Source organism: Microtus pennsylvanicus, chromosome 17 (genome assembly GCF_037038515.1).
Source record: "Microtus pennsylvanicus isolate mMicPen1 chromosome 17, mMicPen1.hap1, whole genome shotgun sequence".
Taxonomy (NCBI): domain Eukaryota; kingdom Metazoa; phylum Chordata; class Mammalia; order Rodentia; family Cricetidae; genus Microtus; species Microtus pennsylvanicus.
Genome location: NC_134595.1, coordinates 37,075,813 through 37,146,330, shown reverse-complemented (window position 1 = coordinate 37,146,330; position 70,518 = coordinate 37,075,813). Strand labels below are relative to the sequence as shown.

General features: G+C 46.6%; 4 protein-coding genes across 18 annotated transcripts in view; 2 read left to right on the top strand and 2 right to left on the bottom strand.

The window, feature by feature from the left end:
- LOC142836918 (C-X-C chemokine receptor type 1-like) overlaps positions 1–548 on the top strand; it is a 1,791-nt gene extending 1,243 nt beyond the window's left edge. Inside the window, exon 1 of the mRNA XM_075951620.1 lies at positions 1–548. This exon is cut by the window's left edge and continues 1,243 nt beyond it. The gene's annotated coding sequence lies outside the window, so the exon portion shown is untranslated.
- A 28,736-nt stretch (positions 549–29,284) lies between these two features.
- Cxcr2 (C-X-C motif chemokine receptor 2) lies at positions 29,285–36,092 on the bottom strand. Its single transcript, XM_075951878.1, has 2 exons — positions 36,016–36,092; positions 29,285–30,434 (listed from the first exon to the last, which is right to left on the bottom strand). Exon 2 carries the CDS (start codon positions 30,414–30,416, stop codon positions 29,337–29,339), a length of 1,080 nt encoding a protein of 359 aa, XP_075807993.1. The 5' UTR covers positions 30,417–30,434; positions 36,016–36,092; the 3' UTR covers positions 29,285–29,336.
- An 8,434-nt stretch (positions 36,093–44,526) lies between these two features.
- On the bottom strand, positions 44,527–67,025 carry Rufy4 (RUN and FYVE domain containing 4). 7 transcript variants are annotated; one of them, XM_075951177.1, is made up of 14 exons: positions 66,513–67,025; positions 66,026–66,386; positions 65,894–65,937; positions 64,894–65,781; positions 64,672–64,778; positions 63,480–63,605; positions 63,051–63,157; positions 62,646–62,789; positions 61,270–61,339; positions 59,027–59,659; positions 58,180–58,286; positions 51,302–51,448; positions 46,194–46,304; positions 44,527–45,271 (listed from the first exon to the last, which is right to left on the bottom strand). In XM_075951177.1, the coding sequence occupies exons 4-14, from the start codon at positions 64,937–64,939 to the stop codon at positions 45,169–45,171; spliced, it is 1,701 nt and encodes a 566-aa protein (XP_075807292.1). In that variant the 5' UTR covers positions 64,940–65,781; positions 65,894–65,937; positions 66,026–66,386; positions 66,513–67,025; the 3' UTR covers positions 44,527–45,168. The 7 variants fall into 7 exon arrangements, with proteins under 7 accessions (XP_075807292.1, XP_075807294.1, XP_075807297.1 ...); XM_075951179.1 differs by having other exon boundaries at positions 64,894–64,996; XM_075951182.1 differs by having other exon boundaries at positions 64,894–64,996; positions 66,026–66,381; positions 66,513–66,573.
- Positions 67,026–67,150: 125 nt separating this feature from the next.
- Positions 67,151–70,518, top strand: part of Tns1 (tensin 1) — a 222,161-nt gene continuing 218,793 nt past the window's right edge. For 2 of the 9 annotated variants that reach the window (XM_075951162.1, XM_075951159.1), the window contains exon 1: positions 67,157–67,343. In XM_075951162.1, coding sequence (XP_075807277.1) covers positions 67,188–67,343 — 156 coding nt within the window. In that variant the 5' untranslated portion in view covers positions 67,157–67,187. Of the gene's footprint in view, positions 67,344–70,518 lie in introns of all 9 variants that reach the window. The other 7 variants (XM_075951155.1, XM_075951154.1, XM_075951157.1 and 4 more) reach the window with 7 other exon arrangements.

Here is a 70,518-nt window from a genome sequence, read left to right as displayed (position 1 = left end):
AGGATCAGAAGTTAGTAACTGCTGTCTCTAGAGCCCACGCCTACTTGCTGAGGAGGCACTGATAGTCCTCCAGGGACTTCCTTTACACTTCCACTGGAACGAATGTCACCATTTCTACTGAATATCTGCATCTATGATTTGTAATCTGGGTGATTATCATGGCCACATCTGTAGCCTAACGCCATTAGAACCAAGAACTGGAACTTGCAGCTGACATGAGCCCTCTCGGACTGGACCCTCTCCTTGGAACACCACCCTGACTGCTCAGCACATTCCAGCGGGCTGTCTAGTAACTCTTCGTCCTGTGATCTGAGTTCATGAGACCGTTTTTTCCCATCTTGGGGAATGTCGCAATGCCTGCTGAGGACATCAGTCAGGTGCTGCTGAGGCACCCAGCCACCAGGCAGCCTTGTGACGAAGCTGAAGACCATCTTCCCTTTAGGTGTGGACAAAGGGTGTTTGGGAAACTAGGCCTGAGAATCCCCTTTACCTCGTGACCAGCGTCAGAGGGGGATGAGTGTGTTGGGTACCAGCTGAGCCAAGGATGGAGCGAGACTGGCAGCTGTAACTTCTGCCGTCTTGGAACTTCCGGTTTGATAGGGAACAACAGCAACTTTATAAATCCGAATATAGCTGTCGATCAGCTGGACAGGCAGCTATTTCCAATAAAATTTCTGTCCCATGCTTGTCCTTGTGGAAGTGTCTTGAGCGTGCCACCGAGTAAAAGCTGTGGGTGGGGCGGCTCTGGTTCCTGCTGTAGAATGGGGTTAGCGCTCCTCACTGCCTGTGGGCTAGTGGATTTACTCCCTGCTAGAGCCGCCTTTGCAGGCACAGCCTCGTGCTCATCATCACAGCTCACATTCAGGAGGGTCCCTCTGTCCCTCATGTGTGTGGGTTCAGCCTTCCGTCTATGTATAGCCATTGTCTCCTGGAGTGACCTGGCCTGTCTTCCTTAATTTATATTCAGTGGCTTCCTCATCTCCAGATGACTCCAAGAAATTGTGTTTGAGACTAGAGAGAAGGTTCAGTGGTTAAGAGCCCTTGCTGCTTTTTCAGAGGACCCAGCTTTGATTCCCAGAACCCACATAGTAGCTCACGACCATCTGTAACTTAGGTCCCAGGGGGTCCAATACCCTCTTCTGACTTCTGTGGGCCTTAGCGATGCATGGTAGAAACAGAAACTCCTACTAGCTTAAAGCGAAAATGGAGAAGGTACTGGCCTGTGTGCAGGTGGGGAGGGACCAGGATGGCCTGAGACTGAGCTTCCGGGTGGGACTGCAGTGAAGGCTGAGACAGGGATCAGGGACCAAAGCTGGAGTAAGGCTAAGAGTGGGTACAGGCCTGGGGGACAGCTTGGCATAAGGTGAGGTAAGGTCAGACAAAGGCAGTTATCAGTAATAGAGAAAAATCCAGCCATGGGGAGACTGGGAGTGAGAGACTTAGGGACCCACTGACGGGTGGAGGCAAGGAGTCCAGCTAGGGCCTGGACCAGGTCAGGACTGGAAGATGGCATACGTCAGAAAGGGAATGAGTGCCAAAGATGACTGAAACTGAAGACCTCACAGGTAGGGTCATCATCCTCTTTTAAATATTGTCTCTGACACATATCCAGAGTCAGGACAGAGGATCCTTGGAGGTAGGGAAGGAGTCAGGGGCTCGAACCCATGGAGAGAGAACTGAGTCAGGAGAGAGGATGTGTTAGCTGTGTTTCCCTACAGTACTTGAATTCTATTGTCTATAGCAATATTTCCAGCCGATCTGTGGCATACTCGCTCATGTCAAGAACTGTGCTGAAGGATTTGCTATTAAGGACAGCTGCGGCTGGGTTGGGGAGATCTACGAAATTCTGCAGCGTCTAAGCAAAGGCAAGAGAAAGAGGACACAGCCTGGGCCAGCAGGCCAAGCCTCAGAGAGCATGGAGTGCTTCGGTAAGCCTTACACGATGGTTTGTGTCCAGCCCTGGTTGAGCCTAAAGCTTATGTAACGAAGTCAGGTGACTTCCTTGAGCGGGCTGTTAGTGAGCTTAGAGACAGGCCCTGGGATCCTAGGAAGTGGAAGCAGAAACGGGGAGGGTATGGACAAGCTTGTGACAGTGCGGTAGAAGGAGAGGGAGGACTCACCAGTGTTGGGGGTAGACACTCAAAGACCATTCGGCATGGTCAAAATTTGATCTGAGAGTCTGTAGTGGGTCAGCCCGCAGCTGTGTGGAGAGAAACACTCCTCACAGGGCAGCTGGGATGCACATTTCAGGGAGATTCCCCCCCCCCCCCAGCCCCCAACAGGAGAAAGCAAGCAAACCATTTAACAAGAGCCAAGACCGTGCAGTTAGCTGGACATTTCAACCCTGAGTTTCTAGAACAGGGTTGGGGGCTTTTCCACGGGACTTTTCAGGGTAGGAGGTGGGTAAAAAAAGGGGGGGGGTAGTTTCAGTTTAAAACAAAGATAGCTTCAGCTGAGACAAGATGGAGAAAACTTTTGATCTGTTAATAAGAAGGTCTTCGAGTAGGACCCAGCTATCAGTTGAGGAGAAGAGGCAGTGACAGGGATTCAACCTCTAGCCTGGATAACAACGGAGGGGGGGCATGTTATGGCTGGGTAGGTAATGTATACATTTAATCCTAGCATTTAGGAGGCAGAGGCGGGGGAATCTCTGTGAGTTTGAGGCCAGCCAGGGCTATGTTGTGGAAAGACCTTGCTAAAAGAAAACCAAAACAAAACAGTAAGAGGCTGCTATTCAATCCGTGGGGTACAAGCAGATATACTCAATTACACGGGGCAAGCTAGCTCTGAAGGTCTGGGAAGGATTTGGCTTGCTTGGACTGACATTATTGGGATCCCCTCTTATCGAGGTGGCAGATCGTGAAAGCTGGCAGAGAGGGCAAAAAACAACAGAGCTGAAAAGAGAGTGCGGAGAATGTCGGTATCCAAGGGGCTGAAACAGGAAGAGGAGCCTTCCAAAAAGATTGAAAGGGGGCTGGGATGTGGCTCAACTGGCCGGGTGGCAGCCTAGCATGAACGAAGCTTCATGTTCAGTTCTTAGCACTGTATAAACCAGGCATGGTGGGACATAGCTAAAATGCCAGCACCTGGATGGTGGAGGCAGGAGCATGAGGGGTTCAAGTTCATCCTCGGCTGCATGGCGCTCATCACCTCCTGACACTCCATTTATGCTTAGCTGTTTGCTGTTAGCATCGTGCATACCTCAGAAAGAGGCTCCATATCTGCCGGGACTGCATCATCAGCATCAGGCAATGATGAGGTTAGCAATATGCTTCACACATGCGCGTGCGCGCGCACACATAGACACACACACACCACATACACACATACCACATACACACATGCACGTGTGTGTGCGATGTTGACAATAAATATATTTGGTATGCTAGATCTTAGATTGATTAGAGTAGCTTGCAGGCTGTCTCCGGACAGAATGCTCAGTCCAGGAGGTGGATGTCTCGGTGGTCCCAGTCTGGTGCTGGAGTCCCAGGGAGTTCCCAGAGAGCTGCTGGTCTTCAGTCCACATTGGAATCCCAAAGAAGTAGGTACTGACCCCAGCGAAGGAATGACTCAGCAACGGGGTAGATGAACTCGTAGGCAAAAAGCAAATGTCCTCTTCCATGTGATTTTCACGTGGGCTGCCACCAGAGGGTGTGACCCAGATTTATGTCGGCTTCCCACCTCAAATGATCCAATCAGAATACCTCGGTTGATTTCAGACAATGTCAAGCTGACAACCAAGTTTAGCCGCGAGAGCTTCTCAAACCAAATTTTTATATTCTTTCACTCAGAGTCCAGTTCCACATTTATCTTGGTGAAACAATCAAGGTGACCCAATGGAGCTCAGTGAGTGGAATGCTTGCTTAAGACTCACGAAGCCCTGGGTTTCACGTCCAGTGCCACATAAACAAGGTGTGGTGGCACGTGCCTGTTGTCCTGACACTCAAGTGGATGAGACTTTTTCTCGCTTCCAGGTCCTGTTGAAGAAGACATGTCTGCTCTTCATGAAGTCTTCACCTTATACATGTTCATCTCCGGCCCCCTTTGTGGCAGTGGAGTATTCAGATAGCCACACAGACCAAGTGTCATTTAACTGACCATTGTATCTATTCGGCCTGAACCTTTAAACTGTGGCATCTGCACTAACTTTGGCTGTCAAAATTGAACGGAACTGTTGGACACCCAGTTTATGTCTGTGAAGATGAGGAATCGGTTGGTATGGGAAGGGACCCCATGTAGCTAGTGTTGAAGTGTTTGTGGCAAGTGCACATGACACAGAGGCAGTGTGCCATCATACGGGTCTCACAGTTGCTGCTTCCCCTGGGACATTCCTAGATTTGAGCTTTGCTGAGCACTGTGGCCATTAGCATTCAGATATGTCTTTGGGTAACTTTTGAGGGACTGGGGAGATGGCTCAGTTGATAAAGTGCTTGTCTTGTATGTATGAAGATCTGGGTTTGAACCCCACACAGAGATCTGGGCATGGGGATGTACCTTGTAACCTAGTGCTGGGGAAGGAGAGCAAACCCCTGGGGCCTATGACCAGCCATGCAGTCTAGACTACTTCATAAGTGCCAGGTCAGGGAGAGACCTTGTTTCAGAAAACAAAGCGGGTGCTAATACATATACACTGTTGCAGGTAGCTTCCATTCAAGGAACATTTGGAAATTACTTTGTTTAATTTTGTTTTGTTTTGTTATTTTGAGACAAGTTTCTACCCAGTCAGGCTGCCTTCAAATTCTCTATGCAGCTAAGAATGGTCTTGAACTTTTGATCTTCTTGCTTCCATCCCCTGAAAGACAACAAGGTCAAAACAGTGGATCAGAGTTCCAGAGTTCCAGTAGGTAAATGTCTTATCCTCTTGGAATGTTGTTCTTTTTCAGAATGGGCCCTAAAAGTTAGAGGAAGCCAGGCACTGACATCCAGGCACTCAGGAGGCTGAGGCAAGAGTATTTCACACTGCAGGCCAGCTTGCACTGCATAAGACCTTACCTCAAACAAACAAACAAACAAACAAACAAGCAAACACCAGAGACAGATCAAGGCAGGTAGTACACACCTGAAGTCTCAGTATTTGGGAGGTGGAGACAGAGGATCAGGCCATAGTTCACTACACAATAAGTTCGAGGCCAGCTTGGGCTACTTGAGACCATGTCTCACAACCCACTCTCCACTCCGCTGTCACACAGAGGTAATAAATAAGGATCAAGAGCCTATACACACCAGAAATGACATTAGGATGCTTTTTTCGTGGTGAGGCTGCAAGTGTAGCTTAAGCTGTAGAGAGTTTATCTAAGATGAGTGAGGTCCTGGGTTCCAACCTCAGTACTGGAAAGAAAAGGTATTAATTATTCTTTTGGGCAAAAATAGACATAATCAAGTCTTGATTAGTTTAGTGATAGTTAGAGGGTTTTTTTTCTGTAGTTTTAACTATTTTAAAAAGTATGACTGAGAATGTTCTTCAAGTATAACCTTTGTGGTTATAGTTTGGGGTGTCTGCACTTTGTCTCTCTGCTAAGACAATTTTGTTATAGCAACATTTCTTAGGAATATCGTGACATCACAACAGGACAGGCTGTACTGAAGAAGACAAGGGTGGGAAAGATGGCTCAGAGCTCAAGAGCGCTTGTTCTTGCAGAGGACCTGAGTTTGGTTCCCAGCACACATGGTAGATAGCTGGCAACCTCCTGTAACTTGGGCTCTAGGGGATCCAGTGCCCTCTTCTGGTTCCTTGGACACTCGTACACATTTGGCATACATTCACCAAACAACCTCATATACACATTAATAAGTAGAAAAATTAAAACAGCAGAGAAAAAAATCAGGCCAGGCTACAAAGCATTGTCCTCTTGTTTTGTTTCATTAAAAAGTACTCAGGAGGTAGAGACAGGGGGATTTCTGTGTTTGACACCAGCCTGGTCTACATAGTGAGCTCTAGGACAGTCAAGGTTACACAGAGACACCCTGTCTCAAAGATAAACAAATGTGACTGTGCATATATTATGGCATTTGTGTGGAAGCCAGAGGAGAGCTTTTGGGTTGTCATTGGGCTTCGGGCAAATACCTTTGCCATGGTCAGTCACAGCCTGGGTTCAGGTCCTGGGGGGGGGAGGGGCATCGGCCTGAAGAAATGAATTGTCTGGTCACCAGATGAGTTTCACCCAAGTGGCTAGCTCCAAATAGCTCCAAAATTTAGACATCAAAACAAGTATATTTTCCCACACTAACAAACAAGTTTTTCCCATCCTCCAACATTAACCTCCAGCAAAAACAAGTATGTCAAATGTGTTTTTATTTTTTAAACCAACTTTTACATCAACACATCTTTAAACCAAAAACAACACTTAACCGTTTTGTTAGCTTGGCCAAATATAGAGCCAGGAACATCCTGTCTTTACAAAACTAAAAGGTGATTGACATAGGCACACATTTCCAAGAACAACAACCCTGTTCAAAACGTATTTACAGAAACACGGGTGATCTGCCTCCGATCCTGTCAGCACTGAGTCAGCACAGCTTCCAGGTCTGGAGTGACAGCTGCATCCTCAGACAAAAAAAAAAAACCTGAGCAGCATCAGCTCCCAAAGAACTTTAGGGGAAGATATTCGAGGAAAAAAAAATGGCACTTCCAGGAATGATCACATCTGTCCCATGCGTGATTGACAAAAATGACACCAAAACCACCAAGAGAATCATCAGTCACTATAAGAGAGAAGAGAGTGTGCAGTTGCTCAGTCCCAGCCGTGTCCTCGCTCTCCACAAAGTCCCCTGGTCCTTGTCCAGTGAGACTGTCCCAGTGGGCTTTGCCTCATTTGGAAACCCGTTGTACAAACACTCATATACTGGTCCAAAACTAGGCCACACGGGTCCCAACATACCTTTCTCCCGTGAACCATCTGACCTGTCTATCTTGAATCTTTTTTTTTTTAAAGATGTATTTTTTTTTAATTATGTGTATAGTTGTTTGCCTGCATGTATGTCTATGCACTGGGCACATGCAGTGCCCAAAGAGACCAGAAGAGGACATCAGGTCCCTGGGAAGCTGGTATTACAGATAGTTGTCAGCTACTGGTCACGTGGGTGCTAGCAATAGAACCACAGGAACAGGCACTACTCATAGCTACTGAATTATCTGCTCCCTGTAAGCCCCAATCTCGACAGATGCTTCTCAGGTTGTCATGTTTTCAACGAGAGAGGGTTGTGAGAAACTAAGTAACTTGCTCAAGATGACTCAGTAAGGACAGACCAAGACAGGACCTCACTCCACCAGGGTGCCTGCCACAGGGCAGTATCAGGTAGCCACTTGCCCGTGTTACTGTGGGTGCAATCTTCGATCTGGTTTGGTCTTATTAATAAGGGCAACAATAACTCTCACCAGAAGGTCTTGGTGAGTATCAAATGAGATAAAAAATGTTTTCCACAGTGCTGTGCCTGGGTTTGTGGTAAGACACATTGTTACTTCAAAGATTGTATCTGTTGGTTAATAGAAAAGGAAACCCCTTGCATATATAAGGATTGAGAAAGGCCTTTTTAAAATTATTATTGGAGTGGAACTTGAGGAATAACGTGCCATTTTCACAAAGCATAGCCGGCTTATCTTTGGTTCCTATTCAACAACTCCTTTTCCCCTTTGCCCAGAACCCACAGAACCCATTTGTCTTCTCTTTCTCTCACCTTCCAGGTGTAATGATCACTCTGACTTTCTTCTGTGTGGTTCTTGATATTGAACTTCTACTTGCTAGATAGGTGCTCTGCCGCAGAGCTAAACCTCTACCCCATAGACAGCCCTGATTTGATCATTACCTGTGATGAAAATGTATTATTAGGAGAACGGACCCCATAAAGATGTACAAATATTACAGGTCAGAATAGAATCTAAAGGGCTGTTCTCAAGTAGAACCAGGTGAGACACAAGCTGGTGAACTGGACCACGGTTTTCCAGTTCAGTTATGACCTTGAAGCTTCAGAATAAAGAGGATTTTTTTTTATTGTGACATTTTCAAAATCAGGTACCCCTTTCTTGGTTTTATTTTATTTTATTTATTTATTTTTGAGCTCTACATTTTTCTCTGCTCCCCTCCCTGCCTCTCCTCTCCCCCCTTCAACCCTCCCCCAAGGTACCCATTTACTCAGGAGATCTTGTCTTTTTCTACTTTCTACTTCCCATGTAGATTAGATCTATGTAAGTCTCTCTTAGTGTCCACATTGTTGTCCAAGTTCTCTGGGATTGTGGTTTGTAGGCTGGCTTTCTTTGCTTTATGTTTAGAAACCACTTATGAGTGAGTACATGTGATAATTGTCTTACTGTGTCTGGGTTACCTCATTCAAAACAATGCTTTCTATCTCCATCCATTTTCCTGCAAAATTCAAGCTGTCACTATTTTTTTCTGCTGTGTAGTACTTCATTGTAAATGTACCACATTTTCCTTATTCATTATTTGGTCGAGGGTCATTTAGGTTGTTTCCAGGTTCTGGCTATGACAAACAAAGCTGCTATGAATATAGTTGAGCACATGACCTTGTGGCACGATTTAGCATCCTTTGGAAATATACCCAAAAGTGGTATTACTGGGTCTTGAGGAAAGTCGTTTCCTAATTTTCTGAGAAATCGCCACACTGACATCCAAGGGGTTGTACCAGCTTGCATTCCCACCAGCAGTGCAGGAGTGTTCCCTTTCCCCCACAACCTCTCCAGCATAAGTTGTCATCAGTGTTTTTGATCTTGGCCATTTTTACTGGTGTAAGATGGAATCTCAGAGTTGTTTTGATTTGCATTTCTCTGATCACTAAAGATGTTGAACATTTCCTTAAGTGTCTTTCAGCCATTTTAGATTCCTCTGTTGAGAGTTCTCTGTTTAGGTCTGTTCTCATTTTTTTTTATTGGATTATGTGATCTTTTGGTGTCCAATTTCTTGAGTTCTTTGTATATTTTGGAGATCAGACCTCTGTCTGATGTGGGGTTAGTGAAGATCTTTTCCCATTCTGTAGGCTATCGTTTTGTCTTGTTGACCGTGTCCTTTGCTTTACAGAAGATTTTCAGTTTCAGAAGGTCCCATTTATCAATTGTTTCTCTCAGTGTCTGTGCTGCTGGGGTTATATTTCGGAAGTGGTTTCCTGTGCCAATGCGTTCAAGTGTACTTTTCACTTTTTCTTCTATGAGGCTCAGTGTGGCTGGCTTTATTTTGAGGTCTTTGATCCATTTGGACTTGAGTTTTGTGCATTGTGATAGATATGGGTCTATTTTCATTCTTCTACATGTAATATCCAGTTATGCCAGCACCACTTGTTAAATATTCTTTCTTTTTTCCATTTGATATTTTTTGCTTCTTTATCAAAGATCAGGTGTTCGAAGATGTGTGGATTGATATCCGGGTCTTCTATTCAGTTCCATTGGTCCTCCTGTCTGTTCTTATGCCAATACCAGGCTGTTTTCAGTACTGTAGCTTTGTAGTAGAGTTTGAAGTCAGGGATTGTGATGCCTCCAGAAGTTCTTTTATTGTACAGGATTGTTTTGGCTATCCTGGGTTTATTGCTTTTCCAAATGAAGTTGAGTATCGTTCTTTCGAGGTCTTTGAAGAATTTTGCTGGACATTGCGTTGAATCTGTAGATTGCTTTTGGTAAGATTGCCATTTTTACTATGTTAATTCTGCCTACCCAAGAGCATGGGAGATCTTTCCATTTTCTGGTGTCTTCTTCAATGTTTTTCTTCAAAGATTTAAAGTTAAAGAGGATATTGTATGCAAGAGAAAAGTTTCAAAAACCATTCTCAGTAGTCTCAGTATTTGTAATCCCAGTATTTGAAAGGCTGAGGCAGGAAGAGGGCCATGAACTTGAGGAGAGCCTAGGGTTACTTAAAGTTTCAGTATAGCTTGAATTAATGCCATCCTATCTAAAAATGATCTCCTTCCATGCTTGATGGCTCAAAGAGAATCATTCCCCAACCCAGAGGTGCTTGTCCTTTCCCAAGGGGCCTCTCTATTCTGAAGCAAGGAACTTCTGACATTTGGGGAAGATAGTATGGGAAAAGGAGGAAGAGAGAAAAGGGGTGGGGTGGGGGAAAAACTCCTCCTGTCAGATTTGCCTGGAAACCACATACTAAGAAGTGGCCTCCCTGGGGCACCTCGCCACTGACAACCAGGGTCTGTGGGAAGGCAGATGCCTCTCAGATCCTCCTGACCCTGTGATCCTGTTGGTGTGGTTGTGCAGTCTGGGCTTTGGAGCCTGCCTGACACGTTACTAGAGCTGGAGGAAACCCTGTTTGACCAGACCACAGTTCATGGCAGAGAAAACCCGATGTTCAAAGTTTGAAGGGAATAGTTAAGCAACAGCTCCTGAGTCTTTCTGTTTGTTCTCGCTTATTGAATTAGACGTGTTTTCCTAAACCTCTTGGTATAGATGGTGGGGCACAAGGACCCAGAAACAGATGTCCCTGTTCCAGCCACCCCGCAGGGAGTTTTGTGGATCCTCACGTGTCCTCCATTTGCCAGATTCCTTTGTCCTCCTAAATGCCGTTTCCATAAGGCATGACTGCGCTTTTGAGGACCACACACAGCAGTGGGTGAATGTAGGCCTTTGTTATAGAAACATGCAACCAATTGGCTCTCGTTTGTTTTGTTTGCTCGCTTCTTAAATTTTTTTTCTCTATTTCCCTTTCTTCCTCCAACCTTCTCATATACCTGTCCTTGCTATCTTTCAAATTCATGGTCTCTTTTCTCATTGTTGTTACACACATATGTATGTATGTATGTATATATGCATACATAACCATATATATTCTCGAAAACATAAATACAGCCTACTCAGCCTGCATAATATTACTTGTATGTATGTTTTCAGGGCTGACCATTTGGCACCGGAAACCAACTGTGTGCTCTTCCTTGGGGAAGACTGTTTTTCTTGCTCTCAGCATTCCTTGGTTGCCTGTAGTTCTTTGTGTAGGTCAGAGGCCTCACGGACTTTCCTCCACTGATTTTTGGATTCAAGGGAGGGTTTCATGTAGCTCAAGCTGGCTTTGAACTTTTGTTATTTGGCACAGGATGACCTTGGGATCCTGATCCTCCTGTCTCTACCTCCCAGCTGCTGGGGTTACTGGGATGTAGACCACACAAGGCTTCAGTTTTACTTATTGACATGTGGGAATACGTTGAGCAAAAGGCCTACTGAACTCAGTCCTATCTGCATTCCTGATAAGGGGGGTACTCAGTGCTGGTGACAAAGTGGGGAGCCTTGCCCTGCTTGCCTGAGGTCCTGCTCAGTCGCCCCACACCCTCCACACCTTCAGTGTTGGAGCAATGCCAGCTCTTTCAGGAAGACGGTCTTGTTTACAGAATGGGAACTGAGGGAGAGGTACGGATGTGGTCGCTTAGGTTTCAGTTGAGCAACAGGCTTCTTCCCCACGTCGGAAGTGACTGGATTTCTTCAGAGGCCTCTCCTTACTTACCTTGTAGATCTTGCTTCTTCTACTCACCCTACATTAAACCTGGTTGAAGAATAGGGTGGGAAAACATGGCGTCTCTCTTCCGTAGCATACACATACCCACACGCACGCCCATGTGGCGTATATTAACGTGACAGGCTACCTAGAAATACGATCAACGTGTCCTTCAGGCTGACCTTTGCTTTGAGTGCTGAGGGTTGAGCCCAGGGGCTTGGACATGTTCCACAAGCACTATGCCACGAAACCTATTCCCAGGCCAACATTTCAATTCTCTGGGAGAAAGTTTTAACAATGCTGATTATTATGGACAAAAATAAAGACAGGGAGGGGAAATCTGTTAGATTTGCTTTTAAAATCTTACTGATTCCCAGTCGGGATGATGGGGTTAGGGGACAGAGAAGAACACCCCCGCACACATACTCACCCCAACACTCATGAACACAGACAACACATGCACAAATACAACAAGTGTGAAAATGAATAAATAATACATTCACACCTGTGAAACACGTAACACAAATAGCACACACATGAGTACACACAAAACATGTATATGCATAACACACAAATCTTGTAACACATACATGTGCACACACGATGCATATACACAGGTAACACACACATACGTAGCTTGCCCTTGGATAACACACGTACATACCACACACCACACATGCACACCCTCACTCCACACTGCAGTGCTAGATCATATACATTTAAAAATCTAAACCTGCAAATGGCCTTCAAGTTTGGCCTAAATCCTTTCCCAAACATAACCCTGAGTTTTCTGGAACTTTCACAGGCAAGACTACAAACTTCATTTGTGGCAAGAGTTCACTTCACCTCCCTTGGGTAATCCTTGTGACTGATATTTTCATTTTATCAGCAGTGCATCTGTCCAGTGCTCCCCAGGAATAACCCTAGGATCTCACGTAAGTTCCTCTGCAGTTGTCTGAGATGTAGCGGCAGAAGCTGCTGAAACAGTAAGTGTGGCTAGTACAAAGACACCTGAGAACAGCTCTCTGGCAAACCCTACACCCAGGCTATGGTCTCTCCTTTTCCTAAACACCTCTCCTCCTCCTTTCAACCCCTGTGTTTAAGTTTATGTTAAGACCTCTGCTTTCGAAACTCTAGCTTCAGACTGACTCATCTTGAAGTTCTTTTCTGCAGGAAAGGAAAAGATCCCAGCTTCTCTTCTGAGTATTCCTCTGAGAGGAACACCCCAAGTTGCTGCAGGCGCATTGTGGAGCTGTCAACAGCTATAAATGACATTTATTTATTACGTATTTATTTCTCAGACAGGGTGTTGTTGGTTTGGAACTGGTAGCAATCCTCCTGCCTCTGCATCCTGAGTGTTAGAGCAGATAACTTTTTTACAGAACCCAAACTTCCAGCATACCAGTTTCTCAACAAAGCACATCACTGTGTATTTCAAAGCTAAGGATCAAGAGAACAACTCAAAATACCCTAACTAAAAATTCAGCCTCACACCAAGACTTGTACGTTAGAATAAAGTAAAAAACCTGGACTGTAACAGCTGAAGGTGGAGGAAGGTGGTAAGACTTCTGCAGGATTCTAAGAAAACAGATTCTAATGAGAACTCAGTACCTGGACAAACATCAACCCAGTGTCAAAGTAAAGACAATTTTGGAAATGAAAGGGTTTAAAAGTTATTGCCTATATACCCTTTCTCAGCAAAACCCAGGAACCCAGCAAAACAACAACAACAACAAAAACAACCAAACCAAACAAAAACAAACAAACAACAACCACAAGTCAAAGAGTGATGGGCGCTGATGTTGCACTCGAACCTCCGGTGTATTGGCTATTCTCTTAGATGCCATCTGTGTGTGCATACGCCTTTATCTTAGTCCTCGTAGCCTTCAGCCGAGCTTTATTTCTGGTCACACTGTTCAAGGACATAGAGGGAAGTTCATTGTTCTGCAATTAGAAAGTTGGAAGCAGTAGAATTGCCTGTAAGCAACAATAACCAGGCTGCATGCTCCCAGAGATCGGGTACTGCAGAGAAAGGGAGAATCAACACCCACCAGTGATTTGAATATTTAACACTCTCAACTGCGGTGGTGGTGAATGCATTTAATCCCAGCACTAGGGAAGCAGAGTCAGGTGGTCTATAAGTGAGTTCCAGGACAGCCAGGGCTACACAGAGAAACACTGTCTCAAAAAATAATAAACAGATAGACAAACAAAAACACAAACAAAAATAGAAAATTTAACATTCTCAGCAAGCTAGGACTAACAATAACTTCCTCGATCCCCCCAAAAAGCCTCTCTGAAATCATTGGCATCTCATTTGGTAAAGGTAAAGATCAAGGCCTACACAAGTTGTGCACAGTGGCACATGTTTGCAATTTCAGCACTTGGGGGCTTGAGACAGGAGGATGGAGAGTTGGAGGCTGGTCTACATAACATAGCTAGACCTTGTGGGCGGCGAGCCTGCAGCAAGGTGGATGTTTGATCTCAATGCTCTTTTATATTATGCTCAGGTTTCTTCTTCTCAGTGAAGTAAGACAGGAAAAGGAATGAATGACAAGAAAAAATTTCAGGAGTAATTCTGTCTTTCTTCTCGGATCACAGGATCATATACGTATCGACTTCAAAAGTGATATTTAAAAAGCTCTACTAAAACCAGTAAGTGAATTTATATGGTCTCACATTACAAAATCAACTGTTTTCCATACATCAATAACAAAAACCTGGAAAATAAAACTTTTTCAAAATATCATTATAGTAGCTCATCCTCCAAACCTATAAAATACTTAGGAATAAGCTTAACAGTGTATCTATATGAATTACAGACCCCAAACAGTGAAGCATTCTTTGTAAAGAAACAAAGGAGACTCAAACAAATGGAGAAAAATACGTTTACAGACTAGGAGACGTCTTGAGAGATGTCAATTTTCTCCTAACTGAGCAGTGGATTCTACACAGTCAAAGTGAAAATCCCAAGTGGAAATGTTGTTGACAGTTGCAGTCAGGTTTAGAAGTCATCTGGAAGTGTAATCAAATGATGCAGAGAACAGGAACAGTCCTGGGAGTGACCAGTCCAGGCTGAAACAAGACCATGGAGGCCCCCAGGAGAGAGGTTTCCTAGAAAGTTAACACATTCCCTAATGAACGTGACCGTATCGAGAGTGACAGATGAGACAGATGCAGTGATGAATATTTGGAAAACCTTAACTCCAAGGACAACAAAATAAGTCCAAAGACAGGAATGTAAACACTTGAACAATTGTTTATATGGTCATTATAACAAAAAAAAACTGAACCAAAAAGTGGTGTCTGTGTCCAGGGAGAATATGATATTTTATTTGGTTGGGTGTGGTTGAAAGGAGAGAGGCTGCGAACATTAAATTCTTCATTGCCACAGAAGACAGTCAATAGGAAATCTTTAATGTGGGTTGTGTGCATGTCAGGAATTTGCTAGATAAATATGGTACTGAGAAATGTACAGACCATTATTAGATAAAAGGATTTTTGAATTCATTGTCCTTACCATTGATTATGAGGATTAGGGCTGGAGGGCTGTTGGCTGTCATCAGAAGTCATTTCATGGCTCAACCATAGTTGGCTTAAAAATAAGAAGATATCCAAGGCTATCCTGAGAAATCCTGTCTTGATAAACAGCAGCAACAGCAATAAATAAATAAGTAGAAATTTTACTGAATGAAAATGGATACACAATAAACCTAAGCTTACGTGACGCAATGGAGGCTGTCCTAAGAGGCAAGTTTATCGCACTAAGTGCCTACATAAAAACCTGAAGTGGTGAGCTGGGCGGTGGTGGCACACGCCTTTAATCCCAGCACTCTGGAGGCAGAGGCAGGCGGATCTCTGTGAGTTCGAGACCAGCCTGGTCTACAAGAGCTAGTTCTAGGACAGACTCCAAAACCACAAAGAAACCCTGTCTCGAAAAACCAAAAAAAAAAAAAAAAAAAAAAAAACCCACACAAAAAAACAAAAAAACCTGAAGTGGTTTCATACTATCAACTCAACAGCACCCCTGAAAGTTCCAGAACAAAAGGAAGTAAGAACACCCAAGAGAAGTAGACTGTGAGAAATAAACTCAGGGCTGAAATCAATAAAGCAGGAACAAGCAAAAATACAAATAGCCAATGAAACAAAGAGCTTGTTTTTTTTGAGAAAATCAGTAAACTGACAAATCCCTGTCAAAATTAACTAGGATGAGAAAGAATATCTAAATTAACAAAATTAGAGACATAAAAGGGGATATAACAGACACTGAGGAAACATAGAGAATCATTAGGTCTTACTTTAAACTTCTACTCCACCAAATTGGAAAATATAAAAGAAATGGATGTATGTTTAAATTGCTTATCAAGTCTTCATCTTCAACTTTAATCCCAGCACTGGGGAGGCAGAGGCAGGTAGATCTCTGAGTTCAAGGCCAGCTTTGTCTATAGTTCCAGGGCAACCAAGGCTACACAGAGAAATCTCTTGTATCAAAAAACTAAAATCCAAAAGAAGCATCAAATAAGAGTTAAATCCAATACTCCTCAAATTATTCCATAAAATTCAAACAGAAGGGATGTTGCCCAATGCATCTTATGAGGTTACAGTTACCCTGATATACATGAAGACCCAACAAAGAAAGAGAATTACTTACAAACTGAATCCAAAAACATATCAAAACATCTGTCTACCATAATCAAGTAGGTTTCATCCTAGAGATTCAGAAGTGATTCAGCATATGTAAATCTATAGACAAAAGTTTCTGTCCCTCCCAGTCCCACAGCTGTTCAGTCCCAAAGAAACACACAGGGGCTTATATTAATAATAAACTGTTTGGCCTATTAATTTGGGACTATTAACTAGCCCTTACAACTTAAATTAACCCATAACTCTTGTCTATGTTTAGCCATGTGACTTGGTACCTTTCCTCAGTAAGGCTTTCTCACTTTGCTTCCTCTGCTTCTGGATGACGACTGCATCTCTGCCTTTCCTCTTCCCAGAGTTCTCTTAGTCTGGTTGCCCTGCCTATACTTCCTGCCTAGCTACTAGCCAATCAATGTTTTATTAAACTAATAAGAGTGACAAATCTTTACAGTGTACAAGAGCATTATCTCACAGCATAAATCGATAAATGTAATCCATTATACAAACAAACTGAAAGGCAAAAATCACGTGAACATCTCATTAGATGCAGAACAAGCCATTGACAAAAATCTAATGCCTCTTCCTGATAAAAATTCTGGAGATTTAAGGATACAGGGGACATTCCAACATAATAATGGCAGTTTACAGCAAACCTTTAGCATCAACTTGAATGGAGAGAGACTCAAAGAATTCTACTAAAATCAGGAACAATACAAGGTTGTCCACTTTCTCCATACCTATTCAATATAGTACTTGAAGCCTTAGCTAGAGCAATAAGACAACTGGAGGAGATCAAAGGGATACAACACCTACTCAACTCATTGAAGACGGAGATGGCAAATTGGTGCCTACATAAAGCCTTCACCCCTATATTCCAGTGTTTTTTGGTACAGTAACATAATTCTGCATGCTCTCAAGAGAGGAATGCAAATGCCAAGCCAGCCACAAATCGTTTATCTATATTGCTCTACTGCCCACAATATATGCTAGGGCAATGGTGGCACAAAGCTTATGGGAGTAACCAACCCATAATTGATTTCCCTTAAGGTTCACTTTATGAGATGGAATCCATACCCAACACCACTTGGGTGACCAAGAACCTGAGAGTAGATAGCCCAGAGACCTAGCATAAAGCCAAATAATACTGGTTTAATAAAAGAAAAATGAAGTAGTGTTAAAGTAATTCCTGATGATGTTCTGCTATACTCATAGATCCGTGCTTTGCTCACCCATCATCAGAGAAGCTTCCTCCTGCAGCAGATGGGGACAGGTATGAGATCCACAGCCAGACATTATGCAGAGAGTGAGAAACCTTGGAATATTCATCCCTAAGAAGGGATGTATCCATCAAATCCCTCCCCTCAGAGCTCAAAGAACCTCATGGAAGAGGAAGTACAAAGAGTATATGACCCAGAGGGGATGGAAGACACCAAGAAAACAAAGCCCCGCTAAATCACATATGCAAAGCTCATATTACTGGGAAACCTCCTTCAGCCAATGACCTTTGAGATGCTGGACCAGGTTGGGCATGGCCTTCAGTACCAAAAAAGTGTGAGCTCATGCACCTGCTCTCTCTTGGCTGCTGGATTTGGTTCCTGTTCCCTTTACTATACTCAATTCAGAACTAGTGTGGGACTACATCTGGCGCCCAATGTGGGCATGAGCCCACACCTACAGGAAGTGGCTCATAAGGTTTGCACATGCCTTTTTCCCCACACTTCACTCCCTGGCCTACTAGCCAGGGCATACTTCCTGCCACTGCAGCCTCTCCCACCTGCACCCAGACTGCCCTGCACACAGCATGCTACTGCAACCTCTCTGGCCACCCACTCTTTATCCCACCATGATCCCCACAGCAACACATTCACCAGCCATGCCCAGGCCCTATTTGTGGCTCTTGACTGCTGGCAAGCTTTGGGTTCCTTGATATTCTGGCCAACTCAATCCTCTTTGTATGAATGCACTGCTCTTAATTAATTGATTAAGTCCAAGGTGAGTTAGGTACTGGAACTTGCCTTCCACTGCCGGTTGTGTGCTCCTTGCAACTACAACAGCTACTGCCCAATAAAGATTATTACATCTACAACAACTTACTGAAATCTCATAATGAAGATAAGTATAAATAAAATAACTATCTAGAAAGGATCACTGCTTTTCCTCTTTTCTGCTTATATAAAAAGGAAGGTTTTAACTTTAACATAGTAAAATTACATATAACAAGTCAGGTATTAAGCAAGAATTACAGTTACAACATTTATATCTACTTTATCTTTTATCATAACAAAGGAAAACTATAATTATAACTACCTATTCTTCAACTCCATCAAAGACCCCAGAAGGACATAATATTTCCTAAGTAAACAGGAAGTACATTGTAAGCAACTTTCAAAACTCTAGAATTGACAGAGACATCTCACTGCCTGGACAATCACCCAAAGTTCTTCTGTAACATTGCAGGCACCCATCTTCAGCCTACTGGCTCATAGTATCCAGCAGAATTTTCATGAAGCAGGAAATTTCAAAGATGGTTCCACCTATATTGGCAGTTTGTGTTCTGCAGAATGTCTGGCAAACTCTTTCATGAAGCAGGGACCCTGAAGGATCATCTCACCTTTAGGCAACTTAAGTGGTCATTTTCCTGTGGGTTCTGCATCTCCAGTTCATAGAGCATAACATCAAACAGTCCAGGCAAGATCAGTCTCATGCCCAAATGGTTAGCAAATTCCATAAGTAGCCTCATCAGTGCCCATCATCCTCTTGAAGTAGATTGATGCTACCAGGAACAGATGAGTCTCATTGTCATAAAAAGTCCTAAGATCTTAAAACATTTTAAATGCCATATTCTGTAGGTCTTTGAAAGGTTTGATGATTATCTATCTAACTGAAATATATCTCTATATATCTAGAAAACCTAACTAACATGACTACAAGCTTGACTATTATAGATGGCTATCTATTAACCTATATTTTTAAATTATATATTACATTTTTAAATAAGCTGCACAAACACAATACCGTAATCAAGAGCAGAAATACAATATAACAAAATTTACCTTAAATTTGTATTAATAAAGCAAGATCCACACCAATACAAATCTCTATAGCATATGACATATGAGGACAGGCCATCTGCAGGATAAAATTTCATTACCTGACTATATATATATATATATACACACACACTGCCCAATATAATAATAGTCACAACTCACTTAAAAATCAAAGCTGGCTTTGGAGTTGGACAACGACTGTCCTCCTCTAAATCTGAGCATGTTGTTCAAAGAAAAACTCAGAGTTTCTGTCTCATGTCAGGAGCCATCTGGTATGGGACAGAAAGAAGAAAGAACTTAGGGAAAAAATTTACTTTTCTCCATACCTATTTTTGTCTATATTGTACGTTTCTTAAATATATGTTTAATGCTTAAGTTTTCCACAATGAACAATACATTTTCCTGCAATAATCTTTGAAGTTTCCAGGAAGAAGATGATGCTCCACAACATTGACTCTACCTGGTTGGTATAATGTTATGATGTTGATAGTGTTACTTTAAGATCAGTTTTGGGTACCAGCTGCCGAAGAAGGTTTCAACTTGGTTAGTTGAAATGGTGCACCTTCTTATAACATTCTGGCCAGAACTCCAAATAAGAACTTCAGAAAAACCCTATTAACTACTCAGAGACTATTTGCAATTATACAAGACAGCAATCTTAAAACTTAACCATCATTTTAGTTTTACATAATCCTATAAAAAGAACATCACCCACATGACAGCTGGAAGCAACTCTAGACAATGACGTTCCCTCTCCAAACAAAGTTTGTCCTCAGGATTAGGGACATCATTTAGGAGTTGATTATAGCTGGTGTAGAGTTGGGGTTAGGGTAGACATTTTGTAGGCTCAGGGATCTCACTTGAACAAAAAGGAAATTGAATGGGATAATAGGTAAATTAGTATAAGCTTATTTACATTAATAATAATAATGAATAATAAAGTGAGTACTTGTGAGCTATTATTTATAGATAATTTACATTGTTATAGATTTGGTATATTGATACAAATTATATTTGTTATATTGGATATGATCCCATTTCTGTTTACAATATTTGTACACCTACGCAGTTATTTTGTCATACTGTATGCGTGGTGTTTTACCTCTACTTAAGACATTTTATATATTGTATTTTGTATATTGATACATTTTAAAGATATATTTATCATATTGCTCTATGCATTTTTATCTTTGATCAAGATACTTAAATATTGTTTACATTTGAGATTATTGTCCTCATTTGCTACACAGTTGTTTAAAGATTGTTTAATATTCTACTATAAAGTCTTAGTCTTTAAGCTACACAGGTATTAAGTATTATAGGTTGATAGTTATCCACGTTCATCAAACTTAGACTAATCAGGTTCTTTAAATGCACAGAGATGGTATTCCACATAGATAGGTAATCTTCAACCACTTCAAAGACCTGTAGAACATGGCATTTATATAACTTAGGGCTCTGTTTGCATGAGACACAATTGCTCCTGGCAGGACCAATCTATTCCCAAGAGAATGTTAAGCACTGAAGACACTCCACCTGGAGCTTGTTTTCTTCTTGGCAAAACTGGCCTTTGGGCAAGGAACTGCCCATGCCTCAACCATTGACAAAATGCACAGTGTCCAAACTGGACAAGCAGGATACAAGAAAAAAGACTACCAAACCTTGCCAAGACAAGGTAAGACAGTTTAAAAAAATTTCCTGCCTCTAAAAATGGTCTGTCAGTTATTCTAGGCCTTAGCCAAAATTGGTTGCTCCAACAATGCAAATGAGTCTTTGGGTGATTGCCCAGGTAGCCAGTTGTCTCTGTCATTTGCTGCACATTTTGGAAGCTGTTTGAGTTCACTTCCTGCCTACTCAAGTAATATGAACTGCCTTCTCACGTCTTCAACGAGGTTGAAGATTAGATAGTCATAGTTACTTTCCTCTCATGACTTAGCCAAGCCATTTCTAAAACAAGACTTAAACTCCTTAGGATAGAATAATTATTAAAACATTTAGCATATGTTTCTTGCTTAATACTGTTTATATTGGTTCTAATCCTAATTTTTATACTTGATATCTGTTCTTATTATATATAGTTTTGTATTGGGTTTGGAAGTCTCTTATTTAGATAAAAGGGGGAGGTGCTGGGGAACCTCCTTCACTCAATGGCCTTTGAGATGCTGGACCAGGTTAGGCGTGGCCTTGCGTACCAAAAATGTGTGCTTACGTGCCCACTCTCTCTTGGCCACTGCATTTGGTTCCTATTCCCCACTTGTGCAGAGGACTGTTATCCATGAGTCTGCCCCCCTAAATAAAGAACCCTTTATTATACTCAATTCTGAGCTAGTGTGGGATTACTCTATTCATGTTCACCTACATCATATGAACTCACAGAGACTGAAGCAGCATGCACAGGGCCTGCATGGATCTGCACCAGGTCTTCTGTGTATATAGTATGTCTTTCAGATTAGTGTTTTTAATGGGATTCTTGAGTGTGCATACAAATGAGTCTTTGATTCTTATGCCTTCTCTTGGGCTCTTTTCCTTCTGTTTGTTTGTCTTGTCGAAGTTCAATGTGATAGTTTTGTTTTATCTTATTATATTTTATTTTGTAATATTTTAAAAATAAATGAATGAATAAATGAATGACTAGCTTGAGCTACATAGTTAGGTCTCCTCTCAATCAACTGCAATATTGTTTGATTAAATATTTTTACACTGCATTACAAAATGTGATTCTCTACCTATAGTGCAAAACATACACAATTTGGATTTCAGACTTAGAAAACTTTTATTACATGTATTTAGTGTGGGAAGTCAGGTGATAATTTGAAGGAATTAATTCTCTCTTTCTACCATGTGGGACCCAGAGATCAAACTCAGTTGTCAGGCTTGGTGGCAAGATTGACTCTCTTTGGTTTGGCTCTAGATATATAAATAGCGGCAAGTCTAGTTAGTGGATGTTGGATTCTGAGTCAGGATTTGTAGGGCAGCAGCTTCATGTCTAGTTACATTTTTAAAATGTTTATTTATATATTTGTATATGTGTGTAAAGATTTGTGTTTAGGAGTCAGAGGTCAATTTGCAGAAGTCAGTTGTCTCCTTCCATCTTGATTATGAGGAAGGTCTCACTTGTTTCTGTTGCTATGATACATATTCATACTTCTGGCTTGTTTGCTTCCCATTTTACTATAGGACTGTAGTAGTGTTAGGATTACAGACAAGAGCTATTGCATTGGGCAAGGAAAGGAAGGAAGGAAGGAAGGAAGGAAGGAAGGAAGGAAGGAAGGAAGGAAGGGTCTCAGAATCAAACTCAGACCATCAGGCTTGTGTAGTCAACACTTTTACCAGCTGAGCCATCTCAACACCCTGAGGTCTTAGCTGAGTTTAATTGGCCATGCCATTCCTACAGTGCTGCTTGGGTTTGTTTGTTTCCCCAACAGCATCCTGGTCGTCTGTTTTTAAGTTAAATATCAGGAAGGGCACCAGGAAGCCAAACAAGGGCTGAGCCATGGTTTCCATTCTGAGGTCCTTCTGAGAAGGTCAGTTTCAGACGCTGGCCAGAGTTGGCTCTCACAGTCTGTTTCTGGCTTGGGTCCACGGCAGCCTTGGTGTAGGTGCAATATATCCACAGCTTGACACCTGTAACTTTAAGAGTGGAAGTATTTGGCATGTTTGGTGATGATTTGGCACATTTTGTGTAGTGCCGGTCAAGTCTTTCAAGAACTGCTGGGATCCAAAATGTGTCCATACTCTTGGAGGTCTTCCGAGTCCTTTTGGAACAGTGGAGGTGGGTGGCCAAACATGATCTCAAAGCTCTCCCCTCCCTAGCTTTTTACTATTGTGCTTTTGTTGTTTGTTTGAGTCAGAGTCTCATTAGCCCAGGGTGGGTTTGAATTTACTATATAGCCAAAAATGTTCTTGTAGTCCTATTTTTTCTGTATCACCTCACTGATGCTTCCATTACAGGCATGTGCCAGTACATTTGGCCTCATCTCCTATTTAATTTTTTTTAGGCTTTTTTCGAGATAGAGTTTCAGTATGCAGCCCTGGCTGGCCTAGAACTCACTATAGAACCAGTGAAACAACTGGTCTACAGACCAGGCTGGACTCACTCACAGAGACTCTCTTGCCTCTGTCTTTAGAGTGCTGGGATTAAAATTGTATGCCACTATGCCTTATTCCTCCCTTTTAAAACACAATTATTTTATTTTGTTCCCATATTAGAAGTTACTAGTGTGGCAGGGAGACATTTTATATGTTTTTCTGTCATTTGTACCTCACTAGATCCCACCTGGACCCTCATTTCCTCCTGAAACCCTGATGGAGTTATCTTTTGGGTGACTCACACTTTGGGAGGAAGATGGATGCTAAGAAAATAATTAGAGAGATGTGTTTGGGGGCAATGGCAGAAGGACAAAGAGTAAAAGAGGCCAAACGTGAGACAGACCACCTGATAGGAATCAGGCTTCACCTGCCACTGGGTCAGCTTGGCACAGAGCAAGTTTGGAGGGGAAGCTGGCCCAGCTGTTGATGGCCAGGGGAACATGTTTGACATCACACTTTGCAAGACCCTGTTGAGAAATCAGTACTGTATCCGGCATCCTTTTCTCTGGGAAGGTAACTTGTACAGAGTTGCTGGGGGAAGGGCCTGAGCATCTCCATACCACTGCCACCCTTCCACAGATGCTCTCCCTTGGGCAGCTGGAGTGGTCAGGGAGGTTTCCAATCTTCAAATGGCTAGAGTGTTAGAGACTGGAGATTGCAATGAGAGAGAGCATAGGATACATCCCCAAAAGTGAAAGTGTCACCCCACATACACTCTAAGAGGACATTTCTTGTCGGTTGCAAAGGAGATCCTTCAAGCCAGACTGCCACCATTACCATCGGATCATCTGTGCCCACTTGCAAAGATCATTACTGCTGTGTTTCTTGACTGTTGACCTTTCTTCATAGAAGGAGTGGACGGGAGGGTCGTGGGTCCCCTCCTAATATGTTGCATGCAATTCTGCCTAATTGAAGACAGCCCCAGAGAAAGGCTAAAATATACAGACAGGGAAGGACTAGGGGAGGAGGCTTCACCTACAGTCATAGGAGAATCTTCATCAACACTGGGTGTAAACCTTCCAGTGTGTCTGCTTTAGGGTCATCTATGTTCCTGCCCATAACCCCTCACCTGCTGCTGTGTAAGTAATGGACTCATAGGTTCCCCGGGGTGAACTTTGGTGGAATCTACCTCTGTTTGTCACTGAGACCCTAGAAGGAAGGATAGAGATCGTTTATGTCTCCCTCAGGGAGGAATGCTGCGGGATATTTGTACACCATGTGAAGGTGTATTACTGTGATTCGTGTGGTAAAGAGATGAAAGGCCAATAGCTAGGTAGAAGAAAAGACTAGTTAGGATTCCTGGGAAGAGAACAAAAGGGAGATGCCAACAAGACGCTAAACAAAGTCAGACGCACAACATTGTGGAAAGATAACAAAACCATGTGGCAAAACGTAGATTAATATAAATGCATTAATTTCAAGTTGTAAGAACTAGTTGGGAGCAAGCCTAAGCTAAGGTTGATTGCTCATAATTAATAAAAAGTTTCTATGCCATTATTTGTGAGCTGAAGATACAAAGGAAAGTCCGGCTATGGAGGAATTTTTAGCAACCGTAGTTCTTTCTCCATCGCTTTTGGTCTGTGAGTTTTAAACTTGAGTCTAGACACCAGTAATGTAAAAATGTAACAAAATAACCATTTTATTACATTTTTATTCATCTATTTATTTATTTTTTTTTGTGTGTGTGTGTGTGCAGGTTGTATGGAACATGTGGAGGTCAGAAGACAACTTGAAGCAGTTAGTTCTCTCCTTCCACCATGTAGTCTCTGGGATCACTCTCAGGTCACCAGGTTGGAGGGTAAGTCCTTTTACCCACCGTGATCGGTGATTAGCCTGTGATGGTTAACACTGTCACCTTACCAGGACCGGGAATCACTAGCAGACAGGCCTCTGAGCATGCTGTAAAGATTAGTTGATTGGGTTAACTGAGATGGGAAGACTCTACATAAAAGTTGGGTTTGGATTCTGGACCTCACAGGAAGGAGAGAGCCAGCTGAGCAGGAGCATCCAGCCCCCCCTTTTTTTTTTTTTTTTTTTTTTTTTAAAGATTTATTTATTATGTATACAACTTTCTGCCTCCATTTATACCCACATGCCAGAGGAGGGCGCCAGATCTCCCTACAGATGGTTTGGAGCCACCATGTGGTTGCTGGGAATCGAACTCAGGACCTCTTGAAGAGCAGACAGTGCTCTTAACCACTGAGCCATCTCGCCAGCCCCCAGCCCCCTTTTTTATCTGATTGCGGATACAGTGTGACCGACTCCTTCAAGTTCCTGCTGCCCTGACTTCCCCATCGCGGTGGACTGCACCATTAAGCTTTAAGCTAAAACAAACCTTTTCTCTTCTAGGTTGCTTTTCTTTGGGACATTTTGGCACCAGAAAAGTCATTAAAATAGCGTTGAGATTCAGCACCATGAAAAAGAAGAGAAAAGACTCGTCATTTGTGTTTGCAGTCAATCTTGTTCGGGTATCCTGCCTCCCTGTCACAGGCAGACACCCATATAGCTGCTCTTCCATAGATTTGCCTTCTCTGGACATTTTCTTTAAAAAAGAATCACACAATATGTCATCTTCTGTTCTAGAGTCTTTCATTTGGCATACCCTCCCCCAGCCCAGGCTGGCCTAAAACTCACTGTGTAGGTCAAGTTGGCATGAAACTCCCAAGTGTTAGGCCTGGAAGGTATGAGCCCCCAGAACTGGTTGCATGTTGTCTTCAGTCTTATTCATAAGCCAGCACGTTCAAGGCATCCCGCAGTGTGGATATACATACGTTCATAGCTTTTCTGGTCATGTCCCTAGAGCTGGATATTTTGGTTGATTCCAAGCTTTGCCGTCTACACACAATGCCATGACAAACCCTCCCCATGGAAATTTTGTGAGCATGTCTGCTGGACAGATTTCTAGAAGTGTGATTCCTGGACTAGAGAGTGCGTGCGTTAAAATAGAAATCGGTCATCAGCCAGGTGTGGAAGTACACACCTGCTGTCCCAGTGCTCAAGAGGCTGAGGCAGAAGATTGCAAATTCAAGACTGGCCTGGTTTACATAGCTAGACTGGAAGCTGTCTTGATTTGCTGAGTAAAGGAGCCCATCCTGCAGAGACTGGGAATGTCTGTGCAGAGGCATCATCAATTCAGAGGCAGACTGACTGGGATCAGGACAGAGATGTTATTGTAAGTATAGGAACACAGTTCAGAAGCCAGAAAAGCAGGTTCAGAGTAGGCAGATCTAAGCAGAGAAGGACGGGGACCTTAGACAGTCAAGGCTCAGAATGCAGCAAGGAAGAGAAGAATCAGCAGATCAAAGACAGCCCTGGATTTGCCCTTATCCTGGTGATGCTCTGACTGGTAAAGACTTTGTGTCAAGACTGCTCACACGAGGTGGGGGTGGGTCGGCAACCTTCACACCAGTATGACTCAATCTCGGCTTCTTTTGCACTGGATTTTTGGTTCTTCCTGTTTTCTGTGCACACTGGCATTCCCAGGCCTTGTTGGAGGAGCAGAGAGCACAGACCTAGAACAAAGGTGAGCCTGCACTTGGCCCCCTCTCTTTGACAGTCATCTTGAGGACTCGTCTGACCAGGCACTGCGCTCAGGCAGAACAGCACCTGTCTCCTCTGGCAACGATATGTGTTCTTCAGCATTTCCATCCTGCTGAATCAGAGGCACAGCTGAGTCATGCTTGTTTCTTGTTCCTGATTCTGAGTTCAGGGCAGGGCCTGGCACTGGATGGGCGTAGGGTAGGGACGTGATGCTGATTTACTATTGCCTGAACATTTTCGTGAATTGTGAACACTGTCTGCTTTGGAGCCTTCTTATACCCTCCTGCTCAACCTTGCTGAACTATAGGGTTCAATCTTTTTCCTGTGCCCATAATAGGCTGCTCAGAGACAGGGCCCCTCTGACAAACCCTTCAGAGACAAACCCTGTTTGTTTGATGCACTGCTGTGTCCCAATCCCCCCAGCAGGTCTGTCAGTCACTGTATACCGAGGAAACAATGATTTTAGGGATGGGGATACAGCTCAGTTGGTAGTGTGTTTGCCAAGCATGTACCAAATCCTGGGTTCAAGCCCAGCTCCATATAAACCAGGCACGGTGGTGCGCCTCTGTAATCCTAGAACTTGGGAGGATCCTTTGATCAAGTTTCTGCCCAGTTATATAGGAAGTTTCAGGCCAATCTTGGGATATGTGAGACAGTCTAAAAACCTAACTCCACCCAAGCTCACCTCTCCCAGCAAAGGAAACAAGAATGACTCAAATCCTTTGTCTCCTCCAATAGGTTACAAATCACTTCTCCACTCTGAACTAGTGCCTGCTTGGCAGCCTTGGATGAGGGTGGGTGTTGGAAAAGGGAGGGGCTGGGTAAAGAATTCTCAGTGAAATTTGCTGCTGGAGCTTCTGTGATCTCCTGGCCTCCCTGCTTCTCCAAGGAGATGAGCCGGTGACTTCCAACCTGTGTCTTCAAAACCTGTTCCTGAGGCTTTTGAGGACCGTTCCATCCAAGGACCTAGGAGCACCGGAGGAAGAATCCGGTGCACTTTTCCCTCTGGCGATCCATGTTCAGCCAACGCAGGCTAGGTTGAGCACAAAGGCGCAGCCAGACAGGGACAGGCAGGGTTCTGTCTTCATCTTCTCACTCAGGGGAGAGTGAGAGGACCCTTGCCACCAAGGCTGATGACCTGAGTTTGAGTTCCAGGAGCCATGTGATGGAGGGAGACTAGATTTGACAAGTTGTCTTCTGACCTACACATGTGTGCTATCCCCCCCCCCCCACACACACACGACAGAGACAGAGAGACAGAGACAGGGACAGACAGAGAAAGACACAGAGAATGTAAAAAAAAACAGTTAAAACAACACAAATTCCCACTCAGGTCTTTTGCTCACTGTTGCCCAGCCTCTGCTTGGAAAGTCCTGAGACAAATACTCAACTCCAAGTGATTTATATAGTTTTAAAAAGACATTTAATGATCACACTTTACAAGAAATTATAATGTACATAATTCTGCATTGGTTCAGTGGTTAAAGTAGACTTAGATTTTTTTTTGATAAACTGAGGTAAAACATATATAACAAAAATTACCATTTTAGCCCCCCTCCCTCGCACTGGTTGAGGCCCTAGAGTTCAAGCCTGAGTTCTCAGAAACGTTAAGTAAGCACTCCACCAGTAAACAATGCCTAGCCCTCATTTTAACTTTTTTTTAATGCAGTGGCAATGCACACTTTCACACTGCTGCACAGAAGTCAGGACTCGTCCATCATCCTAAACTAGAGCTGTGCCATCAAACACAAATGCCCCACCCTCCGTCATCCAGCCTCTAGCCATCACTATCTGATTATACTTGGTACTTCTTAGTTGTGTAAACTTACAACGTTTGTCTTTGGGGTCTTGTTATTCCGCATGGAAGCATGCTTTTAAGGCTCATTCATAGGCAAAATGGGTCAGTTTCTTGTTCCTTTTCATTGTGGGATGGTCTCCTGCTGTGTGCATACACCATGTTTAACTTACCCATTTATTTGTGGGCCATTATTTTAGCTGTTTTGACTTTTGACTCTTTGAATAATGCTGCTGTTAGCATCAACCTACAAATGTCTGAGCCCTTGCTTCCAATTCTTTTGGGTGTCTATTTAGAGGTGAACTTGATGGATTATGTAATAGTTCTATATTTAATGTCTTAAGGAAAGCGATATGCTGTGTCCCACTGTGCTGGGATACCGTTCAGGTCTACCAGTAAGGCGAAAACTTTCCCTTTCTCTACTTCCTTAATAACTCTTTCTATTTTCTCTCCTCCTTCTCTACTTCTTCCTTTTATTGGTAAGGACTCTGATGGGTAGGAGGAAGTATCTCACTCTAACTCTAATTTGTGCTTCTTAGAAAAGAGTATTTGGGGTCCAGTGTTAGGATGGACCAACTGCATCAGTAGGCTTACAATATGGAAGGAGTGAACAGCCAGGGTAGGGGTTCTAAACTCTGCAGTGGGGGCTCTGGTAAGAATGTAGCCTCTGTCTCCCTGTAACTTTGAAATGTGTGTGGGTAATTCAATTCAGATACTACAGTCTGTGTACGTGAGCCATGCTGAAGGACAAGAAAGGACCCTGAAGGGCCACAGTGTAGGTGGACAGGCTTAGAGGGTAGTGGAGGTGTTCCCTGAAGAAGAGCCAACAAATGAAGGCCTGCCCTCCTTGGCTAAGAACTCCTTGCTGATAAGGCCGTGAGTAGCCATGATCTTGAGGAGCCCATAGCGGAACTTCTGGCCAATGAACGCGTAGATGATGGGGTTAAGGCAGCTGTGCAGGAAGCCAAGAATTTCAGTGGCATTCAAGGCCCTGTCAATGTCATTGCGGCGCTCACAAGTCTCCTGGATCAGTTTGGTCCTCATGAGGGTGTCTGCGAACAGGACCAGGTTGTGGGGCAGCCAGCAGAGAAGAAAGACGAGCACAACGGCAAAGATGACCCGCATGGCCCGGTGCTTCTGCCCCATGTGGGCCTTAAAGAGCGTGCGCAGTGTGAACCCGTAGCAGAACAGCATGACCAGCAGCGGCAGGAGGAAGCCGAAGGTCTGAGGCAGGAAGCGCAAGACTATCCTCCACTTGGTTGTGTTGTTCCCTGCATCTTCATAGCAGACGAGGGTTAAAGAGTTTGCCCTGACGGTATTACGCAGGATTAAGATGGGCAGGGACACAAATATGGAAAGTATCCACATGGTGATGCATACAAACTTGACCAAGTGTCTCTTCTGGATCAGTGTGCTTGTGGCGTGAACGATGGCCAGGTAGCGGTCCATGCTGATACAGGCTAGTAACAGGACACTACTGTAGAAGGTGACCTCCTTCACGAATGAGAATATCTTGCACATGGCTCTGCCAAAAGTCCAGCCCTTTACCTTGGACGCAGCCCAGACAGGCAAGGTCAGAGAAAAGAGCAGGTCGGCAATGGCAAGGTTCAGCAGGTAGACGTCGGTGACAGAGCAGGAACTCCGGTTGTATAAGATGACCAGCATCACCAGGGAGTTTCCCACAAGGCTCAGCAGGGTTACCAGGACATATATTGTAACCACGGCATATCTGTTGATTTCTAAGGTCTCTGGGTGGCATGGGGCAGCATCTGGTAGAATGGGGGGCAGGTCAGAGCTATAATTGTAATTATCAATTTCGCCACTGAAGAAATATTCAATGTTGAAATTCTCCACATTGAATTCTCCCATTTTGAGGTAAACTTAATCCTGTCAATAGAGGAGATGATGGTTACTACATAGCAAAGTGACCCTGTTTCTTGTCTTTCCAACCAAGGAACTAGGATGTAAGGATTTGTTACATTGGCTTGCATAGAACAAGGAAGACATTTTCCCCTTCAAATTTTAAGATGATAGCAGTAAGCGTTTGAGACAAAATAGTAGACATTTTTTGGGGGGGGATAAAGATTACAGTTCTCTTCAAGACACTTTTTTTCTTTTTTTCTTTTTTAAATATTTATTTATTTAGTATACAATGTTCTGTCTGTATGCCTACAGACCAGAAGAGGGCGCCAGATCTCATTACAGATGGTTGTGAGCCACCATGTGGTTGCTGGGAATTGAACTCAGGACCTTTGGAAGAGCAGGCAATGCTCTTAACCACTGAGCCATCTCTCCAGCCGGACACTTTTTTTTTCTTGAAGTAGGGTCTTGGTTGGCCTCAAACTTATTGTGTAGCCAAGAATGTACAAATGCATTATATACATGTGTGAAAATGTTATCATTAAGCTCACTGTTGTGAATAAATAAAATATACTAATAAAACATTACATATAAAAAGGTTAATTGGAGAGCACACAGTTTTACAAAACAAATCACAAAATTTACAAAAATCATTTACAAATATTAAAATAACAATAAAAATAACAAAAAGTGGGGCTGGAGAGGCGGCTCAGTGGTTAAGAGCAGTGGCTGCTCTTGCAGAGGACTCAGGTTTGGTTTTCAGCACACGTTTGTAACCCCAGTTCCGAGGGATGAGATAATCTCTTCTAATCTCCTCAGACACCAGACATGCACATGGTATACATACATACTTGCAGTTGAAACACCCACACACATAAAATGTTTTTAAAAATCACTTAAAAAAAGAGTAACAGATATGGGTTGGAGGCGGAGCTCAGTGGATAGAATGCTTGCCTGCCACACACATAGTCCTAGGCTGGATTCCCAGAACTCAATAAAAACTGAATAAATTGTGGGAGAGCACATGCCTGTAATCCCAGCACTCCGCGTACGGGAGGCAGAGGAAGGAAAATCAGATGATGACTTTGACTGCAAAGTAAGTTCAAGTCTAGCCTAGATCTTATGAGAACCTGTCCAAAACAACAACAACAGCAGCAAAAATCAAAACAAACAACAGGTTGGGGAAGTGGAGGGGAAGTGACTTATTGAGTAAAAGTGCTTGCTCTTCAACTTGACCACCTGATTTTAGTTGGTAGCTAGATCTTGGAAACCAGGGAATAAGCAGGGCTGTGAGTCGCTCCCAGTCCCAGGCAGCAAGGGCAGGCTGGATGTTCCATAAGGAGACCACGAAGGCGGGATGCAAGGCCGACAATCAGAGGAGAGGGCCAGGAGGAACTAGCAACACTCAGTCGCGGGCAAAGGGACGAGAGTGCTGTTTGTGTCTTAACGTGCTCATTTCTAGAAGGGATGCGTTAGTGGCCGAAGGGACAAAGGGAAGGATAGGAGATGACAGTTGAGTTCTGCTTTGTGCAAGGTTACCCTTCGTCCTCACTAGTGGCATAATTGGCCCCTGTTTCCTGGGGGGGAGGGGAGAAGATGAGGTCCAGAGAGGCTCAGGAACCAGCTGCGCTCACAGGGTTGGTCCTGGTGCTGCTGGATTACAACTCTACAATGCTTCCAGTCTAACACTGGAAGATCATACCTCTTACGTTAGGTAAGCTCAACGCCTAAGCATTTTGCTTTATTATTCCTCCTGAGGGTTGGCTATATGCTAAGCACATATCGTACTCTAGAGCTACGACTTCATGTATATCTAAATTCTTGAATTATCTTTCAGAAAGTGTGGGCACAGTCCCCTCTTATTGCTTGGAAACTTGGGCATCACCATCTTTCGCTACTCCTTAGGTTGCAAATTAACAAAAAAAGCTATTGCTGGAATGGTAGCCAGACATCTTCAACTGAGTGCCCTATCGTGGCCTACGGGATGCAGTTAGGAGCTGCTGGATTGAATGGAAGTACCAACTCCTTGGCACACTAGCCCAGAAACTCCACGGGTGGGATGGTGCAAGAAAAAAATCAAGCATGAGGGAACTTTACGGGCCCCAAACATTCAGTTGATCTTTTCGATGACAGATAAGCCAGTCATTTTACTACAGCTCTGATCCTCATTCTCTTGAGAAACACAGTCCATAAATGCAGGGGTGTGGGAGGCCCAGTGCTGGGTGCATCTCCACACCCATTTGAAGCCCAGGCAAGGACGGTAGGCAGACTTGGGAAGGCTGCAGGTAGTGGCTGGGCTGCAGGTAGTTCTAAGTAGTTTTTGGAAGATGTAGGAAGGGGGTCAGGAGTTCTTCCTCTATGGTAAGGAGGCCTAATGTTTAGGGGTCCAGCCACAGAGGGGGAAATACCCAGGGTCAGGCTAGGCATAGAGGGACAAAGAGAGAAATTCTAGATAGTAATACAGGGTGTTCCAGACTCACCAGCATGCTAACTTTTCTCCTGTGGGGACACCTGAGCTAGGCAGCTGTAACCTATGAAGAGCGGCGGTAGTGAGAACTGTCTAGAGGAAGTGAGGGGTGGATTAGATTGCCCAAGCAGGGGAGAAACTCCTGAGGGTGTGGGACAAGTTTGATGACTTGAATATGAATTCCTAGCCGGGTCCACAGATGGAGTCATCTTATGGATTTAGAGAGTTCATATTGGGAAGTGATCCAATAAGTTTTCCTAGCCTGTCTCCCCAGGTTTCAGTGGGGGAGGAAACAGGCCCAGATAAAGGAAGGGGTTTGCTCAGGACCTTACCTCCCTCTGCTAGGATCTCAAAGCCACTGGCTCCTGCAGCCAGGGTCTGACTCCCCCTACTCCAGCAGCTCCAAGTGGGCCTACCTTACCATTCAGCTGTGCTGTTTCTCTCTCTGTTTTTTTAAGCATCTATCTATCTATCTATCTATCTATCTATCTATCTATCTATCTATCTATTATGTATACAATATTCTGTCTGTGTGTATGCCTGCAGGCCAGGGGAGGGCACCAGACCCCATTACAGATGGTTGTGAGCCACCATGTGGTTGCTGGGAATTGAACTCAGGACCTTTAGAAGAGCAGGCAATGCTCTTAACCGCTGAACCATCTCTCCAGCCCTCTCTTTCTGTTTTAAGCAGGGCAGTTCAACCACGCAGCAGAGCTGAACACCGAGGTCCCAGCACTTGCAGCCACTTTCTGGTTTCTGTCTCCCCTAAACTCTTCAGAAGCACCCAAATTCTTCGTCCTTTTGTTCACCTCTGAGTGGCTTCACCTGACAGGGGTCTCCAACCCTTCCGGCCTTATCTTTTCCTTTTCTCCCAGCCGCCGGTGCAGACCACAGGCCCAGTTTTGGGTGCTGCTGTGCTTTCTTGGCTCGTCTACTTGGCAGTGAGTTGAGGATGCTGACCCACCCTGGGAGCCAACACCCTCACCTTTGAAAACAGCCTTTGGATAAAAGTGATAAAAACATTGACTGTTGTGGAATATTACTTTACGTAAAGATGTGTTACGTTTGTTTGTGCTGCATTTGTTTAACCATGTAAAGATGTGTCGCTGTGCCTGCCTGAGGCACCTGATTGGTCTAACAAGCAGCTGAACGGCCATTATTTAGGCGGTAGAGGGATAAGCAGGGCTGGCGGGCAGAGAGAACAAGTAGGAAGAGAAACACAGGCTTGAGAGTGAAGAGGGGGAGAGAACAAGGAAGAAAAAGAGAGAGATGCCCAGGGCCATCCAATCAGGCGGCCACCAGACAGACAGACAGACATGGGGTAGGACACAGAATTTCCATTTCTTTTGGAAGGTAAAAAGTCCTGAGGCAAAATGTAGATAAAGGGAAACAGGTTAAGTTTTAAGAGCTAGTGGGACAAGTGAAAGAGAAGGTCGAGCACTCATAACTAAGTCTCCATGTCATGGTTTGGGAGCTGGTTGGTGGCCCCAGAGAAAGCCTGCTACAATGGACGCATTTTGAAAAGGAGACACCAGGAATGTATCTTGTCCCCTCTGCTAGAGATTACAAACGAAAGGGTTACGAAAGGCAGAGTCATGGGCATCCATTATCTGCATGCCCGTGGGACAGTGCTGGAACTCCACCACCTCTCATTAGCCGCACACCAGAGTCTGAAGTGGTCTACCCTAGGGAAACGGTCTTTGCATCCAGCTTGAGCAAACACTCCTAGCATTTGTCTGGTTTCTTTCCCCCGCTGGGGAAGAATGAAGTGATCTTGGGCCAGTGGACTCTAAAGCCTGATAGTGCAAGAATGGTTACTCATGGGTTAGTGGCAGATGCGTGTGACACACATATACGTACACACACACACACACACGCACGCACACAAGCACACATATGTGGACATGCATATATGCACACACAACACAGCGCTAGCTTGTCCTGTGAGTCTTAGAATGGAGATAGAATTTCTACGGATGGCTGTTCTTTTCCATCCCACCTCAGTTCGGTCCGGGAGAGGAGCAAGCCCACCTCGTTTCCAGGGCTGAGTCCTGGGAGCACCTTCACAGGCTCTGGCCTGGACAACAGCAGTCATGTTAGCTGTAATCTGGATGACCGACTGGCTTGCAGCCTCCCAGGCTTCTCACCATTTATTTTATATTTCATCCCTCTCGTTAGTCTATGCAGTCGGCACGTTCTGGGTGAGGAAATTAGGTCCCAGGAGGTGAAGCAACTCACCGCGAGTGACACAGCTGGACTGGGCTGTGAACTTTTTAAATCGATTCTAAAATCTGCTCTTAAGTGTTCTTTTATCAAATGCCACAAGGAGCAGGCTCCCAGCCTCAGCCAGCCTCAGGTTTCCACAGGTCCTGCTCTTTTCAGACAATCAAATACCATTAGTGTGGAAAAGGAGCCCAGATTGGACATTTCTCAATCACCCACTTCTGTTTTTTTTTTTCTCCTCCTATGTAGCCTAAGCTGGGCGATGTGAAAGCCCGTATTAAAGTTTTATTTTGTTTTGTTTTTAACAAAGAGTTCTAATCTTGGTCCTGCCCTCAGGGGTCAGGGCAAGAACATCGTCTGTCCCTGGGCCCTGGTGTTCTCCTAGATGACGCTAGGCTGTTCCAAATCTTCTCTGCCCAGAATTGTAGCCACAGCTCATTTAACTCTAAATGAAAAGTAATTACAATAGAGTAGAATTTATCTCACTGGCAGTTGGGGAGATGAGTCTGTCAGCAAAAACACTCGCCGCTTGTCAGATGATCTGACTTGGATCCCTAGACCCGTGTGAAGAAATGATTTCACAAAGTTGCCCTTTGACCGCCACACAGATTCCGTGGTACACATTCATACACACAATAACTTTTAAAAAAACTAATTTACTTAATTGGCCATTATAGCTACACTTTGAGGGCTCGATGGACACCGGTGACCAGAGGCTTCCGTATGAGCCAGGGCAGATATGGTGTGTGCCTATTGGAGAAAGAGCTTTGACATAGCCCCGGCTAACTGAAAATGGAGATTGCAGCTCTAAGGTTATACAGTGCAGTGCGCCACTTCCCAGGGCTCCAGGAAAGGCAGAGTTCTAGGTCCCATCTACCCGAAGTGCATTCCCAGACAGTGACGGATCAGCTCTCCTACCTGCAATCGCTCCACAACGCTGTCCTGAGTGAAGCAGCCCGGCCTCCCTGTGCCTCAAGGCTTGGAAGCAGTCAGGGCTGTTGGACCGGCAGCAAGTGAAGCCGCTGTGATGGGGAAGCTTCCGACCTGGGCTACCGATGGGGAAGTCCTGGAGGCCCTTGGGACCAAATGTCCCACCCCCGAGGGAGGTGTCCTACAGAGGAGTAGCTAATCTGTTCTGGGACTCTGACTTCAGGCTCAGGTTCTAACTGGGGATTCTGCGGGAAGCCTTTGGGCTTTTCATGTCTTCCGATGGTTTCTGGAGGAGACTGCCAATCTGAAGGCAGAAGTCAGCTTCCTTCCCAGACTATGCCTCTTTTTTTTTTTAACAAGGAAGATGTGGGCACCCCCAGACCCCACTGGTGGACTTGTCTGAACTTGCACGCACACTTCCTTCCTTCCTCTCAGGGTCAGCAAGAGAACGGGTACTTCTGTTTCTCGTGAGCCCCTGCCCTGCCGGGGGACCCGAGGCCATCTCCCCCGCTGAGAATCTGCCTTCTGGCACAATTGGCTCTCCCCTTCACCCTGAATTTAGTCCTTCTCACTGTGTCTCAGAACCCTTTGCCTCTGTTATGCCACCTTCCTTTCCACAGTTGCTCACCGTACTTCCCTGCCTCTTATTTGCCGCTCCAGAGGGTTTCTTTTCCTACTCTGTGAATGGGGACCAGTAAGGCATGGGTTGGCTGGTGGGGAGGGTGCCTGGCAACCTTTTTCCTTCAGTTAAATTGTTCTTGTGTTGGCAAAAGAGTATCTCAAGACAAGCAGCCTCAAAATGAGACAAGCAATACACAAGCGCATACATAGAACCTGGAACTTTCTCTCCGCTCATCTTTTCCCATGGTGACTACCATCCACATTGCTGAGACCAGGCTATACCCTATCTTAAGCTACTCCATATTGTACAAAAAATCCATACATGTAACTATTTTGTCTGCATATATGTATGTGCATCACACGCATGCCTTCCTGATGCCCTTGGAGGTAAGACAAGGATGTTGGATTCCAGGGAATTGGAGTCATAGATGGTTGTGAGCCACCAGATAGGTGCTAGGAATTAAACTCAGCTTCTTTCCAAGAATAAGTGTTCTTAACTGCTAAGCCCCACGACAGATATCTTTGAGTGTATATCTTTCCAGATTTTTCCATATAAATACAAATGTGTTTTTTCTTTCCTTTTTTCCTCAATAAAGATAATATTTTATTAGTTGTATTGTCTTGCACCTTCACAAAGTGTCATAGACATATCCTATGTTAGTGTATAAGGGCTCGTACCTTTTCAGTGACTGTTCAAATCTTCTCATCTTTGATCATTTACCCCGACTTTCTCTGGGTGTCATTTGCTGCTGAAAGACCCCTACTTAGCAGCATTAAGTTAGCAGCAGCAATAACGCTATTTTACAAGGCTTGAATTTTTGAGCAATATAACTGAAAGCTAGGACAGGGGAGTTCAATTTAGAGATAAGGGTGTTGGCCAGCTTAGGGGCAGGGGCGTTGAGCTAGGCAAGATATCTATGGTCAACCATCTGGACTGCCAGCAGGGTACTTGGGGTCCAGAAGAAGAGTTGTACCCTAGATGGGCCGAGTCAGCATGCATATCTGATTTCTTGGAAACCACAGAACTGTACTCAGTTTGAACCCGAGCCTTATTCAAATTGCCCAATCAGAACCCTGTAACTATGCCTCTCGCTTCTGTTCCCGCGCTTCTGCTTCCCTACCCTATAAAAAACCCACTGCTCCAACCTGAAGGTGCGCAAGTCCTCCGAAAGACTTGTTGCCCGCAGGTACCTGTGTTAACTCAATAAACCTCTTGCTGTTGCATCCGTACGGGTGGCCTCGCTGTTCCTTGGGAGGGTCTCCCCAGACTGAAAGGCAGCCCACCTTGGGGGTCTTTCACTGCTTAAAAGTTGTCCCAGATGGCTGTTCCTGGATGTCTTACCTGGACCTTTTTGTCTTTCTCTGTCAGCTCTCTGTGGTGAGTCCACCTACCTCTGTGGCTTCAGTTAGTACCACCGGTCAACGTCATTAGCACCTGCGTTCCCAGCTTCTCTCCTAAGTCCCAACGTTGTGTGTGATGATTACCTGGAGTCTCCCTTAAGCTCCCCAGATGCTGCAAACTCAGTATGTACAACACCCTAGAGCAGTGGTTCTCAGCCTTCCTAACGCTGCGACCCTTTAGTACCGTTCCTTGCGTTGTGGTGACCCCAACCATAAAATTATTTCGTTGCTACTTCATAACTGTTATGAATCATAGTGTAAATATTTGACATGCAGGCTCTCTGGTAAGTCACCTCCTGGGGGTGACAATCCATGGTTTGAGAACTGCTCTTCTCGCTCTGCCACGCTCTCTCCTGACGCCTGTTCTGTTACCTGCGCCTCTGCCCCAGCTGGCGACGTGTGCGCCCTCACCTCACGTTTCCCCTGCTCTTCTTCCCCTTCCCTCTTGCCTATCTTCTCTACACCACCTTTGCTGACAGGGTTAGGCAACACTTCATCCTCTCTCCTAAACTACATCAGTAGTTAGTTATGCAACAGTTGTGGGTTCCAGAGCTGGGGTGGCTGAATAGAATCCACTAACTGGTTATAAACTCACAGCAAGCAATTTGATCTCCATCGGTCTTAGTTTTGCCATTTATACAATGGGCGCAATGAGAACACCTACTGCACATGGCTGTTAAGGGGACCAGAGGAGTCTCTATGAAGCATTTAGAATGGTGTTCAGCACCTCCTCCTCTGTCTCCTTTCTTCCTACATGATGGCTGCCTCAAGTCTTTGCCTTCAATCTCCCATACACTCTGCTGCCAGAAAGATCTTTCTAGAAGATAAATCTACTCAGTTCATATGCCTCTTAAAAAAACTTTGAGGACCTTCAACAGCCTCAAATGAAGTCAGTCCTGACTGGACACTTGATACCCTTGTGGCTGACCCCTATTATTTCTGGCTATACCTTGAATTCCAACCTCTGAGAACCCTGTGCAGCTCCCTAGGGGTTGTTTTATTTCTATGGGGGCCTTGGTGTGCACTCTCTTTCCTTGGATACTCTTCAAGCCCTCTGATTGGATTCTCCTTTTTGTTTCCACATTTGGTTCAGGTTTTGTGATCAGACATCTGGCTGTTTATCCCTTTTTTTTTTTTTTTTGGTTTTTCGAGACAGGGTTTCTCTGTGGTTTTGGAGCCTGTCCTGGAACTAGCTCTTGTAGACCAGGCTGGTCTCGAACTCACAGAGATCCGCCTGCCTCTGCCTCCCGAGTACTGGGATTATAGGTGTGCGTCACCACCGCCTGGCTGTTTATTCCTTTTGATGTGGGATATTCTTCTGTATATGTGCTGCTATTATTGGCTAATGAATAAAGCTGTTTTGGCCAATAGATTAGCAGAGTAAAGCCAGGTGGGAAATCCAAACAGAGCTATTTAGAGAGAGTAGGGGGAGTCAAAGAGACACCATGTAGCTGCTGAAGGAGACAGACTCCAGTCAGAATTTTACCTGGTAAACCACAGCCTTATGCTGATACACACATTAATAAAAATGGGTTAACTCAAGATGTAAGAGCTAGCTAGAAATATGCTCAAGCTATTGACCAAACAGTATTGTAATTAGTATAGTTTTTGTGTGATTATTCGGGTCAGGGAGGTGAGGAACTAAATGAGCAGTCTACCTACAACATGGTGCCAACATGGACAACTACATCCATATAAAACCTGAGAGAGCTTGTGAAGGAATTCTAGACACAAAAGAACAGAGATAAGCACAGTTTCTTGGTAGCAGCATATTTTCAGACAGGTTCTGTTTGCTGGTGTCAAACAGTGGCATGGCTCCTTTAAGAGGTTTTCTTACTCAGCTTTAATGGCAAAAATGGCAAATTTCTTTACAGAAAGACTTCCTGGTTTGTGTTGCCAGCATGAACTCTGGCTCTTTTGGGAGGTTCTGCACTTAAACAGGATTTGTGAGCAGCTGCTACTAGTTGCTTAATGGCAACATAGACCTGCTGTGTTCCTGAAGCTGGGGCAGTGAGCATGGCTCACGGAGCTGGTGGTGAATAGACCTCTGCCTTATTTGACTGAGCAGGTTCAAAAGGCAAAGCAGCCTCAGTCCTAACCATGCCAGTTAGTATTTTAAAAAGTGCTCCTGGTCAGAAAATGATTACGATATGCAATAAAGACAAATTCAAATAAAAAAGACCTCTGAATGGATCACAGTGTTGGAGAAATGTATGTAGGCTTGAGAGAGAGAAGAAAAAGAGTATAGACGGTTATGAAAAGAAGTCTTTAGGAACAGTAAAAGTACAGACAGTCATAGATTAAGGGAGTAAAGAAAAATAAGCCACGTAAAGATGGAAAATACACAGAGAATCTAGATTATGCATATTATTGTGTTTTCTTTGAATTTTTTGGCTGCAGAGAGACATTTGATTCTGGGGGCTGTTAAGCTAAACCAACACATATATTTTAAAGGTATCTTGACTTCAAAAGTTGGGTCTAAGGATATGTTATTATGGAAAAGAGGTTCTGCTTTTGTTCCCACAGAAGATGAGAATGTATGGATTCTTCCCAGGCTAATGTGGTTTGATGAAACATGATCCCCAAAAGGTCTCTGTGAACCCTAAAAATACTTTGTCCAACAAACAGCAGGAAGCAGTTTGAAGAAAATAATGCCCAAATTCCCCAAATGATTGTTTATAAATGTTTGTTTTCATTTAAAGGGGGCTGATTATAAGTGCTTAATGGTCACAGCCAATTTCTAAAGAAACTAAGGGGGATATGATATAGAAATGAATACATTGGTATGGATTTTGGTTTATTGATACAAATTTAAAGTCAATTTTGTTATACTATGTATTTAAACATATATATTTCTACTCTTGCTTAAGGTATTATGTTTATGTAGCTCATTTTTAAATGTAATGCATAGTTAAGAAATACAGATTAATAGATAGTTATCTGTAATGACCAAAATTTTAATTATGTTAATTATGTTTTCTGGATATATAGAGATATATTTCAGTTAGATAGATAATCTTCAGAACTCCAAAGACCTACAGAATATAGCATTTAAAATGTTTTAAGAACTTAGACTTTTCTCGACAATGAGACGTGTCTGTTTCTGGCAACATCAATACTTCAGAGAGGTTGATGGGCACTGGAGATACCCGTTATGGAATTTGCTTTCAGTTTGACAAGGCTAGCCATTTGCACGAGAAACTGCTCTTGTCTGGACTGCTTTAGGATATGCTGTATAAACTGGACATGCCAGATCTACAGAAAAATGATTGCTGAACTTGCCAAAAGAAGGTAAGGCAGTACTTCAGGGTTCCTGCTCCACCAAAGATACTGCCAGACATTCTGCAGGACATAGAAGAAAGTGACTGACAAACTGCCAATATAGGCAGAATAGATCTTCAAATTTCCTGCTTCATATAAAAGTCTGCTGGATACTATGGGCCTGTAGGCCGAAGATGGATGCCCCAATGTTACAGAAGAACTTTGGGTGACTGTCCAGGAAGTAAGAGGTCTCTGTCAATTCCAGAGTTTTGGAAGTTGCATACAATGCACTTCTTGTTTACTTAGGTAATAGTATATCCTTCTGGGGTCTTTGAAGAGTTGAAGATTGATAGTTAAAGTTTTTATTAGTTATGATAAAAGATAAATTAGACATGAAACTTTGGACTCACAAGGAAAAAATAGATGATAGAATGTTTTCTTTAATTTTGCCAGATACAAATAGACTAAATATTGAAATTGTAATTCTCACTTGATATCTGTTTTGTTATATGTAATTTTACTATGTTAAAGTTAAAACCTTACTTTTTATTTAGACAGAAAAGGGGAGATGATGTGGGATGTCCTTCTGTATATGTGTTGCTTTTATAGGCTAATGAATAAAACTGTTTAAGCCAATAGCTTATCTGAGTAAAGCCAGGTGGGAAATTCAAACAGAGATATATAGAGAAAATAGGTGGAATCAAAGAGATGTCATGTAATTGTCCAAGGAGACAGATGCTGGATCCTTACCAGTAAGTCACAGCCTCATGCCGATACACATATTAATAGAAATGGGTTAATTTAAGATGTAAGAGTTAGTTAATAAGAAGCCTGAGCTAAGAGGCTAAGCAGTGTTGTAATTTATATAGTTTCTGTGTGATTATTTGGGTCTGGGTGGCTGGGAATGAACAAGCAGTCTCTGTTTATATCCTTTGCATTTGGAAAGCAGGGATTTGTGAGTTTGTCTCTGCCTCCCCAAATCAATCATAGTTCGATGATGTCACAAGTGCTTCATGCATTTTTGGTGGACACTGCTAAATTGATAAAGTTTGGGGGGGACCAATGGACACATGATCATCCCAAGGTTTGAAGAACTATGTCCAAACTGCTCAGAGCCTCTCCAGCAGAAACAAAGTCACATCAAAAGTGACAATGCTGACCTCATTGGCTCAGAAACTGTGCTCAGGCAGGGCTCTGGCCCCTGTGGGGTGCTGCTCAGTGATATGGGAGACTCACTGGAGGTGGATGGGCATGGACCTTAAAGCCAGTGCTGGAGGACTATTATCCTTGCAAGGCCACACTCTTGGGGTGGTCTATAGTGACCCCTGTGGAGCTCTCCTTTAAAAGGGTCTTCAGCTTGTTTGCTAAAGAGATTGGTGGGCTGTTCAAAAAGTGTTGGCCTGGAGGGCAGAACTCAGCAACAGGAAGACCCGTTGCCCAAACAAGGGAGCTCAGGCTCAATCTCATCATTCCTTTGCCTTCGAATCCTTCCTGGAGAGTTCTGCCCATCACTTTGTGACTGCATTTGCTGAGGATAAGTTTTTACCAGTGCACCGGAGCAGAAGTTCCTGTTGCTAAACCCTTACTCCATACAAAGACAATAGGATGCAATGCTAGGCAGCCAAGACCCTCAGAGGCTGTCTCCAGGCTCTGGTCAGTACCACAGCATTGCTCAAGCATGGCAGAGCCTCCAGCAGAGTGGATGGGGGCAGTGTGAATGCCGGTCTAGAGTTCGTAGTGTTCTCTAGAAGCTGGGTCAGGCAGCTAATTGCCTTGTTCTAGAGCGAGCCCACATTTCTTCTCTAACAGGTTTCTCAGAAGTGCCCCAGTTAGTACCTAGTGAATGAGCAACACAGTTTGCATAAGCTTTCTCAGAGGCTTCCGGGAAAATGATGTTACTCAAGATCAACTCATCTCCTGTCTTTATCAGAGTCTAAGTGAGTTCCAATGCTGAGTCACCAGGACCGAGCCCCTCCCTCCTTCCAAGTACTCAGAGTGTGGGGCCCATTGAGTCACCATAACATGAAAGGGAAGGACCACTTCTGCCCACCAAACCCAAATGCCCCAGAGAGCGCTGGGATTCTCACATGCAGATGGTGGGATAGTAAAACACAAACCTCTTGGGAGACTACAGGAGCCCCTGCCACCCGCATCCACGGGGGCTGCGTTCATGGTTTCTCATTCACAGATTCAACTGACTGCAGGTTGAAAGTAAATTTGAAAAATTATGTCTATACTGGACATGCTCAGACTTTTTCCTGTCATCGTTCCCCACAGAACATAGAACACCATTTACATGACATTTATACCGCCTTTCACTAACCTGGAATTGGTTTAAAGTCTGTGTGGTGCTCACATTGGCTTATGTTTACAGGACTTGAGTGTCTAGGTGATTGCTACTTGCAAAGATTTGGTACCTGCTGGGATTCTTAGAGCCAGTTTCCTGAAGACAACGGGAGACGACTATTGATTTATCAGCCTTTGGAGAGTTACGGGTCCTATGACCTGAGCACCCCCAGCTGCATTTCACCCCCAAAGGCCTCAGGTGTCAGGCATTTCATCCCTAGGTATTTTCTAGGAGAAATAAAAGTATAGATCTGCCAATGACTGTGCACGAAGCTTATAGGCGCCTCCAGGCAATAACTGCCAACTGGAAACCACTCAAATCTGAAGCAACGGGTAAATGTGCGAGTAAATCCTGACAGTGGGGTAATAGAAAAGACCACAGGGCCTGGTGAGAAGGCGCAGAGGGGACAGCACTTAACTGCTAAACTTGATGGTACAAGCTTGAGTCTTGGGACTCACATGGCAGAAGGAAAAAGACTTCTCCAACAGGTTGTCCTCTGACTTCCACATGAACCATGAATGCTGTATGCATCACACACACACACACACACAACAAACACACACACACACACACACACACACACACACACACACACACACACACTCAGTAGGAAAGAACTACAGGGATATGCTACACCTAGACAAAGCTCAATCCCGTTAATGACGACTAGAGGCAGCAATAAAAAGTGAACCGTACAATTTCATTTCTGCAAATTTCTAGAAAGTGCCTATGCTTCCTGGTGACACGAGGCAGGGTCAGGGATTGCCTCAGCATGGAGGTAGGGGTTGAGCGAGGGTGAGGAAGCTTTGTAGCCGATGTCTGTGTAGAGAGACGGCCTCATAAGTGTATATTAAAGAAAACTCAACTCATCAAATTTATGCAATGTTTATTATACGTCAACAGTACCCCTGTAAATCTATGAAAAATGAAACAAACCAATGATCCCTGAAATAGATTGGAGGGAGAGATTGCAAAGCCCAGTGTATTTGGGCTTCACTTCCTGTGAGGGGTTGGGGGGAGGGAAGTGTGGATAGGAAACAGCTGGGCTTGGGCTGTTCTTATTCATGGTCACGGACTCACTGTGCCTCTAAGAACTTTACGAAGGGTTCATAGCCTGTCTTCCTTGCATCAGATGCAAGCTTCTAGAGCTGAGGCATGTTCCATTCAGCCCCTTCCACAGGAAGGCAGAGCTAAGTCTGTCTGTGGCCGGCCAGCACTAAGTCTGTCTGTGGACGGCCAGCGCTAAGTCTGTCTGTGGACAGCCAGCACTAAGTCTGTCTGTGGACGGCCAGCGCTAAGTCTGTCTGTGGACGGCCAGCGCTAAGTCTGTCTGTGGCCGGCCAGCACTAAGTCTGTCTGTGGCCGGCCAGCACTAAGTCCTCTCCCACCCCTCACAGCTGTGCTGGTGCCTCAGCTCACCAGCTTCCAGAAGAAAAGCATGGCCATACTTCAGGGAGGGAGGGAGCTGGGGGGTGGAGGGGGTGGCTGTCTTAGGCTCCTCTTGTGACCAGTCAGCTGATCTGGATTTCTTCCCGCTGGGCACAGGCTGGGCAGCAGTGCTCCCTCTTCTTGTAGTCCGCAGAGCAGGCGTGGCACACCAGGCCTCCACAGAGCCTGGGGAGCAGAGACAGGGAAGCCTGAAGTAGCTTCTAGGGGGCATCTGCCGATGCTCATGGTCCAGCAGGACAGCCTTTGACTAGCTCAGGATGCTTCCCTTTCCCCACAGGCTGTCATCTAACTCAGGTGGCAGCTTCCCCTGGTGGTTTGTTTCCTTCTCCTGCTCTTCCCCATGATGTCAGTGGAGCAGGGAATGGGGGTGGGGGGATGGGGAATGAGCATCTGTACAGATGCTTTCTTTCTGTACAGAGGTGCTGGGACCCTCTCCCTAGACGGAAGCCCAGCTGGGCATTCTGGGAGGCTGCTGGCCTCATCTTCTAGGAACTTTCCTCCTTTGTGACCCGGCCCACTGTTCTCTTTCAGGGGTCTGCTTAGTAGCAGTAGCCATATGGGGTGACACACGTGGGCACGGCTCTTTATAAGCACCCATTTCCCATGCCCTGGCAGGGTGGTGAACATCTGTAATGTCATCGTGCAGGAGTGGCTGAGTCAGGGGGATCCTAAGTTTGAGTTCCTCCTGGGTCACATGATGAGTTACAGGCCAGCCTGGGGTACATCAAGAGAACCTGCCTCCAAATAACCAGCGAAACCAGGGCTGATGAGACGGCTCAGCGGCACTTGCCACTGACTGGGATGACCTGAGTTTGATCCCTGGAACTCACATGGTAGAAGAGGACCAATTTCTGCAAGTTGTTCTCTGTTTTCCACACATGTGCTGTGGCACACATGTGCATGCAAATGCATGCACGCGTACACGCGTGCGCGCACGCACACATACACACACACACACTGAAATAAATGTTAAAAAGAAAAATCTTAAAAGCCCAACAATCAAACAAAACTAGGCATTTCCCTGGGTCCTTCCTTCCCCAGGTAGACAAGGGGCTGTGGGTTGTCCCAGACTCTGCCTTCCTGGTACCTGCAGGGATAGCGCCGAGACAGACGCCTGAAGACCTTGTTGCAGTCCGCGCAGCGTCCAGCGGCCACGGTAGACAGCTGCTGGAGCCTCTGCCACTGGTGGTCCTTCTCGCTGATGGGTAGTGTGGAGGGGAGACAGAGCGCGAGAGAGAGAGACAGGGAGGTGGTGATGGAGGAGACAGGGCCTCACATTGGCCTGAAGCTTGCCAGGTAGGTGGGGCTGACTAGCCATTGAGTCCCATAGATCTGTCTGCCTTTGCTCCGTTAGCACTGAGATTGGTTGAATTAGTCCTCATGTTTCCACGGCAAGCATGTTACTGACTGACCTAGCTCCCTGGCCCTCTTCAGTGGTGTGTGTGTGTGTGTGTTATTGCTTATATGCATATATGCAGACAAAACACTCATATATAAAAATACATATAAAAAATCAAATAAGGGCTTTGTGAGATGGCTCAGTGGGTAAAAGTACTTGTTGCGCAAGCCTGGCATCCTCGGTCTGCTTGCTGGAATCCTTACAAAGGTGGAAAGGAGAGGGTGGACCACACAAAGTTGTCCTCTGACACACAGGCCCCCACCATGCATGTGCATACAAACACACAATAATAAATAAGAAGTGTTTAAGTAAAACTCAAACCATACAGAGGGGTTATAAAAGCCTAGCCACCCTCCTCCTTCCTTCTCCAGTGACAAACTGTTTCTCCTTGGTATTAGTCAAGGTAAATACTCCTTTGCAGCTGTTTCTCCCTGGTATTCCTTCCACACTTGAGTAACAGGCTTCCTTAGGCAGAGGTTGTTCTCTATGGAGTTCCTTCCCTTGATCGTGGAGGACCATCTATCTGTTACCATGCCCACCGACTTCTCCTTCCTCCCACTGTGGTCCGGTCCCTAGTCTGGGTTCCTCTTTCAGTAACTCTGCTCAATTTGCAGAATATAATTCTGTATTCTCTTTCTCTCACCCATGAGCCATACCCTGAAACTTCCATCCTGCAAGCCTCCCGTCCCTTCAGCCCCCAACCCCCAACGCGTCACCTGCTAAAGCAACCATTGTGGAAACCACTAGCCATGAGTCTGCTTTGATATAAATCAAATAAGAGGAAAACTTTAGTTGCATCAGCTCAATATCTCAAGTTTGCAACTTCTTCAGGAGATTAGTAACAATCGTATCACAAACCACAAACCACTCATCTTCACAGAATATGATATTTTAATCTTTTCTTTTTGGGGGAGGGGGTGTTGGGTTTTTCTGTGCAACAACCCAACTGTCCTGGAACTCGCTCCTGTAGACTAGGCTGGCCTTGAACTCACAGAGATCCGCCTGCCTCTGCCTCCCGAGTGCTGGGATTAAAGGTGTGTGTCATCACCTGGCGAGTTGAATCTTTTCTATATTTAATATTCATTCACATATATAAAATACATTCACATTCCATTTTGTGCATGTATGTGTTCTTCTGTGGTGGATATGTACATATGTCTGTATATGTGCATGTATGTGAAGGCCAGAAGTCGCCCTCCACCCTTTTTGAAACAAGGTTTCTCACTGAGTCTGGAGCTCTCTGATTGGGCTGCAAAGGCTGGCTAATGAGCTCTGGGAATTTTCTGTGTTGCCTTCCCCGTGCTGAGGTTATAGGTGCACACTGTTGTGCCTAGCTTCAATACTGGGTGCTAGGGGAATCTCAAGTTAGGTCCTCAAGCTTTTATGGCAAGTACTTTACGCACTGGCCATCTCCCCGGGTTCTGCATTCTTTTTTTTTTTTATCATTCCAATTGTCTTTTTTTTTTCTTTTTTAGAAATGGTTTTTCTATGTAGCCCTGACTTGCTTAGCACCAATACTGGATTCAATTCCCAGTATTGCAGAAGCCATACAAAATGAATAAGACAAATGAATAGCATTTACGTTATTAGATAATATATATGTTTCCTAAATAAGTTGTGCTTTTAAAGTTATACCAATGTATTTATTGTACTCTGTATGTGTGAGCATATCCACACACCATGTACACGGGAGATCAGAGGACTCTCTGGACTGGCTTCTCTGCTCCCACCTTGGAGGTTCTACGAATTAAACTTGGCAGCAAGCGCTTTTCCTACTGAGCCCACTTGCCAGCTCCTTTCTTGAAAGTCAGGGAGACGGGATCTCTGATTGCAGCCCGGGCTGTCCTTCAGCCAATGGCTTCTGCTTCAATGTCTGAGTACTAGAGTTAGTGTAAGCCACACTCTGGGCCTTTCTGGAAGTTCCTTATTGTCTTTCTTTTCATTTTATTTTTATTATTATTTAATCTGTATGGGTGTTTTGCCTGCATGTATGTCTGTGCACACATGCATGCAGGGTCTAAGGGGACTAGAAGAAGGTGGCTCATTCTCTGAGACAGGAGTTATAAACAGTTCTGAGCTGCCTTTTAGGTACGGGGAATCGAACCTGGGTCTTCTAGAAGACTAACCAGTGCTCTCAACCTCTGAGCCACCTCTCCAGCCTTCTGAATGTCTTTCTGGACTCATTGCATCTTCTGCTTTAGCATATGATTTCCCTATCATCATCATCATCATCATCATCATCATCATCATCATCACTACTGCTATCATTACCATTGTGGTTGACAGGTTGTTTCTATGTAGCCCAGGCTAGCCTTGAACATGCGATTTTCCTCCCTCAGTTTTCCTCATACCGGTAGTTCAGGCATGCACCCACTGTGCCTGACTTCCCCCGAATCCCATCTTGGTGGCTCCCTTTCCTTTCTCCTCGCTGGAACTGTTGCTCCCAGAATTACATCTTCTCCTTTCTCGGCTTACTTCCTTTTTTTCTCTGGAGCACATCCTCAACAAGCTTCTTAAGAAAGGCTACGTGGGAGTTGAATTTTCTGAGACCTGTCTTATTCACGCCTGTGACCCTCACCTTCATCACTGAATTTATGGTTTATCTGGACGTGGAATTCTACTTCAAGGGTAGGCTTTTCTGAGAACTTGAAAATTATTGCATCATAGACACCAACACATGTTGAGCCCTCCTCTCCTTATGCATTTTCCTCCAGACAATTTGAAAATCACATTTCTCTTTGCTTTTCTGAAGCAAATGCTGTATCTAGGTATGAGCAACAAATTTCCCCTTTTGTTTATTGTGTTGAGAATTTAGTGAGAGCTAAAAACTGGTGTCCATCAGAGCCTGCATTTTTAATCTTTGTAATACCTTATTTGATAACCTACTTAATTTTAGCTTTTTCTTTTTGGAAACCTCTGCCAGTTGGAGAGGGCATTAGGACTCCTAGACTGGGTGTGTGTGTGCGTGTGTGGTGTATACACACACACACACACACACACACACACACACACACACACACACACATATTCATGTGTGTTCACATGGAGGTCAGAGGTTGACACTGGGCATCTTCCTCAGTTACTTTCCACCTTGTCTTTTGAGACAGCATCTCTCAGTGAGCCTAAAGCTCACCATTTGGCTAGATTAGCTGGCTAGCGAGCCTAGGGATCCTCTCACATTCATCTCCCTAGCACTGGGTTTATGGGCATGCTACCTCTGGATTTTAGCACAAATTTTAAGGATCCTAACTCTGGTCCTCATGATTACATGGCGAACATTTACCTACTGAGCCATCTTCCTAACCCCCTAACCTCCCCACTGATTTCTCTGTCCCCATTTCTGTTTTTACTTATACCCGCTTTTCCTGCTTTTGTCCTGTTTTCTGGGAGCCTGCTTTTAATTAATTAACTAATTTAGTTAGTTAATTAGTTAGTTTTGTTTTTTTGAGACAGGGTTTCTCTGTGTAACAGAATTGTCTATTCTGGAACTTTCTTTAGGCTGGCCTCAAACTCACAGAGATCTGCCTGCTTCTGCTTCCTGAGTGCTGGGATTAAAGGCATGTGCCACCATACCATTTATATTTATTTTCTAACCCTTTTGGTGAATTAAACAAATCAACAATCTTATGTTTTTGTTTGTTTTGTTTTTTTTCTGAGACAGGGTCTCACTATAGCCCACACTGTTTCAGGACACACATCCTGCTGCCTCCACCTCCCCAGTGCTGGGATGACAGGCCTGGCTGTGTATACACACACACACGCACACACACACACACACACACACGCACGCATGTGCACACACACACACACACGCACGCACACACACATGCATGCACGCACGCACACACACACACACACGCACGCACACGCACGCACACACGCACGCACGTGCACACACACACGCACGCATGCGCGCACACACACACACACACACACACACACACACACACACACACACACAGTGTGGTCAGAGGGTGACTTTCATGAGCGGTTCTCCCCTTTCACCACGGGCTCCGGGGCTCTGCTTCAGGCCAGCAGGCTTGTGCAGCGAGCGCCTGTATCTGCCCTCCTTGAATTATTTGTCTCCTCCAAGCCGACCTTGTTCTCTTTTCACTGTTAACGTGTGGATTCCTTGCACAAGAATTTAGTTCTTGACAACTCCAGCAACCTGTTCATTTTCATGGAACCTGAGACCAGTGGTGTTGGGTCCCCTGAGCTGCATGGAAGGAGTGCACATGTGTGTGAGTGCCCATGTCTGTGGAGCACACGTGTGTCTGTTATCTCTCTACCTGACTCAAGGGCTAGTGTGCTTTACACGTCTTCCCCATCGCAGTGGGCTTGGGGGTTTGAAACAAACCCTGGTAAGCTTAGCCTCGGGCATCTAGCACAGCTGCTCCAGGCTGGACCCATGGGCCCAGAGGCCTAAAGAAGTCCAGTAGGCAGGTAGGTGTGGGCATGCGGTCACTTCATGTGTCCTACATTTCAGTCCCTTCTAAACTCATAAGCTAGAAGAGATGGGAATCTCTTCTGACCACAACGGAAGACAGAGGGCAGTCCTTGAGGCGGGGACTCTGTGGTTTTTATGCTCTCTGTCTTTAGTGGCCAAGTCAGCACTGACCCTCAGTTTTCTCCTCTGTAACATGTGACATGTAATTAGTGACAGCATGAGCTCACAGAAGGAAACAACTTCACATGTGAAAGGTCTAGACCCCCGGAGATGCTAGAGACGCAGTCTTCAAGCCTGACCTCCAGGCTCCTCCTTTCCACCCCAGCCCCAGCTGCAGCCCCTTTCTTACTGAATCAGTTCCAACACTCTCCTTTTCATGGCCTGGACCAGGTCCCTCTGCCCTTCCAGCTCCTTCTCATACATGGCGTCCCTCCTCTCAGCCTCCTGCTGCTTCTGTCCCAGCATCATTTGCAAGCGGGCTCTTTCTGCCTCACACCTGGGGACAGGAGACTCGGTTTTAGGAGAAAGGCTTAGAACCTGTGATGGGAGCCGGTCTACATATAGGCACAGCATCTACATACATGAACATATAGAGGCACACAACACAATACATCATACACCATATGTACTACATATTGCACACACTCACATACCACCACCTCTCTGCGGTGCGCGCACACACACACACACACACACACACACACACACACTCACACCCCCACAATAAACGTGTATACCACACACCAAAATGAGCACCATTAGACAGATTCAGCAATCCAAGAAAAATAGAAACAGGGCCTAACCTTGAGTGTTCCTGTAGAGGGCGCTACGGAACATTTCTTTCCCTCCTTCCTGCCCACCTTCCTTTCTCTCCCTCCCTCTCCCTCCTTCTCTTCCTCCCTTTTTCCTTCCTTCTTTCCCTCCCTACCTTTTAACATTTCCACTTTAAAACATAACTTTGGAAAGGTATATTTTTGGGAGGCCTGACTAGATGGAGGGTGAAACGCCTAGCAATCTAGGCTGCGGACACTACGTCCAGCTGGGAACAACTGCCCATGGAGGAGAGCACTGGAGGCCTTGGGGTGATTATCTTGCTTTAAAGTATTTTTAGAAGCTGTGCTATATTGTCTTTTCAATTTAAAAAGCAATAGGAAAAATACGACTTTCCTAAATTTCTGTCTCCGTTTTGGGTTTGGAACTGCCGCAGCTCTATTCTTGCTTTTCTTGTTGTTGTTAGTGGTTTTCTGGAAGGTTCCAAGAAGTTTACTAAACTGAAGTTTACTAAACTGAAAATAAAATAGCCCAGGCTTCTCTTTCCACGACCCGGTTGGGAGTGTACACCAGCTAGCAGTGGGTAGATGCTAATGAGCCCAGGAATCAAACCTAGGGCCTTGTACAAGCCAGGCAGGCACTCATCAACTCTTGGATTATTGGCTTTTAACATATAGCCAGTTAGCAGGCCCCAAGACTGAAAACTGGGTGCACCTTCAAATCTTGCCAAGAACCAAAAGGCCACTGAAAGCAGACCTTGTCTGGACTTTTCTTAGCTGCTGACCTCCAGGTTCCTGTAGAGGGCACTATCAACATTTTCCTCATCTAGTTCTCTTGCCCTCTAGGCCTCTAGACCCTTCCTTATGTGACCACCGTGGGGTGTGTGTGTTAACTGGTGGGAGGGATAACCCTATCAGGCCCCTACTGTGTCCTGGTGGCTATTTTAGGTGCCAACCAGTAAGAGGGCTGCGGCCAGCGCTCCTGTGGGACTCAGGTCATTAAGACAAGTTTTGTGACTGAGCCCTCCAAAGGCCGAGGCAGAGAGTAGAGAAGGTGCTGGAGGGGCCACTGAGGCAATCTGGCCTTGCGAGTCTGTGAGCTGGAGTGGTTTGTCTGCCTGAGTGACTGAAAGGAGGGTGCTGGGCAGGGACCCCAGGGAGAGGGCAGGAGAATTAGGAGAGGCAGGGAGTCAGCAGGGCTCCAGAGAGAGCCATCAGGGATGGCAGGAGGGGATGTGGGAAGGACAAAGGTGTCTTGAGCCCCTAGTTTATGCCAGGCATCGGGCTGAGGCGCCAAGGCCTCGCTTCATTCAGTTTTCACAATGTTGTCAGATGGGGAGTATAAGCTTCATTTCATGAGAAAGAAAAGTAGAGTCTCAGGTGGGGTATCATTCTTGCCTCGGGTCACACGGTGTGGTGAGAGGATCAGAAGTCTGGACAAGAACCTGTCCAGCTCTCTTTTGTCTTCGCCACACCTTCCCCAGTCACCAGTGCTGTGCGGGCAGGAGCTGGACAGAGCAAGTGGCTTCCTATCAAGTTGCTCTGTCTTGTGGGATGGGCTTCCTGGGTTTTGTTTACTGTTGTACACCTGTCCCCTACCCACTCGTGGTCACACAGGTACAGCAAACACAACTGGTAGAGAGGATGTACCGGGAGAACAGGGACTGGATGGTGGTGAACCCCTGTCACTGGCTGGATGCCCACAGTCCCTTTGCCCAGTGGTGGGCTCAGTGCTTGGCTCCCGAGTCTGGGCTTGGCACTTGCTACTTCATCTGCAGTCTGACATGACTCTCCACCACCTCCCAGGCCACCTTCTGTCCAGCACGTCACACCTGACTTCTTGCCCAACAGTCCTCACCTGGAAGTCTGACTGGTGTCCCAGGTTTTACAGTTCCCAAGCTCTGCTCCGGACTTTCCGTACAAGCCCACCCATCCCATCTTTCCCTACCTCTGTGAACAGTTATTTTTATCTCTTTCTCTCAGACCCACGGCCAGTCTCCTAGGAAGCCCTGCTTTAAAATTTGCCCACAAATCAGCAGCTGCACCCTCTCTGCTCCGGCTAAATACCTCTGTTCTCCTCCTGTTGTTCTGACTGGTTTTTATGTCAGTTTGACACAAGCCAGGCTCGCAAGGGAAGAAGAAATCTTTCTTGAGAAAATGACTCCATAGGACTAGCCTGTAGGCAAGTTTGAAGGGACATTTTCTTAATCGATAGCAGATGTGGGAGGGCCCAGGTCACTGTGGGCATGACCACCCTGAGCAGGTGGTCCAGGATGGTATATAAAAGCAGGTTGAACAAACCCCGAGAGGGCAAGCCTCTGCATCAGCTCCTGCCTCCAGTTCCTGCTCTGACTTCCCTTAGTCACGTAGAGCTCTGTGGAACTGTAAGCTGAAATAAACCCTTTCCTCCCCAAGCTGCTTTCGGCCATGGTGTTTTATCACAGCAAAAGAAACCCCAACTAAGATACCTATTTACCAAGAAGCTTTCTAGAAAGAAGGCCTCCTGGGAGTTGCTGATGCTTGCACAGAGAGGAAAGGCAGAACACAGGGAGGGAACAGCAGGAGGGAAGGCCCTAAGGTGGGACTGGGCATAGCAGGTTCCAGAAACACAGTGGAGGTCCTTTTTGCCCCAGTGGGGTGAGGAAAGAACCCTCTAGTCTTGTTCCATAGGGTCAGCCTGGACTATTCAAGTCTACGAACTGAAAGTAAGTTGGAGCATTACTGCTAATGGGCACAGGCATCTTTAGGGAGAGACACCAGTGCCATAAAATTGACGGAGCCAATGGCTGCACAACTCTGTCACTATACTAAAAACTTCTAAATTGTTGAAGAATTCATAAAGCACACATACACACATTATTATTATTATTGAGACAGGGTTTCTCTGTGTAGCTTTTAGAGCCAGTCCTGGAACTTGCTCTGTAGACCAGGCTGGTCTCAAACTCAAAAACATCTGCCTGCCTCTCCCTCCCAAGTGCTGGAATTAAAGGTGTGCGCCACCACTATCTGGCTTAAACCATAATATATATATATATATATATATATATATATATATATATATATATATATCTATCTCCAATCAGACTACGCCATGCCCTTCCTCTGTTTGAACTCTATAATGGCTCCATTCTACTTTGATTTAAACCAAGGTTAAGGGCCGGGCGATGGTGGCGCACGCCTTTAATCCCAGCACTCGGGAGGCAGAGGCAGGTGGATCTCTGTGAGTTCGAGACCAGCCTGGTCTACAGAGCTAGTTCCAGGACAGGCTCCAAAACCACAGAGAAACTCTGTCTCGAAAAAACCAAAACAACAACAACAACAACAACAACAACAACAAAACCAAGGTTATTTTGATGACTTCCCAGACTGCCCTTTGCTCCCTCACCTGACTGGGGCCAGAATGGCTCCCATAATCCTCCTTGAACCTGCTGTACAATTTCCCATCTCAGGATCTTTGTTCCTATTCTACCCTCTGCCTGGAACATCTTACTAGCCAGTGTCTAAAAGTCTAGCTCCTTACTTCCTTCGTGCCTTCAAGCAAACACCAGAGCGTCTGAGAGGCCTTCAGTGGCCACACCACCTTCTCAAATACTTCACAGTGGTCACCTCCCATTTTCCTTTCCTGTTTTTTCTCCACACAACTCCAGGGGTTGGGGAGATAGCTTTGCAGGTAAAGTCACTCACTGCCAGGACTGATGTCCTGCCTTCAGATCCCAGAACCCACAACGGTGAAGGAGAGAGCTGACTCGGTTGCTGTCTGACCCCTGCATGTATACCATGGTACGTGCACACCCACAATCACGCTCACGCGCACTCATCCCCACACCTATGCATAGAATAACACATGTATGCCATGGTACGAGCACACCCGCGATCACGCTCACGCGCACTCATCCCCACACCTATGCATAGAATAACACATGTATGCCATGGTACGAGCACACCCGCGATCACGCTCACGCGCACTCATCCCCACACCTATGCATAGAATAACACATGTATGCCATGGTAGGTGCACACCCACAATCACGCTCACGCGCATCCCCACACCTATGCATAGAATAACACATGTATGCCATGGTACGAGCACACCCACAATCACGCTCACGCGCACCCCCACACCTATGCATAGAATAACACATGTATGCCATGGTACGAGCACACCCGCGATCACGCTCACGCGCACTCATCCCCACACCTATGCATAGAATAACACATGTATGCCATGGTAGGTGCACCCCCACAATCACGCTCACGCGCACCCCCACACCTATGCATAGAATAACACATGTATACCATGGTACGTGCACACCCACAATCACGCTCACGCGCACTCATCCCCACACCTATGCATAGAATAACACATGTATGCCATGGTAGGTGCACACCCACAATCACGCTCACGTGCATCCCCACACCTATGCATAGAATAAACAAATAATAGTAATAGTAATAAGCCTGTCCAACTCATTGCTCTGTATTTCATACGCAGATTCCTTACTGCGAAGAGCATGAAGGCAGGAATTTTGCGTTTTGCCCACAAGAGTATTTCGGGTTTAGAATGGGTGCCTAAAGTGTTTAGGAATGACCAAGTGATGGGTCGCAGGGAGACAGGGGTCTATGAGACTGTGCCCTCAGATACAGAAAGAAGTTTGATGCTGGGACATCTCTCTGGAACCTCTTAGTTGCTCCCACCTGTTTCTCTTGAAGCCACAGAGACTCTTGTATGGCCAAGACCCCCCACTTTCACTTAGGATCTGGTCACAGCAGCAGCTCAGGCAGTGAGTATTGGGTGGAGTCCAAGGGGCTTTGGGTTGGAGTCTGGGCTCTCGGGTCTGCCCCAGCTGTTTAATAGACAGACAGTAAACTTCCCAGTGATTCAGTATGAGTCATAGACACTCAGCCTCTGACAAGGGCAGGACTATTCCCTGACCTTGTTTGGAGAAGGTGTTACGGTGTCCTTTAGAGACAGAGGCAGCATGCAGGCCCATGAAGACCAAAGGCAGACTCAGGAAGACCTTTGCACGGAGTAGACTTTTAAAACAGGCAGGGTTGTGACAGATTAATACCTTTGGGACCTTAAGATCAAGGGAAAGAAGGGAGAAAAGAGCTACTAGGCAGAAAGAGATAGGGGAATATAGTCAGGGCTCTGTATCCATGTCTCTGGCTTTAACCAACCACACACCAAAGATGTTTGGAGACAAAAGCAAACAAAAACCCTAAACTGTGTATCTTGAATATGTCCTGATATTTTTCCTCTTCCGATGATTCCTTATACAAAATAAGGAATAGTGGCACAACTATTTTCACAGCATACAGACCAAGTTAGGGAGGTTCACAGAGCCCAGGGGGAGGGTGTCCGGGCTTCTGAGTAGACCCTACACAATTTTTATGCGAAGCACTTGGGCAGACATGGGTTTCAGTTTCTCTTGGGGTCCTGGAACCAACCTCCTGTTGATACAGAAGACAGTGCTAAAAACAAAACAGCAAAAAAAACCCAAACAAACAAAGAAAACAAAACAAAACAAAACAAAACAACAAACAAAAAAAACTGCCCTGGGGCTGTAGCTAGTTGGCAGAGTGCTTGCCTACCAGGCACAAAGACTTAACTTTTAGTACCAAATAAACTGGGCACAGAGGTCCAGGCTAGGAGGATTGGAAACTCAAGGCCATTCTCAGTTACATGGCAAGTCTCAGGGCAGCTTGACCTGTATGTGTAACAAAATAAAATTGGCTGAGGGAGCCGGGCATGCGGGGCACAGGTGCTGTCTCAGCACTGACAGACTGGAGGACCGTCTGAGCTGCGTGAAATGACCAGAACAGCAGGAAATGACACAGAACAGCAGGAAAGGCCACTGCTGTGGAGTCAGCCGCAGGGCTTAGCTCTCAGGTCCTCTCGGTTAACAAGCTGACATTGGGTGGGTGATGTAAGTTCTGGGTGAATGTCAGCCACTGTTGTGATTATCAGGAGGCCAAAAAAGTTGAAAAGGTTGTATAGCAGGGAACAACAACAACGAAAAAAAAAATGGAGGGACAAAACCAGGCATAGTGGTTTATGCCTGTAATCCCAGCACCCAGGAGGCTGAGGCAGAAGGATTGTCATATGTTCCAGGACAGCCTGGGCTACAGAGTGGAATCCTATCTTTAAACCCTGTGTGAGGAAGGTAGATGTGGACGCATGGTGGAGTCAGAGCTGGTTAAAAAGGCAGAGGGGCACCCAGAAGAGGCGGCAGGAGTCAGGTCAAGCACGGCAGGAGCGCAGGGACAGGGAGCAGTCTGTCTCCTGGGGTTCTTGGGGAGACTGGGGAGGAGAGGACCTGTGAGCCTCCTAGGATCAGGATCAATGCCTACGATGGCACTGGCCTCAGTAACCTGGAGCTGTGCCCAGCACAGGGTCTGGTACACTGAGATACTCAGAGTTCTGGAGTCCCAGCCCTGCTGGTGGTGCCAAGGTTACCTGCTGAGTTGCTCCTGGAGTGTCTGCAGCTCTCTTTCCTGGGCCTGCAGCAGCTGCTCCTGGCGCTGGGCCTGTTCCTTTGCCAGCTGGAGCTCATACCTGGGGTCCTGGGGACAAGATGGGAAAGGAAGACAATGAAAGGACAACAACCCCTATTTGGGTCCACCTGATGAACTTCCCCATGAGGCTTTAGCCATGCCTCTGGGAGCTGGGTAAGTCTGGGGTTACCACTTCTTTTCCTGAAATCACCAAGTTCTTGGACCTGGCAGATTCTGGCTAGGAAGGAGGCTGAGAGATATCTTCAGAACCGTCTTGGGGGAGGGACTCCTGGGAAAAGCATGCCAAAACGTGACTAGTCAGGAGTACAGCAAAAGGGCTTAGACACTGGGAGACCTCTGCCCTGGTAATGGAGCTTGACCTTTGTGACTCAAAAGACTGCTGGGATGTGGTTCCGAACTCAAATGTTGGCATGCTAGGCAGGAAGTACTGATGGGTGAAGTAGACCTCATAGAAAGCAATCATGGGACGGGACAAGCTGTGACCGGAAGAATGTGTGACTTCCGAAGGGCATTCCCAGACAGCGACTCTGAGAAACAAGCTAAAGTTGATTTGTAGGGCTCTGTGTGATGGCACACACCTATAACCACAGCATTTGAGGCGTCAGAGGCAAGAGGATCAGTAATTCAAGGACAGCCTGGCTATAAAGCAAATTTGAGGCCAGTCTGAGTTACAGAAGATCACTTCACAAACAAGCCCTTATACTGATCTGTGGGCTGAAATGGCCTCCAGTTATCTCCTTAGACCCCCAGCAGCACACCAGGCTAGAGAGGAAGCAACAGCCAGATACCTTGACCACCTCCTGCAATGGCTCTTCTGCTCGATCCTTCTGCCTGCTCATACTGCTCACTCCTGTCCACTCTTGTGGCTTCTCTGTGGAGGAGTCTTCCTTTATTCCCAGGCCTTGCAGGACACAGAGCTGCCCTAGAACACTAGGCTGATCCCACCCCTGCCTGTTCCTGAATGCTCTGTCGTCTACCCTTCCTTGAAGGCTGGGGGTCACCGGCCCTTGGTCATGGTTCCAGTCTGCTTCCCTTTCCTGGGTCCCTTCTGTTGTTCTCTGGCCTTCTGTCATTGTCAGACTTCCTGTGTCTCCATTTTCTATTCCTGTCACCTCCTTTTGTGCCTCCTTAGCTCCCTCCCTCTGTCGCTGGCTGTATGCTGCTGAATTCTTTGGGGATTTTCTGTTCTTTGGGCCTCCTTCCTTCTGGTCTAGCTGAAATTCGTCCCCTTTTGTTTCTCGAATGCTCTGGGGACAACTGAGGCTCCTGGAATCCCCTCTCTTTTTTTCTAAAGAGGTGGGAAGATGGCCATGCTGCAAGGGGGTAGGGAGGTCATGTTGGTGGTCTTCCTTGGGTGCATCTTGCAGACAGCTGGTTCCACGGGCATCTGGTCCCTGTAGCTGTCCTCTGGAGCAGCTCGCCTGTAGAGAAGTCCCATCTCAGCAACTGATCTGGACATAGACCTGGGCCAACAAGGTTTGCTTCCTATTGGATTCCTAGACCTCCTACGGGGAAAATCACCAGAGCCAGATAATCTCAGACAGCACTCCCACAAGACCCCAAATCCGAGGGGAGAATAGCAGGTGTCTCAGCTCCTCCCCTCCCTGCCTCTAGCCAGTGGCATTTCCCTCCTTTGCCCCGTGTTGATCTCCCTGAATTCCTCCACCTTCTCCTTCCACTTTTTCTGCTGTGCGTGATTTTGTGTTTCTACATTCTCATCCCTAAGAGGGGAAAAAGAATTTCTAGTTTACAAAACGGCAAGAAAAGCCGGGCGGTGGTGGTGCACACCTTTAATCCCAGCACTCGGGAGGCAGAGGCAGGCAGATCTCTGTGAGTTCGAGACCAGCCTAGTTCCAGGACAGGCTCCAAAACCACAGAGAAACCCTGTCTCGAAAAACAAAAACAAAATGGCAAGAAAAATTTAAAAAGACTACTCTGAAGAAGCCCCCTCGGTGGGGATGTAGCTCAGTGGTAGAGCACTTGTCTAGTATGTGTGGCCTTGGATTCAATCTTTAGCATAGCAGGGTGCAGAGGAGCCTTCTCTCTACTTCCATTTTTCCCCTTGACCATATCTGCACCCTACAGTCATCCCTTGATACCAGGGGAGTTGACTCCAGGACTTCAAGATGGTATTCAAATTCCTGGACACTCGAGACTCTTCTTTAACATGGTGTAGGGTTTGCCGATAACCAATGCACATCCTCCGATACGCTGGAGTCCTTTTTAGATGACTTTGCTACCCCACACAGTGTCAATGCCATGTAAGTAGTTATTATACTGCCTTTTGTGGGGAACTCTGAGGGTAAAAGAATCCACAATGTTCAGAACCAATACAATTATTTTTTCTAAATATTTTGTATGTGCGGTTGGTTGAATACACGGATGCAGAACCCACAGATATGGAAGGCTGACTGCACACTTAGCATAAATTGCACTGTGTTCCTGGTCTGTCTACACGAACAGTCCTTGAACTCTTTCAAGGTCTGAGACTGGGTCCTTAACGGTGCCACATCTGGTGTCTGGAAGTCGTGCAACGATGACAACCTTCAGCTGCCACTTGAGAATAGAGCAGGAGCCAGGAACCTCAGGCTGAGCTGCATGTGGGCTGTCTCGAGCCATCTACACAACTCCCCTAGGAGACAGGAGCTCACCCAAGAACCTTCAGCTGAGTTTAGAAAGGGGCAGAGCTGGGCTGTGAATTGGGAAATCAGTCTCCATAGTCACTCTGCTAACTGACACAGGCCGATTTGGACTGTCAACTCAGGGGTTTCAGTAGAAGAGGGCTCCCTGGTCTGTTTCCTGCAAGCCTCCAGCCACCCCTATTGCCCTCTCCTCCTGAGAGCCCCAGTGACTCCTACAGATGGCACCAGAGCTCCCTTGTTCTCCTTATTCCCCCTCCCTTGCTTCACACACTGCCTCCACCTCTGTTCTGTTCAGCTCTCTGCGCACCCACAGGAGGCCCTGCTCAACTTGGGAGTTCCAGTAGATAGACGATCAAGAAGCAAGTCAGGGTGAAGGCAGGCAGAGGCACCTCCTTTGGGAAACCTTCAGGCTTTCTGGGTCTTCTTTCCTGGGTCCGGCTGGGATTGGAGTGGCGGGACCTGAAACCAAGAGGCAGAACAACCTCTTTAGTTGGCTTGGTCCTCTACTGGAGGCTACCCCAGCTTTGAAGCCACTCCTTCAGACTATGACCCTTTCTGTTTTCCAGCATCCCCTGAGTGGTTCCCTTTCCCCATCTAGCCGGCCACCCCATTTTCCATCTCCATATCCGTTGCATCCCAGCATCCCCGTCACCCATCTGCCCTCCTGACTTGTCCAGCTGGCCAATTAGTCTTTAGAAGCATGGCCTAGCTTGAGATGACACCGAGAAGGGAGAAGGCTAGAGAGTGGGGACAAGAACCAAGAAGGGAAGGGAAGCAGGCTTCCAAAGTGGGGGAAATAACCAAAATTTTTACCCAGATATGGACCTATGAGCCACAATAACCAACATGTCATGACACCCTAAGGGTGTAGTAGTGCTTCACATACCTTGGTCGTAACTAACAGCTCTTTAATGAGAATTAAGACATTCTCCACAGGAGGGAATCATGCCTGGTACTAGAAACCTCACCCACCACCCAGGGGGTAGCGAGGTCATAGATCTTGGAAAGAACCTACAACTATCACTTACTAAACCAGTATAATCCCAAGCTATGTTCTAAACATTTGTCTTTTATACCCACAGATCAGTGTGGTCCTCACCCCTCATTGAGGAAACTTCTCTTTGCAACAGATGGGAATCATTACAGAAAGCAACAACCAGTCAAGATGAAGGGTTGCGGAGCCTAGTCCCAGCCGATACATATACAATACGGCTACATGTAAGGCTCAGGGATCATTGCCGAGGAGGGGGTTGGAAGGCGAGTCAGAGGGCCAAGGAGTTGGCTGTGCGGCTGTTTCTCCTAGGAATGTCAGGATCTACACCTGTAAAATCTCACCAACATGACTGCCTGAACATGAGTCGAAAAAGGACAATAGCAATAGACATGCTAACATAAGTGAGGAAACGTTCATGGGAACCCAATCATACAAAGAGAATTACAGGCAACTAAGGAATGCTGAGAGCAGGAGAAACGGTTTTCCCACCAACTGGTTATACAATAACAAATTGTTAGCCCTGAAAACACACATACAAATAACATTATACAGACCGAGTGGGCTGAACTTGTGTGTGTGTGTGCGCGCACACACGCGTGTATCTCACAACAATTAATGAAAAAGGAGCCTATGTGTTTGAAGGAGGGAAAGGAAGAGTGTATGGGAGGGTTTGGAGGGAGAAAGGGGAAGGGGAAAACAATATAATTATAATCTCAAAAAATTTAAGGGGAGGAGAGAATGGCTTGCTTTGGAGGCCGAGAGCCCACTCACTCTGAGAACATGGGCCAGTCTTCATCCAGGTCTGGCCGCTGCAGGTCCAGGTTGAAGGCAATTCCGTTGAGGGCATAGAGAGAGTCCAAGATTTCTTCCTGGAGCTCAGGGCACAGCAGAGGGCTCCGGGGACCATACCATTCCCTGTGTGAAGAGGGACCAGCACATTTGGCCCTTGCCACTCTTGACCTCTGAGAATTGGTGCACCACAGGGGTCCTACCTGGGCAGGTGTGGTTGAGCTCAGCCTTGGAGGGCAGAAGCCCAAGCCAAACTGAAGACCCCCTAAGCCCTTTCTCCTTTCTGACACTCATTTCCTTATCTCTAACTGTCAATCATTCATTTAGGAGTGAAGGAGGGTAGTGGGCTTGATTGTCATTTATGGGTTGATGGCCTGGCAGTCCTACCTAGTGAGATCTGGGCTCAGGAGGCACAACTGCATTGACTCGGCCAGCTGTCCACAGGCAAGGCAGAGCCGGATAAAGGCACGACCCTTTCCCAGAGAGGTCTTCAGCTGCAGGGAGTGTGGAGGACCAAAGAGAGGGCAAAATCAGGATGGGGAGCTGGGCAAAATCAGAGAACGCACGGATGGGAGCAAGGGCGAAGGAGAAAGAGCGGGCCAAGGCTAGAGGAGAAACGTGTGGCTGGAGGTGAGGCCAGGTCCAACGAGAGGAGAGGAGCAGGTGAGAAGCCTTCTATTAGCAGAGCAGGTATGGGTGACACGGGACCTAGAGAAGGGCTGTATGCCCGCCCCGAGCCACTCTTTGTCCACTGCTGGTACCAGAGCTTCCTTGTGCTTTCAAAGCCCATCCCTTCCTCATCTCCTGCCCCCTTACCTTGCTCTGTGAGCATACGAAGCTGATCTGCTCCGTGCATCCCCGCTGTCGTCGCAGGGCAGTGAAGAGGAAATCCCAGTAATCCTTCCGAGCCCCCAGGAAGCTCCTCTGCTCTTTCTGGTCAAACTAGGATCAAGAGGAGGGAAAGGAATGTGCGCTAGGAACCTACCTAGCAACCTGGCATGCTGCGAGGGCCCTGGGGAGAAGAAAAGGCTCCTGCAGACAGGCCTTTTTGTGAGGGATTTGGCTCTGCTCTTACTGGCTGTGTGATGGGGACAAGATATTTGCTCTCTCTGAGCCTGAGTTCACACTCATTCACAAAGCACTGAGTACTTCACTATGTGTAGGCCCCATTCTAAGGCCTGTGAACAATGAACAAACCAACCCCACACAGCTTACATCTTGGTATGGGGGTCAGAGGATGAATAAATTAAGTTCTTAAAGCATACAGTGTGTTAGATGGTGATGGTGGCTGTGGAGGGAAAAAAGAAAAAAAAGAAAGAGAATAGAAAGTGTATATGTGTATTAGTTAGTTACACACACACACATGAAAGAGAGAAAGAGAGGGGGGGGAGAGAGAGAGAGGCTGAAATTTTAGCCTGAGGAAGCCATCAGACCTGAGGGTCATGGGAACAGATGTCACGCAAGTATCTAGGGAATAGCATTCCAGACAGAGGGAATGTAAAGAGAAAGAAAGGCCCCTAGAGCCGGGCAGTGGTCGTGCACGTCTTTAATCCCAGCACTTGGGAGGCAGAGGCAGGCCGATCTCTGTGAGTTCGAGACCAGCCTGGTCTACAAGAGCTAGTTCCAGGACAGGCTCCAAAACCACGTCTCGAAAAACCAAAAAAAAAAAAAAAAAAAAAAAAAGAAAGAAAGAAAAAAAGAAAGGCCCCTAGACAGGTGCTATCCTGGTTTGCTATGGGGGATGGAGACAGAATAGAAGTGCAGCTCACTGTCAGGAGATGAAGTCAGAGGAGGAGGGGGGGGGATCAAGGACCTCAGGAGGTAAAAATGAGGAGAAAATGAAGGCCAGTTCTAGCTTCTAAAAGACAGTTTATGTCATGAAAAATTTGCTCACTAAGCAAGGAGAACCAAGGAAGACAGTGGCCTGGATATATTTCTGGGAAAGCTCTCCTGAGTATTCAAAGCTGAAGAACAAGGGAGGGGAGGAGGGCGAAGTGGATGGTCCCACCTGCAGTAGCAGCTCCAGACAGCCACAGAGTCTGTGTAGCTCAGCGCTGGTGTCTGTCACAGGCCCCTGCCCATCCCCATATCCCTGGAGGATGGCGGAGACAGCATCTGCAAGGATGGTAGACAGCAGACATCAGGGAGCCCGGCCTCGAAGGGGGATGCTCTCCAGACCCCTCACTTCTCCTGCAGCTCAACCCCAGACAATTTCACAGGCCAGACTCACTTTTCAGGTTCCTGGTGATCTGTAGGATGGTCTCCTCTTCTGCCATGGAGACTAGGGAGTGATGTGGTTCCCTGAGATGCTCTGAGTTCAGCTGCCCACTTTCCTTATGTATATAGATGGGAACGGAGCGAGAGCATACTGGGGTCACACAATGGGTTAACCCGTGGAATTAAAAAATCAACTCTTTCTTCCTTTCTTTCCTTCTTTAAAAATAGTTTACTAAGTACACCACAAGGAATCAAAGTAACTTCTTGAAGGCCAGTGTATAAAGATGCGACTGTGACCCCCACGTATCCAACATCCCTGGTATTGGTCACCCTGATCATTGCTGACATCCTCATCTCATTCGATTCCCTTGGTAGCCTCCAGAACGTAGTTATACAAGATGACTGGACACAGAGAGGGGAAATCTCAGTCTAGTACCACAAAGCAATAAGCTGAATTCAGATCTGTTTACTTGGTGTGAGCACAATGCCAGAGCCCTATGGACACGCGGCTAGGACCTGCTGCCTCCTTTCCCCTTGGATAGCCCCAGAACATCAGCAGAGTGTCATTGCCTTGAGACCTACATTAATCCTTTCCGGAGCCCCAGCTGAGTGGAAAATGTGTGTTCCCTGGGGAAAGCAGGCAGAAGTAGAGGTGCAGCGTTAGGACTGAACCCGATGTTGGGTGTGAGGAATACAGCGCCTGGGTTTACCCCCACCATCCTCTCTCGTGGGACTCTCCTTCTGCCTCCAACTGGTCCTGGGACTCAGCAAGGGACACTGTTGCCCTTGAAGGATGATGAGTTTAGGCAGAGCTCCTGGCATCAAAGTCAAGCCCAGGACGAAAGCCCAGGTGTCCAGCCTCCCAGGCTGCAGCAATGGAGTTTGTGGCTGAGGTAGCAGCCTACGGCAGTGGATAGAAAGGAGAAAGAAGAAAAGAGAGGATAGGATAGCAGGGTACAGGGCCCCGGGATGGGAGTCAGAGGATGCAGGGCCCCCCTGGTCTGGTTACTCACTGTCTTCCAACTGTTCACTCCTTCCCATGCCCCGGTTTTCTCATCTACAGATCAAGAATTAGACAGAAGTTCTCTACAGACCTTCAGGATTCCTCTAGCCCATCCCCAAACCCAGGGGCTCCCAGTGCTCACCTGGGAAAAGCCTGCCCAATTTGGGTGTGGGCAGCAGGGTTCTGCAGCCTGGGTATGTCCCTTGTGACTGTGGGCTTGCACAGCCTTTCCCAGTTCTCCTGCCTGGGGAGTGACTCAGACCCTGCCTGGAGAGGGCTGGACCAACCCTGGCCAGGAAGAGGTAGTAGAGAAAGATTAAGGCACCACCAAGGCAGAATGGGTGGTTCCCGCAAGCTGATCTGGCATAGGGGCAGGTGGTGGTCAAACAAAACCGACCGGGGCCTTCTTTCCCGGGCACCTGCTCCTGTCTTTCTGTCTTGCTGCCAGCAGATGGCGGAAAGAGGCTGACGGAGGCGCTAGTGGACGCGTTCCTGTCACTGGACTGGAGGTGGTACAGGTGGAGAGAGGACAAATGATCACCAAGTATCTTCACTCTCCTCTACCCCAGACAGCTGCGCCGTCCTTGTCAGTGTTGGGTGCCTTCCTTCCAGCCCTGGTGCCCACTTACCAGGGACGGAAGTGAAACTCCGGGTGAAGCGCCAGGTGGGCGGCCTCCCTTCGCTGACCTCTCTCAGCTTCCTGATTCTGGGGTCATCATTTTGCTAGGCTAGGCTGGCCTGGGGGCTGGTCCTGGTAACTGGGAACCGAGGGTTAGGGACTGCTAAAACTACTGTTACAAGGGAGACGAACTACCTGTTAGCAGGGCACAGCGATCCTCAAGCCTGCTGTTCTCTGCTCCACGTCCCGCCTTTCTTCCTGGTGCAGAACTCTATTCCCCACACCCGTCCTCCCTGTCGCCGTCTCTGTCCCCTACAAATCCCCTTTCTGGTGTCAGTCTCTTAGTTGCTCGCTGGTCACGCCGACGCTCTCTTTCTTGCACTTCTAGCTCAGCTTGTCCCAGGGACCACGCTGCTGCCCCTCCCGCGTTCCCGTGCCTTCGGTCCCCTCCCCACCGTCTGCCTCCAGCGTCCCTGTCGCCGCCCCTCGCAGGGCCCCCGCACTCCCCCATTGCCTGGCGGAGTCGCGGCGGAGGCGGAGGCGGACTCCGACGGGGCGGGCCGGGGGCGTCACCCTCCTTCCCCACGTCGCAGACGCCCGGGGCCAAGAGGTGGCTGGGGCTGGGGGCGGACCGGCTCGAGGGTAGTCCGTGTCCCCGCCCCGGGCCCGCCGGGCGCCGGGCCGGATGGGCTGCACCGTGAGCCTGGTTTGCTGTGAGGCGCTCGAGCCAGCGCCCCCCTGCGGCCCGCAGCCCCCCGGGACTCCGCCGGGCCCTGAGCGGCCCGAGCGCTGTGAGCCCGGGGGTGCGGTGCGAGCCCAAAGGAGGTGGCTGCTGCTTCAGGTAGGGTGCTGCTAGCTGGGTGCGGGCAGCGGGCGCGGCAGAGCCTAGTCCACTTGGGACAGTAAGGAGTCTGGGAAGGTGTGGGTTGGAACGTGGGAGGGCCCTGCAGCCAGCTCCGTGGAGGTCACACCTGGGCTTCTGGTGTCCTTGAGCTTAGGGTGCCTTAGAAAGGCTAATACCTGTGAGACGTTGGGGGCAGGTTTGTGATCAGGCACTACCGAGATTGAGGCGGGAAGATTATAATCCAGGGCCAGCATAGTGAGATCGTTTCTGAAACAACCTGAACCCGAATCAAACCTAAAACAAAAAGCAAAAACAAACAAAAAGAAAGAGGAAAGAGAAAGTGGCAGAGAGAAGGAGGCAACAGACATGGGGAGGGGAGGGGAGGGGAGGGGAGGGAGAGAAGTGGAGCAGGCAAGAGACAATTAGTTATTAGTTTAGTTCAGGTGAGAATTTGGAACCCCCAGAGGGTGCTGGGTCAAGGAGGGAAAGGTTAACATCCCCTTAGCATGGGTGGGGAGGCAGAGTGGTGGTTGTCCTGAACTCTTCAGAGCCAGCTCGGCCCGCCCCGCGGCCCGCAGCAGGGTGTGAGGGCAGGGAAGCCAGCGGTGTCTGCGGGGGGTCGGGGCGGGAGGGGTGGGTGGCGTGAGGAGGGTGCATTTAGCTCTGCATCCCCTTTCTCCTCCCTCCTTTTCTGACTGATTCTTAGAACCTGGATGTGGGAAATGTCCAGAGGCAAAATAGCGATGACCAGCAGGTGATTGATGCGGGTGGGCAGGCTTTGCGTAGTCTTTTTCTCCTGGAGAAAGAAAGTGCTTTGTATTAGTAGGGACTGGCCAACTCTACTCCAGCCCGGCAGGGCCACAACCGCTTTCTCCAAGGGGGCAGGAGGAGCAACCTCATGGGATTGTCTGCTGAACTATGGTCCTACAGTTCTTTTTCCATGGGAGGCCAGCAGAGTCGGGGTTTACTCCAAATGCATCCTGCACCCACATTTCAGTCCCTCCTTATGGACAGCAGGGAGGCCAGTGTGGCTGTGTGTACTTATGTACACGTTTGCCAGAGTGTGTCTAGTGCCTTGGAGGTCTCTCTGCATGTGACTGGCTGTTCCTCTGGGGCACAGATGAGAGCCTGTTTGTGGTTTTATACCACAGCCACAGGTACAGGGTTGGGAACTTGTAAATGAAGTACTCTATCCCGCAAGGCAGTAGACGGTGACTGGGCATGATGAGGGACAGGTTTGGAAATGGAACTGTCATCTGTATCCCAGTGACTGGTGCCCTAGCTGAATTCTCATGGAACCTGGGGGAAGGACTTAGGGAACCTGGGAGTAGGAATTGGGCATTCCACATTACTGGTGTGGCAGGGCAGAGGATTGGGGTGACATGCTTGAGCTCTTAAGCGGCAGGTCCCTCCAGAGTTATTAGGATAGCTTCCCTCCCCCTACCCCCACCCACCCACCCAGCCACCCTTGGCTCAGAGCTTCCCACTCCTGTCATGCAAGATGTCCGGGGGAGGTGAGACAGTGGCCCTTTCAAATTCTGGGCTTTCCTTTAAGGGGTAGGTCTGAGCTGCTCCCTGGGGTTTGGGAATTGGAGAGCCCTGGGAGGCATCTCACACTCCAGGAGTACTGTTGCTCTTACCTCCCCTGGTTGGCTGAGACTATCCACTTCCTTGTTTTGCCTGCTGCTTTTCAGACAGGTCCCCAACCCTTCTCCTCTCTTTCTGCCTGTGGGCTTAGGACTTTTACTCCCTTCCGCGCTCCCTGCAGCCAACCATGGCATGGTGCAGGATGCCCATTGGACATGTGAGGGTGGGCAGGGATGGGTAATTGGGGCTGAGATCCGGGAGAAGAACCAGGGGCACTGGAGGTTGGTGACTCAGGGGAGGAGGAGGGAGGGATTTTGCTGTTGCGTGTGCCCTGTGTGACAGCGACAGGAACAGGGATGTCTGTGTTAGGGGACAAGTGTCTGTCTGCATTTGGATGAGCTGGTTTTCCAGTGGCCTCTTGGGAGAGCTTGCTGTGACTCATTCCCTCCCTTATCTGCATGGATTAGGCTCCATCTCAACCAAGTGCCCAGGTCCTGGCTCAAGCAGGGGCTTCTGGGCGGACAGCTCTCTTTCTTAGCCAGGAACCCATTCACAGGTAACTCTCAGGAGACTATGCAGCCCAGGAAAAAGCAGCCGGTGCCTATCACTGCGGCCCTTGCTGGTGGAGGTGTGATACTCACGTTCTTGTTCTGGATAAACATCTCTTGGGCTTTCACCCTCACAGGAACCCAGCTCAGAAGCTACCACGCATCTGGGCTGGCAGCCAGGGCCCTCCTACTGCCACAGACACGCGCCAGCCGCCATTCCTGCCTGGCCCATCCCGTGGGCCAACTTCTTACCCTGAGGCAGCCTGGGCTCATGTCTCTGACTCGCTTCTCAGCCTTGCTGTTCTGCTCATGAGCCCCTTTTGCCCACTTTGGCACCCCTGTCTTCTATGCAGTTGCCTTCCTCATTCTGCCGAGGCGCCCCCCTCCTTACCCCCACCCACTCTGTTCCTGCATTTTTTTCTGAATCTGAGACCTGCCCCTCCTCCCTGTTTGGAGGGTGCTGCCTGCTCCGGCTTTGCACTGTCTTGAGCTTGGATCCTATACTCCTCAGCTGACTTTTTAAAAATTATTAATTAAAAAAATTATTTTGTGTGCGCTCTATGCACATGCCATGGCGCATGTGTGGAAGCCAGAGAACAACCTGTGGGAGTCCCGTCTCGCTTCTATCACGTGGGTCCCCAGGATCAAACTCACGGCATCGAGCTTGGCAGCAGGTGCCTTTGCCAGCTGAACCGTCTCATGGCCCTCCGCTGGTTTCTTTGGCCCTCACAGTTTGTACATGTTGAGCCCTCCCGAGGCTCCTATGTGGTCCCGATGAGGAACTGGCATCCCTCCTGAGTGTTCCCGCCAAGCTTCTCTGACCTGGGCGCCAAAGGGCCTGGCGGGCATCTCTAGGTGCCAACCTCGCCTCCTCACTCTGTGCCATATCCAAGACAAGTGGGTGCTTGTCTGATAGTGATGGGAGCTGCAGAAAGAGACGTCAGGCTGATTCCTCCCTCCTAAAGCCGTCCTTTGGGGCTACTCCTCTGGCCTCTGCTTCTCCCAGCCTGGAGTACCCGAAGGTTAGCAGTCCTGCA

Bases quoted from the DNA above. Each gene is read 5' to 3' on its own strand.
- Cxcr2 (XM_075951878.1), bottom strand. From the start codon at position 30,416: ATGGGAGAATTCAATGTGGAGAATTTCAACATTGAATATTTCTTCAGT.
- Rufy4 (XM_075951177.1), bottom strand. From the start codon at position 64,939: ATGGCAGAAGAGGAGACCATCCTACAGATCACCAGGAACCTGAAAA. The intron at 59,660-61,269 runs GTGCCTCTGCCT...ACTTCTCTACAG, and splicing joins CTGAAGGTTTCCCAAAGGAG to GCGAGCTGCTCCAGAGGACA. The intron at 46,305-51,301 runs GTAAGAAAGGGG...ACTACCCATCAG, and splicing joins AGAGTGTTGGAACTGATTCA to CGAGAAGGACCACCAGTGGC.